General features: G+C 37.2%; 4 protein-coding genes across 4 annotated transcripts; 2 read left to right on the top strand and 2 right to left on the bottom strand.

Moving 5' to 3' along the window:
• Positions 1-1,187: 1,187 nt before the first annotated feature.
• On the bottom strand, positions 1,188-1,739 carry LOC115926032 (the record flags this gene model as incomplete). Its single annotated transcript, XM_030990300.1, has 1 exon — positions 1,188-1,739. A coding segment is annotated over one exon (507 nt), but the record flags the coding sequence as incomplete, so codon positions are not given.
• A 5,046-nt stretch (positions 1,740-6,785) lies between these two features.
• LOC764291 (EF-hand calcium-binding domain-containing protein 6) lies at positions 6,786-30,951 on the top strand. The gene is made up of 22 exons (XM_001200546.4): positions 6,786-7,094; positions 7,547-7,977; positions 9,250-9,344; positions 11,718-11,890; positions 12,783-12,849; positions 13,559-13,725; positions 14,208-14,345; positions 16,277-16,418; positions 17,432-17,575; positions 18,435-18,583; positions 19,219-19,332; positions 20,021-20,131; positions 20,873-21,049; positions 22,364-22,595; positions 23,116-23,240; positions 24,239-24,372; positions 25,079-25,212; positions 26,036-26,122; positions 26,529-26,614; positions 27,186-27,282; positions 28,030-28,095; positions 28,748-30,951. The coding sequence occupies exons 2-22, from the start codon at positions 7,635-7,637 to the stop codon at positions 28,961-28,963; spliced, it is 2,997 nt and encodes a 998-aa protein (XP_001200546.3). The 5' UTR covers positions 6,786-7,094; positions 7,547-7,634; the 3' UTR covers positions 28,964-30,951.
• A 3,102-nt stretch (positions 30,952-34,053) lies between these two features.
• Positions 34,054-43,231, bottom strand: LOC100892396 (small nuclear ribonucleoprotein E-like). The gene is made up of 5 exons (XM_030990751.1): positions 43,060-43,231; positions 39,452-39,478; positions 38,980-39,042; positions 37,608-37,686; positions 34,054-34,699 (listed from the first exon to the last, which is right to left on the bottom strand). The coding sequence occupies exons 1-5, from the start codon at positions 43,105-43,107 to the stop codon at positions 34,617-34,619; spliced, it is 300 nt and encodes a 99-aa protein (XP_030846611.1). The 5' UTR covers positions 43,108-43,231; the 3' UTR covers positions 34,054-34,616.
• A 4,483-nt stretch (positions 43,232-47,714) lies between these two features.
• Positions 47,715-52,270, top strand: LOC115926028 (serine/threonine-protein phosphatase 6 regulatory ankyrin repeat subunit B-like). The gene is made up of 5 exons (XM_030990295.1): positions 47,715-48,087; positions 49,142-49,154; positions 49,439-49,649; positions 51,559-51,750; positions 52,109-52,270. Exons 1-5 carry the CDS (start codon positions 47,715-47,717, stop codon positions 52,268-52,270), a joined length of 951 nt encoding a protein of 316 aa, XP_030846155.1.
• Positions 52,271-72,089: the final 19,819 nt, after the last annotated feature.

The raw sequence follows: 72,089 nt of genomic DNA, 5'->3' as shown, positions 1-72,089 counted from the left end.
AATGCCGTTGGAATTTAACCTTTTCATTTTTTTGGCCTGCAAATGGGACATACCTTTAAGGCCCAAGTATCAACATTTGGAAGGGTTAACCAACGGTTAAAAAATAGAAATGCACATTGTTTCTGTTAAATGAAGTAAATTTAAGGCCGGTCAATGGGCCTATACAGAATTGACTTTCGCCCCCCCCCCCCCCACCAGCCCCAATTCGCCCCTGTCTTATCCTATCTCATTGAACCCGACTCGGCTATATAGTCACAGCATTGCTGTCACCCCACCCCCCCCCCCCCTCCTCCTTCTCTACTCAAGGCAAATCTTGGTTAGTAATAAAAACACGAACACGCTTACTGATGATTTCTTGAGGTGTATTTTATTTAACGATTTACAATCACCTTGCCTTATTTTGCATTTTATATATGTATTTCAAATATTTTCACAATAAAGCAAAACAAAAGAAAATAAAAGGATAGCGTTTATTTCATTTTCATTGAAATCCCCCAAATAGTGATTTTACCACCAAAAAAAATGATGATACCTTACTATTTTATAAGCCAGACTAAGTATATTGTTTTTCCAAGTTGTTCTCTTTATAGAGTGTCATCACATGACGAGCTACGAATATTGAATAAAGAGCATAGAACAGCATAAGCTTAGGAACCCTGGGCTTATGGTGGGGGGGGGGGGGGGGGTAAATCCAAGAGCCCCCCCCAATAATTAGAAGAGAAAAGAAGATACCCCCTATATCGCGCCTCACTAAGGCCTACAACCGTGCCCCCCCCCCCCGCCCAATCCTTAAAATCTGCCTCAAGCCTATGTATAGGTTATTCTTGTAATGGTTCGCGGCTTTGCAACATTTTATTAAAACCCGCTTATAGACTGTATGCTGTAACTTAAGCCTACATCTTATTCCTATTTGGTTATTGGAGATAGTAAAGGGAATTCAAATATAGTTCCAAGTTCTACTTTTGCCGAAAAGAACAGTGTGCAAGCTCATATACTTTGTCCTATGAAAATCATCCACCTATATAGCGCTATACTCTAAGTATTATTTCTCTTCTAAACCTCATGATACAAACTATTCCCTGTTAAATTGATCAGAAAATTGAACTGGAAGAAAACATGGTAACATGACCACTAACAAACAAAATTGTAAGGCTTTTGTTATGTGGGGGGGGGGGGGAGAGGTTGTAAGGGACCATTTTGCCGAAATTGAGTGGTTGATTTAAATTTTTGATCTAGACGGGGTTTGCCGGTTGGGTGTTCACTACAGTCGGGACTACAGTTCCATCAGCGTGTTGGTAGTATACAGCTGTGCTCATCGCAACGGGGGTCGTCGTCAAGTTCCCGTCATCGCTGTGACAGCAACATCCCCGACAACATACCAGCCCTCTGCAACAATACACCGAGGCAACGATAGCGACGACGCTCTCGATGAAGAGAAGGGCAGCGCAGACGGAGTGGAGGATGACGGCTACGTCGAAAGAGTCCCAGTAGCAGAAGTAACTGAAGCAGACCAACTTGTAGGAGAACAAGCCGGCGACTAAACCCTCGTTGACTACGCCGATGAAACCGATGATGTTGGCGAAGATGGACATCACGAGATAGGCGATGATCAGGCAGGAGCGTCGGGATTGGGTCGTGATGCCGATGATTCCAGAGGGGATAACGAAGAGGATGGCGATCCCGATGGGTGATCCTTGGTTGGGATATCCCGTATGACCGTAAACGAAGGAAAGGACGTAATTGACGAAGGTGATGGTGAAGCCGAGGAGAAGCTGGACGATGCCGGTAGCACGACCTTAGTTGAAATGGAATCCAAATCGAGAACGTGACTGTAATAACCGATTAAACTTGCTGAGGGAAACAATATTTGTGGCTGGGATTGTCATGACGTTTAGAATGATTTAAACTATAGTTGCCAAGCGCTTATTACTTTTGTACGGTGTTGTTGTTGTTGTTTTCGGTGATTTTTTGTTGTTGTCTTCATTAGGAGGTGCCCCAATTCTACATTGTCCCAGTTAACCCTAACTCCCATCCCTAATATTTTTGACTGTGGTTTGCTAACGTTTCATAAATGAATTAAAGACAATTGAAAGCAAATCAGTACATGCTACGAATTGTACAAACAATCACGTATTATGTGTGGTCTTTAAAAGATTTTAAACAATTTTTAGAAAATCAGACAATCTCACCTGCTTTGATGTTATAATGTTCAGAATATCCACTACAACATCCCTGTTGCTGATGTGGTTGAGGTTGGACATATACATATTGCTGCGTTGCTTCTTGTGGTTGCCCATAATATGGTTTTGGTGGTATTTGTTGCGGTGGATATTGCTGCATTTCCATTTCTGGTTGATTTTTAGTTTTTACGTAGAAAGAAAAGAAGTAAAAATAAATATAAAGTTATTTGTTTCTAAAAACGTCCAGCTACCGGGTCAGCCTTTCAGTCGACATTCCTCTTTTTTTTTCCTTATCGTAGATTACTCCTTTCAATCTTACTATTTTTGTACGGAATTTTTTTGTTTGAAACTTTTTATAATCCAGCAACGTCAACTTGCAATTCAGTAACATGACGTCACAATGAATTCAGGGTCATCAAAGCGCATGCAAACTTTGGTGCGCAACACGTCACAATAGGCCAATCATGCGAAATGTCTGTCCCGATAGTGCACACCATATAACCATAGACGTAATAGAATGGATTATACAACACCTACGTGGATCCCTGTCATTTGAATGTTTTTCATTCGTTCAATAATGCGAATATTTTCATTCGTTGAAAGATTAACATTAATTCTATTCAACTCGGCTGACGCCTCGTTGAATAGAATGTTAATCTTTCAACTCATGAAAATATTCGACACCTACGTGGATCCCTGTCATTTGAATGTTTTTCATTCGTTCAATAATGCGAATATTTTCATTCGTTGAAAGATTAACATTAATTCTATTCAACTCGGCTGACGCCTCGTTGAATAGAATGTTAATCTTTCAACTCATGAAAATATTCGCACTATTGAACTCATAACCATTCATTATTTGTATACTATCGACGAAGCAGTTTCTTTGATCCTATGAGTTCCACCGGCAAGGTTTAAATTTCGCGCCGATGCAAAAACCCAGCGGTGGTCCCACCGCAACCCGACAGCTGGATGCGATCACTTGCGCAATCTTTCATAATCGCAACAGCAAGCTCGCGATTTGGGGTTGTTCGCTGCTCCTTCAAATCGTTGAGAACCTAGTGTTAAATAGTATGAGCGCTCTCCGCCATGCGGTCGTAGCGAACATGTTTTCGTCTTTGTGCCTGACGATATTATTGTTATTGTTTTCAGCGTTGTATTTATACTAACAATTATTATTTATTTCGATGTGTGTATTGTTCCATAATACATATTTTTCTCGTACTCATGAGTCATGTGTTGTTTATAAAGTAATTAGAAGGGCAGGATTATCATTAGATGACATAAATAAGGAAGAACTTTATGATTATGATGGGCAGTCCATAATTATATCGACATAGCAGACGACGGAAATGTTGAATATTTTGCAATGGTCAATTCCCAAATTTACGGACACAGATATTTTTCCTAATTCCTAGATTCTCAAAAAAAAACGTACACATAATTTATAGTAGGCCTACATCAAGATAAAATAAGATAAAATATGAGGGAAGAAAAAAAAAAGCAGTCACTCTCGGATTAACAAGTCCAAAATATAACTTGAAAAAAACATGCACCCGCCGATCTCTATCAATGGGACTACGTGTGCAATTTGGATTAGACAAAGGCACGGCAATTTAGTGGTCATGATGCGAAGAAGTCACGCATTACCACAGATTTTCTGAGCACTCACGAAAACAACCCCATTCTTCCAATGCCTATAAAAAAAACGCACGCAAACGCAACAAATAACGAATGATTGTATTCGACCAGCGAAGGATTTGTGATCACCACAACGTCGTTGGTTTCACAGAGAAATTAACGGAAACAGGAGAAAAAAACACTTTTTAAACTGTATTTTGTAAGCTCTTGTGGTAACTTTCCTTGCTGATATGATGAGTTTGCTACACACCAACACAAATTCGTAAAAAATCGAAGAAATCACCGATTTCAACGGCTTTTTTTACAGATTGGCGAGCATGAACAGGACGTAAACCTCATGTTTACATCCGGGGCATTATTGACGTAGTATTTAGCTGCGCATGGGCAGAAGGCTCTCCTGTCACGATTCATTCATGAAATGAGAAGCGTAAATCGTGGGAAGCATTGGTCAGTGCGAAGCGACTTGGCCGATAGAGGTCGGCAAAATCCCGGTGGATCTCATAGGACCAAAGGACCCTTATCGGAGCTTGTCAAAACATGCCCGCAGCGTTGCGGTCAGACTTAAAACATAGAAGAAAGTAAGACATAAGAACAGGTGGTAGCTATCATTACTTTTACTACTCTTGCCGTCAAAAGTCCATTTCTATTACGTCTATGATATAACCATCTAAATCACTTCAAAAAATTCATGAACAAAATTGTCTATGTAACGGAAGTTATCGACTTAAAATGCCCCCCCCCCAAAAAAAAGGATACCAAAATTGAGTCGATTTTATCTCTGTCTGGCCCATCTGTAGGGAAGGGGTTGCCAGAGGCATCAGGATTTGATACAGAAGGAAATTGAGAAACGACAATCAAGTTACAAACATTGCAAATTCGGTATTATTTTGCAACTTCACACACTTACATGTAATTGATGATGACAAACATATTTGCTGGTAGATAGCCTTTTAAAAATCTTTAAAAAAAATAAAACATTTGACGAAATATATGTAGATATATATTTATAAAGTTATGAATGTCACCCCCTCCAGCGACGCCCAGGTAAGCATAAATTATGTTCATCAACAACAACAACAACAAAATCATACCTGGCTATATAAGGCACCTTTTCCCGTTTTAATCTACTTTTCAAATCCACGTCTTAAATGTCTCGCGGTATTGACCTCTATTCTTATCTGCTGCGGATCGAGGGGTGAGACATAATGACTGCTCCATCCCTATTGCCAAACAACAAAAACAACAAAAACAACAACAACACAACAACCACAACACAACAACTACAATGATGGGAAAGGCCCAAAGCCAAGGGTTATAGGAAGTTCACATTTCTTTTTTCTTTTTTCTTTTTTTTTTCCTTCCAGGCAACAGTTCAGGACGTGCAGCGAAGGAAGCTTAATAATTCGTTCTCAGTTTATATCTTATGCTGTCTCCATTGTTTTGTATCTTTTAAATGCCGAATAAATAATTAATAACAGTATTAATGACAGGGGGCCTAATAATAATATTAATAATTGTAATGACAGCGATGGGGGGGGGGTCAGAAAATAACCGGGAATAGGAAATTTGAAATGGAAGAGGAATAGGAGAAAATAGAGCAAAAGAAAGAAAGTGAGAAAAAGGGAAATGAGGAGAAATTGGAAATGGAGAGGAAGAGCTAGAGAGTCACAAAGAGAGAGAGAGAGAGAGAGAGAGAGAGAGAGGAAGGGGGCAAGGACGGGAAGTAAAAGGAGAGGAAGGGAGAGAGGGGGAAATGGGTGAATAGATGTAGAGGAGAGAGAGAGAGAGAAAGAGAGAGAACCCTTCTATATCTATGCATGTTTGTTCTGTATCCAGCATATTTAATTTATTTTCGATAATGTACTGAACTATGCACATTATAATCTCTCAGGACCTGCTGTTGGGGGGGGGGGGTTAGTGAAGAATACAAATGAAAATTGTATCCAAGTAAAAGTATCAATGTGTTTCGCGACCACTGTCACTTTTTAAGGCCAATAGCATTGTATGGACAGAAAAGGAATACACAGGCACTTTGTTCGTTTGAACAATCTTTTTAAAGATTATAATTATAGAAGCGGTGTATACTTTGGTTCTCCATGGGATGGCGTTGTTCATTTTAATTGTTGAGCATACGGATGCTTTGGCCCGATTAAACAGGGTAGGAAAATGCACGCACTTTTTTAGTTTAGTTTAATTTTGGTTGATTTGTTTGTTTGTTCTTGTTTTTGATATCCCTGGGGATTTATCCCGGGTATTTATCCGGATTACAGTTTCTTCTGTTAAGCTTTTATCATTTAGGAGATGTCGTTCCCATTTATCCCCCCCCCCCCCTTCTTCAATTGAATCCATCACCTCTATGTATAGGATCTTGGTTTCGTATAGGCGAACGGGTCATACACATGCGACACATATAATATGCGGGTTAATATTAGTATGCCTTACGAACCAGGAATATTCCAACTCCCTGATGGAACCATCGCTGGCTGATAGGAAATTAATATTTTCAAACTAATGAAAGTTTTTGATAAATATACCAATTAGTAAAAGAAATGCGCTCTTGCCCCCTTTAGCGGTCGATATTTACGAAATGTCAAGGCGTGGCCATGAAAGTGTGTAGAAAATACCATTTACTCTTTACACACCTCTACCCCACCCCCTTGAACGACATTCACCTGTCGCTGTGTCTAAACATACACGTGCTTATATATACGTCTGGCGTTGCCACTTTGGTTACCAAGTGACAACAAGACTAGTTCATTTTAAAGTAGGGTAAACAATAAACTAATACGGAACTTTATGGCCTGTATCACCATAAGAGTATTGAAATTTTAAATTAAAGGAAATTTAGTGTAAAATTATAATTATTTTGATGTTAAATCTTAATATTATTGAGAATTTATTGAAGGGGTTTTGTAAATTAGATATATTTCTATACTTGATTTCCCTTCAAGGAATGGAAGAGTCCACGCTTCTTCGCGATTTTCTTTGTGGAGGAGGCCGAGCCGCTAAGCTTCGTTTATTGAACGTGCAAGCCCTATGTAAGCGGATTTATGTGTTTTACAGTAAATATTTACCACAGCGGTGAGATATATCGTTAACTTCCAATTATACACACCTCTTATCGTAGATATTTTGTAATGAACGTGGAAGACAAGAATATTTGACAAATAAGGGATAGATCGGGAGATATCGTCAAATAAGAAGGCAAAGGAGAGTATAATTTTAGCGTGATTAGATGTAAAATGTGGTTTTTGTGATACGAATACCTCGGCGCGTCGCGTTTCCGTTTTACACCCTGCCCTAGGCTTTTCTCCAATAAAATTTTACAAACCGACTGGTATTCGGAGTCTAGTCGTCCACATCTTGCCTCGGCGCTCTGCACACCACCAGAACTCTGAAAACGTCACGTAGCGCTAGCTAACTCTCTATATTAGTTGATCTTCCTAGTCGTATCATTAATTTTTATCCATTAATACGCAATACTCTAAGAGCGTGAGGATGCGTGATCAGCTCGCAAAATTTAGCCCAGCGATAACAAAACAATAATATATCGGGAAAACCGTCTTGAACAAGAAGACCCTCGCATCCCCAATTGAAATTGTACATAAGCTTTGGCTTCGCTATTCTTGACGTCGATATAAACAAACTTAGACTTCGGATACAGCATGTTTCGTGTAATTTCTTGCCGAAAAGCCTAGGGCAGGGTGTAAAACGGAAACGCGCGATCGGGTGTGTGGAGCTGGAGCGAAGGAAGATCGCTTGCTTTGATTTGCAAATTTCACGGATATACTGAAGTAAATAAATATTGCAGAAATGGCGACAGGAATAGTGAGCAACCAACGGAATGCCTCTGGTTTCAAGAAACAAAATCTTCCGAACATCGAGCACCCCATGTCTCGACTTGGGGACCGAAAATCAATGAATGTTACTGGATCCAATCGTCCAGATTCCGTGATGAGTCCCCGACCCCGTCAGAACTCCAGCGGGAGAGAGGCGAGGACTCCGCCTCTAGCTCAGGCAGGTCGAGCTTCTGTAGTCGGTCTCCATGCGTGGGATGAGCCAGACCATAATCTACCTCCTTTGCAGAAGGATGGAGGGAAAGAAAATAAACGATCAAAGAAGCAAAAACATTCAAGAATGATGACATGGCCTCCAGGTAATGTTAATGGTAATACATTATTTAAAAAAAGACATTGCATGCTATGAAGTTAACCAACAAATTCTGAATTCCCTGAGTGATTTTTACATGAGGTGAAAGTTAACTTTCAAGCTTGGAATAGAATATAATAATGGCACGATGGCCACTCTAATTTGTTAAGATTGATATAATATGCCCATATTTTGTAAATAACAGTAGTATTTATGTGTAATTAATAATTATATAATTAGTGGGCTGCCCGCTAGATACAAGAGAAGAGATGAATGTTAAAGATTGATTTTAGAATAGAATAAAATGATGATATAAACAAATATATGAGCCCTAATTCACATACACCTAGGTTTGTCAACAAACCTCCTTTGTGAATTTGGCCCAATAATTTAACACTACCTTTGTGAAATTCATATATTTATAAATAATATGACACCGCACCATGAACATTTCATGAATATTCAGATCTCATATAATATACATTGTAGATATAGGCCTAATTGATATTATGATACATTTTGAAAACCATATGCTTCTAATAAAATCACTAACCCCATGTAATTCTAACTGCAATAAAAAGTAAGCATCACAAAATTAACCATATACAGGCAAGCGAAGGTCTACATGAAAGAAAAACAGATATGGCCTTAAAGCCCTTCTGGCTTTTAAAGGTAAAGACCAGTATTGGCAACGCCCCAATTTCAAAAAATGAAATGGAAGCTCTCATTACCAATCATGTGAAAGAATATGTTTTGACTAATACATGATGATAAAAAATTTGCCGGGAAACCGCCTACTAATTCATATATTTGGTAAATTTATTTCTCTCATGGTCTGGTGAGAGAGATAGGGTAGTCCCATATACATCTTTCTGTGTATAGTGCTTGTAACTTTACGAAGAATGGGCCAAATTCCTTATCATTTTGATGGTTCCAGAACCTTGCAGATGCTAGATGCTAGATGATCAACCTTTTCTGATCGATTCCACAACGTTTCTTTCACAATGCAATCGCATGACCATTACTGGTCTTTACCTTTAATAGTAGAGAGAGAGAGAGAGAGAGAGAGAGAGAGAGAGAGAGAGAGATAGAGAAAAAAAAGTATGAGGCATTATCATACAAACGTTATATAAGCGTGAACAATTTTACTTATTGAACCGAACATTTGTGGTTAATTTTCTTCTTTTTTTCCAGTAATAATCATCATCAAGAAAATCAGAAATGTAATTATTAAAAAGGTTGGAATATCAAGTAGTTTTGTTTTGTTTTGTTTCTTTAGCACATGAGCAGGGGCCGGGAGAAAGACGAGCTAAGTCAGCCAAGGTACCGAGCAGTGCTGAATTTCTCACAAAATACTCAAGAAATCCGGATGAGGTTGGTACCCAAAGAACGCCAGAGGGAGAGAGGGGGGGGGGGGGGGGGCAGGGGGAGGGGAACAGTTAAATATATTGCTGCATACATGCTTGACCCCCAAAAAGTGAGAAAATTGAGGTGGGAGATGCATTTCATTTGGGTGTCAAGTAGACTTACAACAAGGAAATGTTTAGTATATTAACACGGATTTAGGTTACCAGTACCCTTTTTTTTCCATCCTTAGTCTGGACTTTGTGCAGTATAGACCTTGTTATCTGTAGGGGTAAATGTTTTGAGAAAAATGAATTGCAAAAAAAAAAGTTTGAATAGGTAGTGATTTTGAACAATAGTTTTTGTTTTCCTAGAGGGGTCACATTCACAGATGTATACAGTAATATATTCTGACGACTGTCGGGGTTAGTTAAGTTACAACATCTGCTTTAGAGGGCAGTGCAGCAGTTTGTCTCATAAAACTGTCATACATGTAAGTCTGAGATCATTGATATGATCCCATGTGTTCATTTTTTATAACATGCGCATTAGTGGGGTGTCACTGAACCGGCCTTTAATATGCACAGCAGTTTCATTTGACTCTTCCCAAGAGCTTTGCAAAAGTTGATGTTCAATTTTTATAAATTGCACTTTGCTCGACCGGGACACTTGAAAATTGTCATTAATTGCTAATGGCTTGATATTACAAGCAGGGATAAATATTAGTTAATTACAGCCAAGTGCTGGAAAACTGCTTGAACGCAAAACATTATATTTGTAGTGGGCTTACTCGATGGAAACTTGTATATTTGATACTACTGCTAAACATGCATGAGTGAGGTCAAAATTGGAGCAACAATTCGTCCTTGTTTTCACGAAGTGACGGTAGTGAGGAAAATCGTAACGCAAAGTGAATGCAATTTTTTTTCACTACCGTCACTTCGTGAAAACAGCGACGAATTATCTCCCAGAAAATATCATGATTAGGTACTTTTCGATTTGCACGTCGACATAGTGGACTGCTACATGTGACGTCCTTTTAAGGCACTAGCAATGCCTTAAAAGGATGTCACACGTAGCAGTCCACTATGTTGATGTGCAAATCAAAAAGTTCCTATTGTCTGCTGAGTGAATGTAATTACATTATGCCCTTGAACAAGAAGGGACCATACAAGGCTACAGTATTGCAATAAAACCATGATAGAAAATCAATAAATGAATTAAAATTCCACATAAATGCAAGAAGTGATATAAAATTGTATGAATTTGCAAGATGTGACAATACAATCCATTTTACGTTTTATGTAAATCTACTGCAAGATATGAAGCAAATTAGATAGATTTTGTCTTACAATTTTGAAAGTGCTAAACAAGACATTAATTTAATCAACAAAGTGTTGCAAAACTTGCAATAAACAAAGAGAAAAGAAAAAAAGCGTCTCTGCTACAGTTGTAGACAAGTGGCCAACAAAATCAAATGCCATTTTATTCTTGAGTATATGCCACCCACTGGACCTTAAGGGGAATTGTCAAGGAGAGACAAAAATCAATAAATGCCAAACAATTAATTGGGTCGTGCTATGCTATTCATATGACAGAACGGTCAATAAAAGCTTTCTTCCCACTTTGAAAAGGGTGGTCATCAAATGCTTTGTGAGCCTTCTGTGCTCTCTGAACGAGGATGAATGGTATTTACACCGGTTACAATATGAGCAGCAGTGAGGACAATTCAGAAGAGGGGCATGCAAATACCCTTTGGCAACATTGCTATGGGAATGCTCACAATGTTTTTCATATTTACAATTGTCCAGTCCTCTAAAGTTTATGGCAACATTTCATTTAAATGTTATCATAATGTGAAAGACGATGTCATTTGAGACATATTTCTGCAAGAATTTTAAAAATAAATGTTTTTGAAAACGTAATGTATCCAATACTTTTTTAAGATGGGCCCAATACAAATTAAAAACAATTGTAAAACTGGAGATTGGACATGTATCTGTATCATGTGTACACAATGTAGCAATGAGAAGTAAAATTCACAAACTTTTTAGAATTTTTTTAGAAAGAAGTTGTTAAAAGCTTTAAACAACAGTTAATGTTAGAAAGAAAGTACATAGCATTTGTTTCATGGACATGGGCATGTTGAAAGTAAATATCTTGCTTTATGAATACCGGTACACCTACAGTTTTAGTGACATTACCAATTCAGCCTATCTGAAGTTCCCATATGTATAGTGACTACAATTCTAAAAATCATAACTTTCTTATTTTTGTCAGATTTATTTCTAACCTTCACAGCCTGCTTCGCTGATCTTTCTGCTTTCTTTTAGAGTTGTTTGTTATTAAGGTTGGATTTCCCTTTAATGATGCAATATCGCTCTTTGATTTCATTTTTCACAGCTGATTCAGGTTCTACGGGTCAAACTTGTCTCAGGTTTCCATGGCCTTCGTCAGATGTTCAAAGGTCATGACCCTCAGGGCAAAGGTCGCGTGTCAAAGAGTGCAATGGGTCAGATTCTCTACCCTCTTATTGGTTACATCACTCATGAAGATGTAGCAAGGCTTTTGCACAGGTAAGACTGATTGAATGACTAAATATGGCAGCCATAAGCTGAATGATATCCAGTTTCCAATAAAATATGATTCTTGGTGCATAGTAAGGCCTAAAATAAAAATTTGTTGTATTGCCCTTTGGGTGCAAAAACATGGGTCGGTCGGTCAGAAAAGTTTGTTTTTTTTAAACTTTTTTTTTGTTGCCCTCTTTGGGCTGATATTTTTCAGTTTTTTAAATCTTTTTTTTCCTTTTTTTTCTGCCCTCTTTGGCTGATATTTCTCAGTTTGTAATGCTTTAATACATGTGTTTCAGCGTCATCATTCCATTCATATCTTTTTCACCTAATAATCCATGGATTGCAATGTTGTTTTGATTGAGATGTTTACGCTAGTAGGATTTTGAAACTAGGGCAGAAGATGAGTGAGAATTTGGGAATGATTTGATTTTATGCATTTATATCCCATTTATTCCAACAAACAAAATACATATTTTTTTATTCATTAATAATAAACGAATCTAAAAAAACGGTTTTAAATGCCGACCGTAGATTTTCAGATTTTTGGGTCGGTCGCAAAGGGAAATACAACAAGTTTTTATTTTAGGCCTAATGTTGGAATAATTTTTACATATCAAGATTACCTGCAGTTGAAAGACCGTACAACATCAAGGCTTTTCAGTGAAATCTTGAGAATGTGCTTGTACATGTATAATTGCATCTATGTTATATACAGTTTCTAAAACATAACTTCTTTTTAAGTTATGGGTTGTGGTTAATTTGAATGTATATTTGATATGATGTTTCTGCAACAATATGAGTGTTAATATACCGTGCTCTGCAAGATACATTTCCCCCTTTCTGATGGCTTTAATTGCTCAACAGTTATATAATCAATACTTCTTTTCTTGTACAGACTTGGGCTGGAGAGAGATGACACTCTTACATTTGATGATTTTATTGCATGCTTTAGAGATACAGAGGTAAGTTCATTTTTCTTTTTTTTTTATATTAACTTGAATTAAAGAATACTGAAGATTCTTTTTGTGCATGTAATATGAGATACAGTTTTGGGCAGGACATACCGTTACACACAGTCACACACACGTAAACATCATGTCCTAACAGTCTAATACAGTTTCAACTGAATTCTCTATTTGATTTTGTCTTGTTGAGCCAGAAGGGTATTAACTCTGTGAGTACAGTGTATATGGGTTAACGTCCTTCTGGCTCCAAGCAAACAGACAGATTACAAGAGTGTATACAATGTATGAACATGTATAGTTTGGAAGATAACAAATTTCTTTTCAAAGAATACACACTGTAACTCCCATGGTGTATTCACAGTTCCTTGTTCTTGTACTCTCTCTCTCAGCTTAGAGTCAGAAGGGAATAAGTCTATGTCATTTCACAAAGTTGATAATAATAATATTCTCACTCTTATATAGCGTTTAATAAATCAATCATGTCTCTTAAGTACTTTACATAAATATCATTACCCTGGTCTTTGGATTCTGGCTTGCCCGCACACATTGTATGCACATTCTTCACTTCCTAGGGAGCATTCTAGCCAGGTGACATTTTACAGATGCTCACAATGCTGAGCAAACTACCTGGGTGGAGAGTGGCAAATGTAGATGTATTGCATCCATGTAGCATTAACAAAACTTCTGCAATTGTGTTTGATATCAGGTTGTTCAGCGGGAGTGGTTGAGTCCCGTTGCAAAAAAGAGGGTGGCGGCCGAGAGGCGTAAGTTACACCCGGAGGAACACCTCAGAGATAAAGACCGGGCTCTTCCTCATCAGAAATGTACCGCAGTATACGGCAATGCATTGCTGAAAGAGAAATGCAAGCACAGGTAATAATGAAATGGCTTTAAAGATAGACGTGGGCTGCATTATCTCCAAGTCCCATGAGGTACATGTATTACTCTGATATCATGTCAGGTAATGACAGGTCAATCACATTTTCGTCTAATAGTCTTTACAACTTGTATTCCTTTTGTTCTTGAAAAGAGTGGCAGTAAAGCTTATAATGCTCTGCATGAAGTCTGATGCACTAAACATATCATATTTGTTGTTTTAAACCGTATTGAAGTATCAGCCTCATGGGCTCTCTATGTATTCAATATTATTTGTCATTGACATTTCCTTAGAACTCTTAAGCTATTTACATATTTTGCATCTTGAAATTACTATTAGTTCTTGAAAGTACTGTGGCCAAAATGTAATGCATTTTTACCACATCTTGATATCTTTAAATGTACATTCTATATTTATGCTTTGTAAATGAAGTTGTGTGTATGAATCCTTACTTTTGTATTCTCTTTTATTTCTCCAGTGATTTTGACATTAGGAAGTACCTTGCACCATCCTGCTTTGAACCAGGAGGAACAGTTCTTGGTCTTCAGCTCCAAGAATGTTTGGCTCTCTTAGGAGGGCATCTTGATGATGAGGAGATGACAAAATTATGGTCTAGGTTCGTTCTTTTATTCGTTTATTCATTTCATTTTCATAAAAAACACAGCAAATGCAAATAAACATACAAGTATATATACATACAAAGAATGTTCAGTTTATACAATAACTTCAAATGAAATAGGAGCACAAAGGAAAACCCATGGTGGCCTTGTTTAAAAAAGTTCCCCTGAATATTATAATTTATATTAATGAGTATATATTAGTTAAAGATATCACAAAATACAGCGATAAACACAATATAAAGACAAAAAACTACAAAAACATGTATGAAATAATTAAAAATTGGAGGGGTCAAAAAGGTATGGAAGGTAAATTCAATGGTAATCAGAATATAAGGTCAGTTTCTGACTTGATTTAAAGCGGGACTGCACTACTTAGATAGATATTCTTTTTGACATTACACTCTACTCTGTGTCATGCAACCCTCATGTGGTTTGTCATGGTATTCAGTTGCTGTCATTTTAACTCCAAATCTTCTTTGCCATCACCTTTTTAAGTCAGTAATGCATTATAAAGGTACTATGTCCCATTTGCAGACCCCAAAAATGGAAAAGTTAATTTCCAACTGCATTTGAAAGATAATACTAATTTAGAACTTCCCTAAAAAAGGTGGGGCTTGAAAATGTCTTCAAGTGGGAAAATAACGACTATTAGTGTCAAATCTACTTTAGGGCTATAGAGCCCAAAAGTAATAGTCTTGATTTTCAGACAATTGTACCGAATGGTCATACGTTTAATGCTGCGCAAAGATTCAATCAGTTTAATCTTGGTCATCACAAGAAGTGGGTTATTGATGTAGACAAATGCTCATGTACCCTTTACAACTCTTTTCATGTTTGTTATTACCAAAGAAGAAAAAAAGCCAGTCAGTCACTCAATAGTGTCTGACAGTGAAGTCTAGCAAGTAAATGGGTTTCCTTGCATAATTTGAATATGAGGACACTGCTAACGTTAACATTTTTCACAGATAGGACATACATGACATATTCATAATTCCTGCAAAGTTCTACAGAATTTGAGGTTGGCTGCAAAAGGGACATAGTACCTTTAAAGCCTATCTGCACTAGTTTGGCCAGGAGGGATTAGACCTCCCTGTGTGGTCACTGGCAGGTGGTTATCTCATCAAATCAGCTCTCTGTTTATTAACATAAGGAAAAGCGGACCATGGGGGAATCAACACGTACCTCTAGACATTGTTGGCTGTATAGCTAGAGGGCGCAAGTAGCTACAAGTAGTGCAGTCCCGCTTTAAATTTAAATGGACAGCTATAACTTTTGTTGGACAGATTGTCTCTCCTTAATTTGTTCAGTGCTGTCGGTTGCAAACCCTGAATGTGTTAATGTACTGGTGGCAGCGGTGGGCTATGAACCCACGCTATCGGGAAAAGACTAGTTAATTACTTTACCCCTTCTCAACCATCACATTATAGTTTTATATGTGAACTTTTAACTGAATATGCTTAGTCTTCAATTAACGAAATGGGCATGAAATACATTTCTTTCTGATAAACCTCACCATGGAAGTAACTGTCGTTTCTTGGGGATAATATAGACCTTCTAAAACATATCAGTAGATTTCTTGTCAATAATGATCCCTTTTTGCATTTCATTTTCAGAGGGTCTTCTCTCCCATTTCATTTCTAATATGTTTTTATGTTCCATGAATATTGTAGTTCCCAACTGAGATATTTTAAAGATATATTATAATAATGTGATTGTAATATGTACAGCGCCACGAGCGTCGGAGCCTGGCGGATACCGGCGGTACATAAATATCCATATCATTATTATTATATATATTTTTTTTAAACTATTTTGCTTAATTTTTTTTAGAGGGGGGGGGGGGGGGGGGGGCTTTATTTTCATTCACTTTATCATTCGTTTAAATAATACCAATTATACTAATTTGGATATTGTCTCTTTTTCTTAGGTATGACATTGAGAATACAGGAGCCTTAGATAGTGCATGGTTCTTCATACAACTTGGATTAGATGGCAATGGTCGCTATAACCCACGAGCTAGAACAGCGCCTCCATCTAGACGGCAGAAGTACTCTCAGTTGCCTTCAACAGTGAGTTTTATTTGTAAAAATGCTTCCCAGCTTAATCCATACTGACAAAGTAAAGAACAATATACAGTCAAACCTGTCTATAGCGGCCGCCCAAGGAAAACACAAAAAGTGGTCTTTGTAGACAGGTTCCTTTAGTACATGTTACAATAAACCATTTCAAGGGAAACAAAAAATGTGGTCTTTGTAAGCAGGTGGTCACTAAAGCAGGTTTGACTGAATTTGATTGGATTACAAGTCATTTGATTGCATTTTGTCAGTAATCGCACCTCTGAATATCAAACTAGTCCACAATATGTGACAGTATGTGGTTTTAAGAAAAGCTATGTCCAGTTTGGGGATTGTGTTTGATCTAACTTTTTATATATAATGTCCCACATAATTTAAGTTTAAAATAGTTTCTTCAGTGTTCTGTCAATAATCTTAAAAGGAGATGGTCATCAGTTTCAATGTGCAATAGGTCATAATTTGCTGACACCAGACTTAGTGGATATACCATTAAAGACACTCAGTAGTTAGCTCTCCAATAAGAGGTGCTGTCAATCACCATAATTAGAACCTTACGTAACGTTGTTTTCCACCCATTCCCCCACATGGTAAAGTCATTATCTCACTTTTCCTTCACCCGGAGATCTCCGAGAGACGAGGGGGTATTTCTCGATTTGCCTACGGGTTGGCTGTGTGCAGACCTAATATCTGTACACACGTTAATGATTTTTATCCACCAAGTCTGGTGTCAGCGAATTATGGCCTTCTGCACATGGAAACTGATGAGTGACTCCCCTTCAATGGGTGTACAAGTCTCGCACACAGCAAACCATATGGGTCAATTGATGGAAATGCAGAGCATTGCATAAGGCCTGCTGGTCGTAAAACTGAAGGCTAATCCTGGTGATTGACAACACCTGTTATTGGATAAACACCCGAATGGTGTCAAATTTCCCATGCGAGCCCACTACTATGCGTCTTTAAACCTCATACTTACATCAACTTTTTGTTCTTTTTTTCCTTTGCAGCCAAGGATCCAAGAGGAAGAAGAGTTGGACTTTCCTGAATCTCCAAGGATCCCAACACCGCCCTCTAATGGCAGACAATCGAACAGTCGAATGGGTCCTGCAAGAGCACTGTCAGCTGATGTCGTCAGTTTCATCATAAGAAAAGTAGGTCTAATTTGTATTTTCGATTCCAGCAGTGATTTTGTCTTTGGTTTTTAAATGTCAGTAGTAACATATAGTAACATGGACCACTACATCAGGATTCTCCCTACTCTTATAGGAATTGCGAAGTGTGTTCTTATCGTGCAAAGGTAGTGATTCTCCCCTACACGAGGACTCCATTTAAAGTTTTGTCTAAGGAACTGAGTGTTTTCCACTGTAATGTACCCTGCATTTAGAAATGGAAGGGGCACGTTAGTCATTAGCAGACAATGCAGGCTTCAGTCATCTGCCTTGGTTTCAGACCCACCATCTTTGGTTCGACCAGCAGACACTTCACGGTGAGACAACTTGCCTTTTCGGACACGCTCTTTTATGAGCCGATCATACAGCACACCTGTCAATGTATTGTAGATTGAAGAAAAAAATCATCATATATGTATCTTCATTAAAGGGATCTGGTAACTTTGTCTCAGATTTTGAAACAAAATCCTGGATTTAGTTCTACTGCAATGATAATTGAAAACCTTTAGGTCAGTCAGGAACCCATGGCTTTCACAAGCCGATCGCCTGTCTGATTATCAAGATATTTATGATTGGAAATCGAAACCAAATTTTGCGTTTGCCAAACGGTTCTCATAACACTACACTCTATTGGGGAAAACGAGTATGGTAAAACCGGTCACTCAAAGATTTTTTACTTTTTTGAGGCACTTCTTGATCATTTTGAAGCGCAATTTTTTTAGGGCTTCAATATTACACCATATCACAGACACTGGTAGCACGTAGGGCCATGCATCTCAGATTTAACATTGTTAAACGATGCCTTTAATAAAATTCTTTCTTTTCTTTTTCTTTTTTTCAGCTGGAGCAACCTTTCAACAACTTAATGGCTTCATTCCAGATGGCAGATAACACAGGGAATGGTCTCCTTGGTATAGAACAGTTCAAGAAGGTTCTTTGTGACTATGGGATTAAGATGCAGTATGTGGATGCAGAGATGATGATGGAAAGGTACAATACATTCTAGATTTCATTGATGTATTTTAGTAGTGGTAGTAGTGGTGGTGGTGGTGGTGGTGGTGGTGGCGATGGTGGTGACGGTGGTGGTGGTGGTTGTGATGGTGGTGGTGGTGGTGGTGGTGGTGGTGGTGGTGGTGGTGGTGATAGTGATAGTGATAGTGATAGTAGTAGTAGTAGTAGTAGTAGTAGTAGTAGTAGTAGTAGTAGTAGTAGTAGTAGCAGTAGCAGTAGCAAGCACAGGTAGCAGTGGTAGCAGCAGCAGTAGTATCATCAGCAACAGAGATGGATGATAGATGTACGTGCAGCAGTAGTCATTTGTGAGAGCAGATTTATAGCATAAACTAAATAATGAAATGAAGATACTTCTATCAATTCCAAGCAGTCATGAAGTTACTAATTACTCAAACTTTTAACCTTTGAATGCGAGGTTCACTTTCAGGGGGTAGAAACAAATACAAAGTGCCTGAAATGAATTGTACAAGCATTGATGTAAAGCACGTGTTGACAAAAGAAATGCCTTATGCTTTAATCACTGTTTCAGTATATACCTGTTCAGGCTGTTTGCAATAAATACCCAATAAATATGTATTCGTGATGATTGCAATAATTTCTTATTTTATCTGTAGATGTGGATTGAGGAGAAAAGATGGTCGAGTGATGTACAGGGACTTTCTTCTGAAGTATATGATGAGATCAGCTAATGGTATTGCTCATAGGATTATCATGGACTCTAGTCACAAGTGAGTATACATTATTAAAAGAAGAACTTGAGATAGAAAACTTTCTCAGATCACGATGAGTAAAGAACAAGAGGCATTTGCAGAGTGAACCCCCTCTCAGCTATTGGTAATCACACAATGATGATGAATGCAAATCAAACAAGAATTTCATTTTCAGTCTCTTTATTTCTCCTTTGAAATCAGTAATTGTGTATCACTTTTTCAATCTAGATGCGTTGTTAGGTGGTTTAAAACTTGACTTGGGAACCCCAGTAATGCTTTTTGACAGCATCTGCCATTCTTTATCCATGTTTAGTACATTGTAAGTGGCTTCCTGGTAAGAATATTCCTTGAAATGCACTGTATAATTATTAATATTGTTGGTGTAATTTCGAAAGATTTTTAAAAAAGCGATCATAAAATGGATCTTTGGTAGTAATGTAATGTAACAGTCAAACCTGCTTTAGTGACCACCTGTATAGAAAGACCACCTGTCCACAAAGATCACATTTTTTGTTTTCATTGAATATGACTTCTTATTGAAACATGTACATGTACTTAAGGAACCTGTACATAAAGACCACCTGTCTATAAAGACCACTTTTCTTGTCTCCTTTGGGGAGTCTTTATAGACAGGTTCCGCTGTATATTAATTATACAAGACATACCTATTTAGTAAATGTTATTCTTGCCATTATTTAAATTCCAGGTTCAATACTCGACTGAACACCCCTCAGGGTTATCTGTGTGTGGATGAAGCAGAGGCCAAGCTGGTAGAACTCATCCATAAAGACTTCCTCAGTCTGCTAGGAATGTTCAAGTAAGTATCCGTCCCTCGGATAGGATGTTAAATGGAGGCCCCATGTAGTGGAGAGTCACCACCTTTGCACGTTAAGAACGCACTGCACTATTTGTATAGGGGGAAACCCTGGTGTATTGGTCCACCTGCACACCCCAGTATAGTACAACAATACTCTGTTAGATGGAAGAAAAAGTACTTATCAATCGTTCTTTCATTCCTTATTCAGCTGATCGAATCTCATTGAATGTTTAACCCTTCCTGTGGATTTTGCTCCAGATTCAATTCTACTTTTATTGTTCACTTTAATTTTGGGCCTGATTATTTTGCCCAAATCTGAAACAGGCACTTAAATTTAAATTATTATTATTGAGAATATAGAGCACTATTTCCATGAATGATATGATATGTAAACTTAGGGAATCAAGGGATGTTATATCAGTGGCATATCAGGGACGTAATAATAATAATAGTACTACTCAGTTCTTTTATTAGAAAATCCACTTAGAAGTACGTCTTTATGCCTTTGCTATGATAATGGTAAAGATGTTATTATTTTATGTGACTGCAAATAAAGAAAGTACAAGCTATCATTTGACTTAAGACTAATGTCAATTTTTGAGGGACTTCATAGTTTAAGAAGATTTTTTTATCAATGGGCAATAGCCCATCAACTTAGATTTACTTATTTTTTACCTCGGACCTCTCCATTATGTTTACAACTGACGCATCACATCACACATTTTGTTCTTGCTTTTTTAGATCCCTTGATGTTTACAATCTAGGACTTCTCACCCAGCGAGATTTCAAAGACACCGTAGAGAAGGTGTTCAACATTCGCATGAGCAAAGACCAGTTCAATGAGATCCTCTATGAGTACGGCCAGGAAGACGGACTGGTTCAGTACTCACAATTCCTGACTGTCTTCAACAGGAGGAGGTATGTAAAAAAAATCGTCACCATGCAGGGCCCTGTTTCATAAAACTTGATATCAATAACAAGTTACAAGCTACTGTTAAAAGCTACTGAAATCAAGGCATCTGATTGGAGCAAATTTGTCATAGAAATTTAGCATTTGTTATAGATAACAAGTTTTATGAAACAGGCCTCGATCAGATACTAAATCACTTGTTCACACAACTCAAATTTCTTTTGAAAAAGGAATTATCAACTTCAGTGTGCGGGTAAGCCTGAATCCGATGACCGGGGTAATAATATATCTGTAAAGCGCTTAGGCACATCGTTGGATCGGTTTATTGAGCGCTATATAAAAAAACAGATTATTATTATTATTATTAATAAGCCATTCAGGGCATGAACAGATAATGTTGATTTGTGAAGAATTATTTTGAAATCCACCAATACAGATCCCAGCCTATTAGTGGATACATGTTCATGAAAGTTATGTAATATTTAGTTAAATATGCACAAACAGTACATTCATTGGTATACAGGGGGAAATTGTCGGTTCAGAGCCAGAAGTGCATTACCCCTGTATCAAAGGATACAAGTTCATGCCCTACTGGCTCCAAACAGACAAAACATTCTTTACAAGAGGGGTAACAAAGCCATTTGTGGAGCATAAATCAATGCACTTCAGGAGTATTATCATGGACAGAGAGGAATATATTTGTGTTCAAATTATCAGGGGATATTTAGGGGTGATTGTGTAATTCTGTATAATGCTATGAATTGTTGTTATAGAGCCAGAAGGCTCATAAAATTGTATGCAGAGTTTACACCCTTCTGGATCCAAAGAGACAATGCATGTACGTAAGAGCATGCTTATCTCTAGCGATGCACAATGAAAAGGTCGCACAATGAAAGACCATCAAGTCTGATTTTTTTTTTTTTTTTTTTTGTTGTATTTTTGTCACTTGATGTATGTATTCCATTTTATTTTATAATGTACATTATTCTGTGTTTGCATATTTTTTTAATGAAATGTGGAAGTTATAAATTAAATTAAATTAAACACATATTGGTGGCAGCAGTGGGATGTGAACCCATGATAAAAATGAGTGATCTATTGTTACTTAAAGCTTATCTGTACTAGTTTATAGGAGGGATGAGACCACACAGCGTGGTCACTGACAGGTGGCTATCTCATCAACTCAGCTCTCAATTAACATAAGAAAAAGAGGATCATGGGGGACCAATGGTCACCGATTAGGCATTGTTTTCTATATAGAGGGAGCGTGTAGCTACAAGTAGGACAGTGTGGCTTTAAATGTTTCCTTTATTCTTTCCCAGGTTTATACCATTTCAAACCCAGCCCAAAGTCCAGAACAATCAGCACGAGACCAGTCCACCCGACATCTATAGGGTCCAGGAATCACCCGATGGAGAGGACCAGGAGGACGAGATGGGGGCGTGGCTTGCTCAATCAGCAGCCAATCAGGAGGAAGCTATGGAGACATCCAGGCCTGTGATTGGTGGAGGGAAAACTAAGAAAATGGAGGGCAGATATAAACCTGTGTCTGAGGTAAATATCAGTTTTAAATACACCATTAAATTGTATTACTCCTATTGATATTTTTTAGCCTTAGCCTTATTCATAGTTTGACACTTAGTAATTGCACAACTTCAAAGTCAGCTGATAAATGAGATCCCATCACATGTCTTGTAAGCATTGCAAAATTATCGCAGATGAATATCATCACAATCAATTAGCATTTCATTTGAATACCATTTGAGTTTGTAATATGAATCTTCATGTTTGAAGAGGGATATTCCCCTCACAACCTGTAAGCTTGCCAATCTGAAAAATTCTTTTTCTCTGTTACATTCCTGGGCATTTTGTACATTTGAGTTTTATTTTAGATATTATTGAAATGTTTGTTTATGACAATGCTACCCATTACAAGATGTAAAATAAAAAAGGAACTGTAATTTATTATGTAATGTGAAAAGCCATGCCATTAAATTTTTACGATATCCTTCAGTATTTGTTTTTTTGTTGCAAGATGAAGAATAAAATATATTTGTAATCAATTGTGCTACAGATAGCAGCAGAGGTGGAGATCCAGCTGAAGAAGAAAGGGTACACGGTTCAAGACTCTTACAACAGACTTGATCCCAAGTACACCGGTCGACTGTCAAAGACACAATTTTATAAATGGCTTTCAGAGTAAGTCAAGAATGTACCGCAACTAGGCCTTTATAAAATGATGTTGTATTGCCCTTTGAGACCGACCCCCAAATCTTGTAAATCTACGGTCTGCTTTTCAAAAAAGTTTTTATTTTTTTACCGATTTTTAGTGAAAAAAATATGAAAGCATTTCAAAACTGAGAAATATCAGCCCAAAGAGGGAGAAAGAAAAGTTAAGAAAAAATGTTTTGGCACCTTAAGGGCAATACAACGTCTTTTTTTTAGGCCTTATAGATCAATCATATTTTATCATCATGGCCACTGCTAAAACTGCTAAAACTAGTTTCTAAAACAAACTTCACAGACTTGTAGGATGATTTTCACATTGAACTTTTGTTTCTGAGTAATGACGTAGTAGTAATAATGTATAATTTGTGGAGGTGCTCTGGTCTAATGGATACAACACCGCACTGTGGATCACATGGTTAGTGGTTCGAGTCTCCCCTCAGCACTAATGTCCTTTGGCAAGACATTAATCCGTTTGCCACACTCCACCCAAGTTAGGTCAATGGGTACCTGGCAGGAAGAAATTTCTTCACATACTTGAGCGCCACAATGGCAGCAATGCTAAAGCCAGGGTACTAATTGTGGAGCGCTAAGAGTGCCAAGTCAGACAGAAATGAGCATTATACAAGAACGCACTATTATCATTTATTATCATTATTACTACACATATAAACTAATGAGTAATAATGTATTTGTTTCTGTAAATATTACAAACATCAATACATTCAGATCATATTAGGCCTACACAGTAAAATATCATAAAATTGTTTTTCATCACGCTAGTGGAAAATAGACAATCAAAGTAAAAATTTGTATAACAGGTATGGCTCAGGATGTCTCATGCAAGACCTAACAGATAAACATACGCTTATACCGATATCATACATACGGTAAAAACAGAGAGATAGTTTTGAGTAGCTCATCAATGTTCTCCCAATAACACGATCCATTTGATTTTGTTCTCTATACAGTATGGGAATAGCTCTTCACCCTTCTGAGCTCCAGGAGCTATGGAAAGCCATGGATATCGCTCGGGATGGACTCGTCCATTATGCTGAGCTGTTTGATTTCTTCCTGCATAGAACAAAGAGACAACCAATTGCAGGTAACTTTTTTATCTTCTATATTTACACCCCAAAAATGCAGTATGTGGTGGTATTTCATAGTGCTATTTTTGAGAGATTTGATGACATGTATTTGTGCATTCACAAAGTGAGGCTTTCGGTCACATTACAACTGTTATAATCTTCTGACTATGAGTATTGCCTATATCAGAAGATCGATTTGTTGAATATGTGCTTACTTTAACAAATTAACTGCCATGGGGTGAAATATAATATATGATAATTTAATAACGTTGACTTACATGTACCAATATGGGTTATCTTCCTCTCTTTACTATAGTTTCCTTCAATAATATAATAAAAAGTATTGTCAAGATACAATTGTAACCATCCCACTGATTACCAGTTCTTAGCTATGCATATCCACTGTATTAACTGTGAGTCTTGGTGCTGTCTGCATCATAGAGACCATGCAATATTCTTTATTATAAATTTTTGATTAATGAAGTGATTGGTCAACATAGCATCATGTGACCAAACATAAAATTGCTATGATGTTTCCAATAAGAAAGATGTGCTACACTGTGACGCCATCCATGATACAGTGCACTATACCACTATACCCCTTGGCGCTCCGCCTGCCCTGGCGCGCCTTGGGGTAATATCAGGATGTAACGTCCCCGAGAGCCGGTAGAGAAACAGCGATGCCTCTCATAGCAGTCAATATCTCTTCACTATCTCCCTCAGATAAGGAAGCATCTCTAAGAAGAGCTAAGGCCGGTAACCAACCTCCTCCAGTCAGGAATAGCTCTGAGATGAAGGAGATGATGGAACTCTACAAGATACCGGTCTCAACAGTGGTAGAGAAAATCAGACCAGATGTAAGTGGAAATTTAAAAAAAATTAATTAAAAAAAATAATTAATTAAAAAAGAAAAAGTATTTATTGAAACAACTCTCATACATAATAATAATAATAATAATACAAAATAATAATAATAACATTTTGGTATAGACATAGAATATAAAATAAGATATAGTTTAATATAGTTAATAGTAATAAATTATTGCTAAATTCTATAAGTATTGCATCATATGAAAGGATGTATGGATGATGTAGAAGTGTTGTGGTCGAGTGGATACGTCACTGTACTGGGTATCACAAGGTCTGCGGTTCAAGTCCATTTATTTTTTATGTACCGAAAATTTTCAAAGAATTCTTGCCTTATCCTTTTCCAACTGCGGCACTAATGTCCTTTGGCAAGACATTAGTCTACATTTGCCACTCTCAACCCAGGTGATTCAAAAGGGTACCTGGCAGGAATTTATTCAGTGAAATGCTAGGACGAAATGACGGCAGCCATGCTAAAGCTGTGGTGATAATTGTTGAGCGCCGGGATTTGTCAAGTCAGACAGACATGAGCGCTATACAAGAACCCACTATTATTATTATTAATAATGTTTGTATTATAGGCTTTACATACTGCTAACATGGTCTTATGAAACAATTCGGCCCTACCACGATTGGGATTATATTCCTGTAGTAGCAAGAAGAAGAGGATTAAATAAATGGAAAAGACATTGATGGGTGGGGGAGGGAAGAGAATTCAAATAACACTATTAGGAAAAGAAGAATTGACCATACTTTGTCATGAAAGAGCGTGAATTGATGGTTGAGCTTTTTCTATGAATTTTTTTTAACCAGGTTGTCAGTAACTGGAATGGTCTAAAGGAAAGACTGAAATCACTGGATCCACAGGGCTATGCCACAATCTCCACTCCAGATTTTCAGGTAACAGAGAAATGTTCATCTACATGTATCACATGGAGATGATAAAGGCATTAGTTATTGAATAGCTGAATTCTATAATGTTTTGACAAATAAAAACAAATTGCATATGAAGCACAGACAAAAGGGGTTAGTTGCCTGAGGGGGGGGGGGGTAATGGAGGGATGCCTATAGTTTTGCAGGGATACCACTGTATCATTATTAGTATTACCATCACAATAGGGATGAATGGATGAGAAAGGAAAAGAAAGAAAGAGGAAGGAAAAGAAGAGGAAATAAATAGTAGTAACAGTTGATACCTTTAAATTTCTGTCAGTACTTTTACCATTATTTCCTGCACTCATTTTCTAATGTTTAATCAGAAAAACTATTGAACACTGTTTTTTTTCTTTTCAAATTTGATTTGCAGAGACTGGCACAAAGGTTTCAGTTCCGGTTAACACCCAGAGAGCTTGAGAGATTAACTATGAGTTTTGATCATCACCAAACTGGAAAGTAAGCATTCATTATGAGATATGACAGTCCTTTCCTCTGGTTACATTTAGTTGAATTATTAATTCATGTTGATCTAAACATTTCTGAAGCATTAAATTTGAGATTTGCCAAATTTCAGCATCGTGAATCGAGATTCATTAATTTTACAGTTTGAAACTTTCATGTTTGCATGTGTTGCCATGTTTTTGTGGTTTTATAGTAAACTATGTTAATATATCAGAAAAGCATATTATGAAGTTCTAAGTTGAATAACTTAAAAGAGCAGCATGTCTTTCTTGCTGTTTATGTCCTATCTGCATGCAAAAATAACGAACATGTCAGTTTTAGACACTTTCCTTAATTGTTTTTAACTTGACTACAGTAATATATTTGTATTATTTATTGTTTTCTTGGTTATTTCCTATTTGTAAACATACATTCTGAAAGTTTTCATGAATTTATTATTTATCTTTCATTTCAGCTTCAATTACATAGACTTTTTGAGTCTTTTTACTATTTTCTTGGTTATTTCCTATTCGTAAACATACATTTTCTGGATGTTTTCATGAATTTCTTTATCTTTCCATTTCAGTTTCCATTACATAGACTTTCTGCGTCTGTTTTCTGAGAGCAAGAAGCCAGCACAGCATGGGGGACAGGCATACCATAGAAACTTCCATAAGATAACAGTAAGTTCATCTAGTTGTGTATTTGGTTCTAGGACACCTACCCCTTGGACATCCACCCTCCGGATAACCACCCCCAGTCAACTAACCCCTAGGACAACTACCCCGGGACAACTACCCCCTAGGACGACTACCCCCTACGACAACTACCATCCGGACAACTATCATCCGGACAACTACCCCCGGACGACTACCCCCTAGGACGACTACCCCCTACGACAACTACCCCCAGACAACTAACCCCTACGACAACCATCCTCTAGGATACCTGGGCAAAGGCATGGGGAAATCAAGTTTTGGGGGATAAAAAGGGAAATTAATGGGATTAAACTATGTAAAGCAATTGATAAATAGTGAGGACATGACGCGACATAGTGATAACCAAATTGGCAATTTGTGTAGTGATTTCTATTGGTTCATAGTTTTACATACTTTTTCAAAAATTCCTAACTTTTGTATTAGTTATCTGATTTTGCTCAAATTTTGTTTGATTGGTTTGTCTGATTTTTCTGCTTCTATTGAAAGTAAGTTATTTTTGGAGTGGACTTGTACTTAAACATAATGAGTACAATCATATGTCACTGAAAACATTCTGACAGGTCTGTAAAAGAGAATATGTTATCTGTGGAATTCCTTCTTCATAAATGAAATAAAACATTTATTTGAATTTGCTCAGAAAGGTTTCTTTCCAGTATCTCTTTAAATCACGTTTCCTAATAATTAATCTCCTCTGTCCCACCTCTTTTTCAGCACCAGACATCGAAGGGTCCAGAAGAAGTGACAGTGACAGAGACATTTGATAAGATTGGCAGAAAGGTAATAGAAATAATCAATAATTTTGTTTAATTGTGCAGTAACCTTGAAAGATTGATGACAATAATTATGGCTTTCAAATGTTCTTATTCTCCTCTTGTAAGTATAAAAAGGTAAATTTGAAAGTGAGAAAATACCCTTACAATTTTTTAATAATAATAATAATAATAATAGCTCGTTCTTATATAGTGCTTTTCAGGATAGTCCTCATTGTTCTTGTACTTTCATTAAAGTCGCATTTTGAGAGAGCAAATGCGACTGTACATAATTTGTTTTTTAAATGTTAAGCGTAATGGAAATGGGATTCTGCATGCATTGTAGTTTATTTGGTAAAGTAATATATTAACTTTGAAATGTCGCAACGCATATGTTGTTCCATTAGTCAATAGAGACAGGCATGTACAAACTTTAATGATATTGAACAAATATATAAAGCATTGGTCTACGTGACTACTTCATAAAAATTAACGTACAAGTTGCTAAAGTTAATGATATTTATTTAATAGGAGAGTTTTGAGAGCCTCTTAAAAATATTATCTAATTAACGAGACATTGTAAGTTTGTAAATTCATCCCGTATAAAAGCATGATTACACAAAATACTTATGTAGCATACATGACTAAATTGTCTGTCTTGTCTTCTTAAATGCTTCTAGATCCTTGGTGATTGGCGTAGCATACGACGTGCTTTCAAGAAAGCCGACCTCAACGGGGACGGTCACCTGAGCATACCGGAGTTCAGACGTATCCTTGCCAACATGAAGGTCAACATCGCAGAGGAAGACTTCTACCACATCGTCAGTGAGGTGGATGAAAACATGGATGGGAATATATCGTACGAAGAGTTTCTTGCGCAGCTTATGCCGAGATGAAACTGCCTTTATATAATGTAGGAACTGATCAAAGAGTGAGAGGTAACAGTGCTTCCTTGTTTAAAGCATGTCTGCACTAGTTTGACCAGGAGGGATACGTCCCTGCGTGGTCACTGACAGGTGGTTATCTCATCAAATCAGCTCTCAATTAACATAAGAAAAAGGGATTATGGGGGACCAACAGGTACCTCTTAGGCGTTGTGTGCCTATATAGAGGGCGCAAGTAGTGCAGACAGGCTTTAAAGCAGAATGCCTGATTTTGAGGAATATCCCGAGGTTAGCGCATATAAAATAAATTTGTTTAAATACATGTTTTTGTAAGACAGTACGGTAATTGGTCATGAATGAGTAAGATTTTAAGAATATCTGTAATCAATTTCATAAATTGCTACCTTTCATTTTTAGCGAGAGATATCTTGAGTGTCATAACAAACCTACATTATGAGGGTTTATTGTTGATTATGTCGGAGGAAGGTAATCCTGGTAGCTGTCAGAATCATGTGTAAAAATCAGAAGATACTGAGTGACAATCAAATAGCTTCATTTTCATCATGAGTATATTTTCTTTGAAAGAGAGAGAGTTTGGGCTTTGTTTTGGTGAATGGATATACCCAATGTTGATGTATTTATTTGTATGGGATTTGTGAACTTAATATAGTAAGCCAATTTCATGTAAATTCAAAAGCAGCTTATTTTTATACTACAGATTTTTTATTCTTGTGAGGCGATGTTTTTTTTTAGTATGGTAAAGTATTTTAGTCGTCTTAGCCTAAATCTGTCACATGTAATATGCTGGGTTTTTTTCTTCAAAGGAACACCTCTTGGTAATCAGTAAGTGTCCATTTGCTATCAGGGTTTTAGCAAGCCTGATTAAGGTATACACCAGAAATAGGCTACCAGTAGCTATCTACTGAATTAGGACAAGACCAGTTTCGATTGGGCAGATGTGTTCCTATGTAAACAAGATTGTTAAAATATGCACCATATGTTTTCAAGGCCAAAAATTGTAAGGAAGAAATGAAAGCTTTACGAAATGAGAATCATGCATGCTGCAAATTCATTCTTTTTAAATTTTTATATGATAAATACAGATTTTTGTTATTAATTGTTGTTATAGATATATATTAATGACTGGCAAAGTGGTTAATGTCACAATGAGAAAGAGAGAGAAAGAGAACTGGAATATAATATTTATAAATCGAAAGAGAAATAGTGGGACTTTAAATCGTATATTAAAAGATAAGAATGGGTTAGGAGGAATGATTTACACTACGTTCAAGTGTCTCACTTTGTTACAGATAGTATGATCAAACAACTATGTATTTTTACTTCGAGATCAGTCTCATCAAATATCATAATATTATATAATTATTTATTGTACAGTTGTATATTAAATATAATGAATTGATCGTCCATTCTTATGAATTTCATACAGTTATTTAATTAAATTTTTAATTTTATTTGTACAAAATTAACAAATAATGGTAGGGAGTCCTTTCTATTCAAGATAATTCACATCTTTATAAAAGAATACATGTGTATATTCCATGATATATCTGATAATTGACTATTCTGAAATAGCCTGGCTGAAGAACAAATTGTGATCAAAAAATTATAATTTATCATAATTTATGTAATTGTCAAGAGCATGAGAGAGAGAGCAACATAGTTTCACCATTTCGTGGGGAAATACTATCATTGGAATATATTCCTTCAGTAATATATTTAATGTATATTACTGCAAAGTGATGTAAATGAAAAACTTCACCAAAAATTGTATTGTTTTTGTAGGATATTTTTTTAGCCTTTGTACACAGAGAATTGTATTTGTATATATGTTGCCGTTTTGTGGTGAGGTCTTAGATTATACTGATTTCATTTTTGTCCATGAAACTATATATATATATATAAAAGTACTTATCATCTCATTTGTATATATTTCATATGGTAAGTAAATATTAAAAGTCCATATTTCCATGAATCACTATACAGTTTGTTTCAAATTATTTGCTTTTTGTAGAAATGTGTCCTCAATGTAGTTAACCCTAAAAGTAAATTAAGTTATAATAATAATAATACTCCGTTTTTATGTAACACTAATTACAATCACTAAGCGCTTTCAAACTTGGAGATTATTACCCCGGCTTTAGCTGTGCTGCCATTGCGGCGCTCTAGCATTTCAAAGAATTAATTCCTACCAGGTACCCGTTTACATCACCTGGGTTGGGTGTGGCAAATGTAGATCAATGTCTTGCCAAAGGACATAAGTGCCGCAGTGGGTCTTGAACCGCGGACCTTATGATCGACAGTCTGATGATTTAACCACTTGACCATGGCATGATTTCTCCATAGTATTTTTCCACATGTATCATGTAAATACACTTTCCAGTAACAAATGTATAATTTGGTCAATATTTAACAATCGGTGGATATATAATGATCTTCATCACAATTAATATTTGAAATAGATCGAAGGAGGCTGGCATTAAACTCTCAGTGGGTATTACCATGAAGAAGAAAAAACAAAAACTTTTCTGGGTTTTACATACTCCATATTTCTTTGGGGTATGGGGTGAGAAGTTTGGGGAAGTAGAAAGAGAAATTGTAAGAATGGAAGTGGTGACGATGTGTGCAAGCCTGGGGTGTGTGATGGGTGAAAGAAAGGTGGATGGAAGATGATTGATGGACACTGCGCTAAAACGTGCTAAAAATTTACAAAAGAGGACCAGCCTCGAGTCTCTAAAACTATTTTTAAGGCCGATACTGTTTGTGTTGCTCTGAGGAAGAAGGAGGAGAAAGAGGAGAAAGTTTAGGAGAAGAAGAAGGAGATGAAGACAAAGGAGAAGTAGGAGGTGAAGGAGAAAAAGAAAGAAGTAGGAGAAGAAGAAGAGTAAGAAGGAGGACACCTTCGCTCCTCGTCCTGGTGCTCAACGTGTGCAAAAAAGTAACTTTTTCAAATCAGATCTTCTTTGCTCTCATTCCATTTTTTCTGACCTGTCCTCTGCTTTAGAATTTCTCTTCATCACCCCCCCCCCCCCTCTATTTTTCTCCTTACTTTTTGTTACACTTTTCGGCTGTATACACATTCCCCTCATGAATGTTATCTCTGATTATTGGATAGATTATCCTTTCTTTTTGCTCCTTCAGTTTCATTAAATTCCATATCTGTACTACTTCCGTCCAAAGCTTCAACATTCTTTTCACCACTCGTGATATTCATCTCCCTGTCAGTAAATTCAATTGATCCTTGTTTCTCTCAAGATCTACTCTCAATCCACATCTCCAATACAACTTTCTCAAAAAAAAACATTAACATAAAAATTGTGTATAATCAGCAAAGCCTCAACATTAATGCTGTTCTTCCCAGGGCCCAACAATTGCTACTACCCCAGCATTTACCAGGAACCCATTTACACCTGGATTGAGAGAGGCAAGTCTTTATTAATGTCTTGCCAAAGGATGTTAGCGTAGGCTGGGATTCGAACATTACACTTGGATCGCGAGTCAAGGGAATAATGTACTATACACCATAACACATCCTATTAAAATAATTTAAGCATAGATAAACCTAATACTGAATATCTCCCATTAATTAAAGTTGCATTAATTAAGAATGTCTTTTACTGAACACAAAAGGATACATCTTTCTTTGTGTACAAAATTCAAAAAATTGTTTTATTGTGTACAACAGAAAATTGTCATAAATTTTCACACTGAATAAGATGGCGTCATGTCAAGTGTACAGCGTTCAATTGGGAAATGAAATGTTTCAAAAGAATATTACTCAATATATCTTTCATACCTTGTTTTTGTATCAGAGGGATAAAAACAAACAATGGGTAAATAGAATTTTTTTTCACTCTCATTTTCAGAAAAATTGATTTGATAATGATTGAGCTTTACCACAACATACTCCTACAAAGTCTATAAACCTATCCAAATAATGGTTCAGGCCGTACAGAATACAAATATTAACTAACATCTGAGAAATGTTATAGTAGTTATCTGCTTACATGTACGTGTGATAATCATAAGGAATGCTTACAACAAAGAAAATGCTAAAAATAAACCAATTAAAAAGAAAACAAGATCAACGTTTACACCAACATTAAATATTTACAGAATACAAACATGATCTTTCAATTTTAACATGATGAGTGACTTATCTTTGTTGTGTTGTAGGAAAGCTGTATAATATTGAAAAGTTGATTACTTTTTAATATTGAAAATACATATTGGGACATGTTTTGTACTACAAAACACCCCCTCGCTTTGATATGAAATAGATGTACAAATTAAAGACGAAACGCTGTTTGGTCTACACCCAGCCCATCCTATCCACATGGTCTAATAATCACTTGGTCTACTTGTTATTTGGTCTAATGACCAGTTAGGCTAATAGTCATTTAGTCTATTCCCCAATGAGTCTACAACCCATTTGGTCTATTGTTCATTTAGTCCCAGATTGTCTAATGCCCATTTCATCTACCATCCATAAGGTCTAATAATCATTTGATGAAGATTGTCATTATTTATGATTAAATGGTTATTAGATGTGCATAAGTATACTGGATGGGTGTAGACCATATGGGAATAGACCAATTAGGTAGTAGACGACCTGGTTGTAGACCAAACGGCAATATACCAAAATGATTATTAAACCATGTGGATAGTAGACATGCAGGGTGAAGACCATATGGGAATAGACCAATTGGGTAGTAGACGACCTGGTTGTAGACCAAACGGCAATATACCAAAATGATTATTAAACCATGTGGATAGTAGACATGCAGGGTGAAGACCATATGGGAATAGACCAATTGGGTAGTAGACGAACTGGTTGTAGACCAAACGGCAATATACCAAAATGATTATTAAACCATGTGGATAGTAGACATGCAGGGTGAAGACCATATGGGAATAGACCAATTGGGTAGTAGACGAACTGGTTGTAGACCAAACGGCAATAAACCCACATTACAAGGTAAATTCTGAACCAAAAAGGGCTGTTGCATCAGGTCTAGCTCTTTCCAGTTGAAGCATCAAGTGAATAAAAAGACTGTACAGTACATATTAAATGAAACAGGTAGGTGCCGTCTATGTTGACAATTTTAATTTGAATACCCTGAGCAGCAGGAAAATATCTGGCTCCTCCAAAAAGGAAGGATTCCTGATTAACTACCTCTTCTAAAAGATTATTTGCGGTTCGCGGAAAAGGAAATATCGAGTCATACGATTCTCTGGGGAAAAGAAAATTCAAGCGTCAATATTTCTACCAGTTTCACGATTACGTGCACATTAGCTGACAATTTGAACCTGATGCACATGTAAATACAATTTGCTATTGTTTTGTCATTTTATAGAATGAATCTAAGGACTCTTCCCATTATTTGTGATAACAAGAGATTGATAATCTCAAGCTCGAAATCGAGTTAATCTCTAAATGAATGATTCCCCCTCCCCAAAAAAGATTCATGATTACAATAAAACATTACCAGTAAAAGGAATCTGACTTATCACTTCAAGCTCATAAAAACAAGCAAACAATATGACAGACGAGGAAACAAAACAGATGCAATGTTATCCTACGATGTATGATGTACAGGTATTATATACAAGGTGAAACGATACAAAGCCGAGCCCGAGGACAGTGCTAATGAGCCGGCTCTGCGGCCCCCGCGGCTTCTTGGACGTTCTGAATCAGTGTTATGTTATCTCCTTTCAGCAATATCCGTCCTGCAAGAAGAAAAAAAAAATGGGGGATTATTTAAAGCCCATCTGTACAAGTTTAGCCAGGGGAGGATTAGACCTCCCTGCAATGTCACTGACAGGTGGTTATCTCATCAAATCATCTCTCAATTAACATAAGAAAAAGAGGATCATGGGGGACCGACAGGCACTGATTAGGCATTGTTTGCTTTATAGAGGGCGCAAGTAGCTATAAGTAGTGCAGTGGGGCTTTAAAACGCCATTACACCATAAAGAACAATTGAAACTTAAACAAATCCATTCATTTCATCACAAGGTGTGTTGACCATTACAAGTAATCTTGCATACACTGTAGCAACTGAAATCTGCTTGATGCCCTACAATTAATATACTGTAGGGCTCCACACCAACAATTTTTTGTTTTGTTTTTTGTTTTGTTTGGGGGGGTCCAGACTTAAAGGGCACCTGTTGGTGTTGAGCTCTGCTTACCGGTACGTACTTGTACATGTACCTTCAAGACTTAGACCGACTACAGGGCAAGCAAAAATTTACATTGACCTGATGGCCAAATATCTGTTGGTTTTTAGAGTTGGTTTGGCAGTGTGACTGAGGGGTCATTCCATATCAAATCACCCGAAAAATCTGAAAATCTTAACCCGACCATTTTTGATTTTGATGAAACTTAGTATACTTGTTGAGTGTGATCTCACAGCACCAAATCCAAAATTTTAGGTCAATCGGGTGAGGGGTTTGGGAGATACGGCCCACCAAATTTTGAGATTTTTTCAAAAATGGGGGTGGCGGGCCTACCTTTGAACCCTTGTATCTCGGGACCTAATGGGTCAATCTTCACAAAATTTGTATTGTTTTAAAGGGTATTCAATAAGGATTCCAAATCTGCCGCCATTTTGAAGATTCGTACATGTTGGGGTACTTTGACCTCTTGACCTCAGATTTGACCTTGAAATTGACCTTGTGGATCACGTAACTTTGACAACATTTTTCATGAAATGTAATCTCTGACATGTTCACTAAAACATATTAAAGTTTCAGAGATATAATATTTTTTGTTTTGGAGTAATAAGGATTGAAAGTATCCATGCTCACAGATATTCACAATAAACCCTATTGTATACTGTATACAATACATGCAATATGCACAGTACAACATACATCTTCCACATGTTTTTTTGTTTTAGTCACATCCATCCTAAATGTCAGCAGTACTTGAATAGAAATAAAATGACAAGTTCATATAGGCCTAAAGGGTTAACAGGATGTATGGCTTTAGACCTCTGAGTCGGTTCTAGGATAATTACCCCCTGGAAAATTCACCCCCGGAAAACTACCCTCTAAGGACAATTACCCCAGAGGTCAATTACCCCCCCCCCCCCTATTCGTTAAAGTGGAAGTCCAATCTGATAATAAGGTGGTTTTAATCAAAGCAGATTTATTTTTTGGGGTATATTATTCTTGAGGGGTAATTTTCCCGGGGGGGGGGGGGGGGGGGGTAATTGTCCTAGGGGAAATTGTCCGGGTGTTGATTGTCCTCGGGGGGGGGGGGGGGGGGGGGGACAGATTGTCCTAGGAGGTAATTTTCTGGGGGGTAATAATCCTCTGGATGTGATAGTCCTTGGGGGGTAATTGTCCTCAGGGGGGGGGGGGGGATTTCCTGAGGGTTAATTTTCCAGGGGGGTAATTATCCTAGAACCGACTCAGAGGCCTAAAGCCATACATCCTGTTAACCCTTTAGGCCTATATGAACTTGTCATTTATTTCTATTCAAGTACTACTGACATTTAGGATGGATATGCCTAAAACAAAAAAGCATGTAGAAGATGTATGTTGTACTGTGCATATTGCATGTATTGTATACATTATAATAGGGTTTATTGTGAATATCTGTGAGCATGAATACTTTCAATCCTTATTGCTCCTAAACAAAAAATATTATATCTCTGAAACTTTTACATGTTTTAGTGAACATGTCAGAGATTACATTTCATGAAAAATGTTGTCAAAGTTACGTGATCCACAAGGTCAATTTCAAGGTCAAATCTGAGGTCAAGAGGTCAAAGTACCCCAACATGTACGAATCTTCAAAATGGCGGCAGAATTGGAATCCTTATTGAATACCCTTTCCAACAATACAAATTTTGTGAAGATTGACCCATTAGGTCCCGAGATACACGGGTTCAAAGGTAGGCCCGCCACCCCCATTTTTGAAAAAATCTCAAAATTTGGTGGGCCATATCTCCCAAACCCCTCACCCGATTGACCTAAAATTTTGGATTTGGTGCTGTGAGATCACACTCAACAAGTATACTAAGTTTCATCAAAATCAAAAATGGTCGGGTTAAAACCATTGGGTGATTTGACATGGAATGACCCTGAGGTATCATTCAACACAAAAAGTACATTCAAATGCCAAAATATGGAGCCAAGTTGCATGCATGGTTCTGGGATTTATGCATACGTACATCATTGACTGTTGCATATTTTTGCAGTGCGATTTTCTATGATTTCATCCAGTGAAAAGGGATAGTGGTTAATGCACAATTTCCCCCAAACATACAGTTTTGTAGTATTCAAATTGCAGCACATTTGTGAAAGACTTCACAAAATTCACAAATTATGAAAGTAGTAAGAGACAACAGGCAGTGTACTTGCGATTTCCAATGACATGTACATTGTAGCTCAAAGATATTACAGGTATGAATTTATAAAATAATATTAATTTTCAAAATACAAACAATTCATGGAATAGCTTTACAGCCAATCAAAATTACTCTGAGATATCAGATATAAATCGATCAAACCTCCGGAACTGGTCAAATATAAGCAATAAAAGACATTTTCTATTATCCAAAAAATTCCTTTTTTTAGTATTTTTGAGAGAACCACAAACAAAAACCACATTAAGATGTAGACTCACCTAATGGTTTTCTCGTCTTATTTTTCTTGTGGTACTCCTCAGCATCATCTAGTACTACATTCATGTACTCGTCAAATCCCTAAGGGAAAAAAAGATTCAGAATAAGAATAGCTCAGTCACATTTATAATGCGCCTAATACTTTGTTTCTAGGCGCAATACATATTATTACCCGTCATCGGATTCAGGCTCACCAGCACACAATGTATGCACATTCTCCACTCCCTGGGGAGCATTCTGGCCATTCGCCATTTTACAAGGGCCACTTGCTCATCCAACCACATTAACTTTCGCATCCTATTGGGTACCCTTCAGGGGTGATAGTGAGCACTACAAAAAAAATAGATTTTTTTTCTTCCCCTCGACAACGCCCCCCTTGAGTAAAAAAAAAAAGGTCATTGTGCATGAAATATTTGTAAATTTCAGGAGTGGTTCAGATTTACAAAAGTTTTATGCTAAAAAATAATCACACCTGTCTCTGTTGTCAAAGAATTTTGTCAACATTTTTGGCAGCCAATCTTGGACAGTCTCCCATTACAGAGGCGGTTCACACCGGCAGAGATAGCGCGCGCTAGTGTGGGAGGTACAACGTCGTTTTGGTCCACTCAACAGCGAGCCACAGCGAGCCAAAACGGCGTGCCACTGGAGCACCTCTTGGGGGTGGTCCACGAGAGAGAGCACGGTCCAGCGCGCGCTAGAAAAAAGGGGGTGCTACGATAGACCGCGCTATCTCATTGCGGTGTGAACAGCCTCTAGGATACCACATTTCTTGGGTTTGCATTTGAGACAAGGGGATTAAAAATCACAATTGTCACAACACTTTTGTGATTCATGCAAAGATTCTTGAGGTGTAAAAATGGCTGTCCTTAAAGATTTGCAAAAGTTTCTGGAGAACAGAGATTACTTGGCCATTCAAGAACCCTAAAATGCAAATTTATGCAATGCATTATCTTGGAAATATGCATGTATTTCCAATGGATCATTAACCCTTTTTTTGAATCCTCCATCTTCTTTTTCTTTTCCTTCAGGCTTCAACTACTCCACCTTGTCAATTCTCTCTCTTTGTTCTTCTGCCATCTTCTTTCTTCCTATTTTTCGAGTGATCCGTCTTTTCTCCTATTCCCCCCCCCCCCTCCCTTCTTCTTTTTTCACATCTTCCTCGTTCTCCTCACCCCAATAAACTTTGTACATTACAGCTTCAATACACAATCAAACCTGTCTACAGCGACCGCCCAAGGGAAACACAAAAAAATGGTCTCTGTAGACAGGTTCCTTTAGTACATGTTTCAATGAGAAACCATTTTCAAGGGAAACAATAAATGTGCTTGTTGTAGACAGGTGGTCACTCACTAAAGCATGTTTGACTGTACTTACAATGATATGTCCTTCAATCCTGAGATTTGATTGGTCGTACAGCCAGATCTGAACTCTTGACCTCTGGAAAAGGAAGAAAAAAAAAGAAAGGAAAGATGAATACAAAACCTCTGGTATTAAAAATGGTACAAGTAGAGTAAGATGATGATAATAATAATAATTAAAGGCACTGTTAAAATCTAAAGGACAGTTCAGGCATTTAAAAAAGAAAATATAATTCATATTCAAAGCTGTTGAACAGGCTTTACATGCTATTTTGAAATATGTAAACAGATTACAGATAATCTACTGATATATTACATTCCACAAAAAGTAAAACAAAAATGATTTAACAAATTTTTCAACAAAAAAAGAAAAATTAAAAGATTAGATTAACCATGACATTGACAATTTGGTGACAAGCAGGGAGGCAGTAAGAATGGATTATTTCTTTAAAATATCTTAGGACTTCAAAGTCTTCAAGTATACTTACATTCTGAAGATATCTGAAAATCAAGTTCTGTCAGGATAAACAAATTTGAGAAGAATAGTCCGTCAAGGAAATTAATCGACTGGGAACAAAAATAAGTCACCAAATGAGCAAAGCTGTATAACTATAGATATAAGGTGAATGAATGGTAACATGTCTAAATCATGTACTAATACTATGTACCATATGATATGTGCGTGCAACATGACTTCATTGGCTATTGCCATTTTGCAATTTATGGATTGCAAACCTTAGTGTTACTAACAAGAGACATTCTCAGGGGCAATTGTCAGAGAATGAGGATCGTCCGCATAAACAAGGATATCCTCGTACACGCGGACAAATTGCATCCTAAAAAATAAGGATCGTCCACAAAAAAATGCTAACGATCCTTCTTCTTCTTTTTTGCGCTCTGTGGGTGTAGGGTTCCCGATACGCGCGCTAGCAATGCGAAAAACAGATTCGTTTATGCAGACTATCCTTATTCTCAGCCAGCGCGGCAGCGCCCCTTGCGGAAGCACAATATTTTAAGTCAATAAACTGTTGATGAGCAATTGCGCACACGAATAGTCAATACACACACAACACACAAATGCATGCAATGAACACGATGTGGCTGATCGGCAAGTTTGACAGTAGTCACTTGAGTCAGTAGACTCACGATTTGAATTTTTAAATTAGAGTAAAGGAGCCGGTAATCGGCCAGCTCCCGTTTTCGGCCGATTGGTTGGATGCAAGGTAAAATCACTCTAAAATACATCGCATAATAGCATAACACATATCCCACACATACCATATCATGCCAGTGTCACTGAAGAACCACATTTGCAATGAAAAATATATCCTAAAATATCACATTTTAGCGATGTAATCGGCGGTCCCGCTACCCAAATCTGAAAAATCGAGTTTCTTACGCGAGTATGTAAGAAATATGGGTACCATAAAATCAGCTTTATTTCAAGTATTTTTCAGATTTAGAGCCCGATTTTGTGTTAGTCGCAAGCTCAAAAGTATCTCATCGCATGTATTAAATCAATGCAGCCGGACCCTGCCACGCACACACGATATGTCTGTCTAATTCAGATTCCAACTTCCGATTACCGCTGTGCCTGTCTTCGGCCAGGCGAGCACCAGGGAGCTCCGGCGTGGGATACCTGCTCCGCCCGCTTGTGCTGTACATCAGCGCGGAAACGCACGGCGCGCGCGAGGGCTTCCTATTGACTTTGTACATGCGGCCGTAAACTGAAACGCTCGGCCGATAACTGGCTCCAAAACAGTGAAAATTGAAATGAATATTGTCATGGCAATTCGTGATTTTTTTCTGGGATTCTTTTTTTGTTTAAATAATAATAATATTTGCTTCATGATTTGAACAAAAAATGATAATAAATAGGAAGTAAAGGGTCCTAAAAAAAGGATTTTGTCTTAAGTGGCCGAAAACGGGCTCCTTTACTAGGCAAATTCATGCAAAAAAATATATTCAAAAAATTGACTTGAAAACACATCAGATAATTAGTCTGAACCAAGTCAGGAGCAGATTTGAAGAAATTATATTTTTAAATGTTGTAAAACCAAAGATATAAGAAGAAAACTGACCAAGTATCTGTACTAAAAATCGTACATGTAAAATTGGTCGTACACATTCGACAGCTCTAAATGACGCGCACGGTTGCGTTACGTGCGTTCTCGAATCCAAAATCATACCTCACACACACACTCTCACCATACCGCGAATGGTCCGTCGTGGGGAGCTAGCCGGCTGAGAGTTTGCAGCGATACCAACGCAGCTTCGGAGCTCCGCAGCGCCCCATTATAGCTAGACTCGGAAAGGTTCGCGGTGGGAAGGCAGCGGCCTAGCTTTTTGCCCAAACAACGCTAGATCGGCTGCTGGCAAAATGAAAATAACTACGATCGAGAACATCGTCGGTTTCTTAACTTTTCAGTGAGATAATTCTGAATTCTAATTGAGACTATATAATAAATTAAATCGACAAAGAAACCTCGGTAGAACTCTTATAACTATACAAAAGCTTGTTTATTTCTTCATTTGACATTTTGTTTTTGACCATTTTTTCGTGCGCGAGTCAATGCAAACTATGTATTGCCAAACTTTCAACACGCAAGAAACGGGGAACACTCGCGGACCTCGTATCAAATTCGTTGCAAAAAAAAAAATCAAGGGTGATTTTGAAGCAGTGTAGAATATTGGCGCTGCAATGCGCAGAAATATACTTGAAAGAAACTTAAAAAATCATACCTGAATTTTCAGAAAATCGTATTTGTATTAGTGTACCTAGATGTGAATTGTTTATAAATCAGATTTTATGAAGATTTCTCGGGAAAAAATGTCAATTTTTTCTGTTTGGTGGTCATTTCTAGGCTAATATTTTAAAAGTTACTTCAGTAACGGTCCCGATGTTTCTCTTATCATACTCGCATGTTATTCCTACATAGATTAAACATAGGATGGTTAAGGGTAAGACCGGATAACATTATAAAAAAGATATATCCTTCCAACCTCCCATATCCAAGTTTTGGGCTGATTATTGCCGACCCACCGCAGCAAGGCCATTCAAAATCCTATTTTTAGGACTCTTTACTTCCTATTTATTATCATTTCTTGTTCAAATCATGAAGCAAATATTATTATTATTTAAACAAAAAAAGAATCCCAGAAAAAAATCACGAATTGCCATGACAATATTCATTTCAATTTTCACTGTTTTGGAGCCGGTTATCGGCCGAGCGTTTCAGTTTACGGCCGCATGTACAAAGTCAATAGGAAGCGCTCGCGCGCGCCGTGCGCTTCCGCGCTGATGTACAGCACAAGCGGGCGGAGCAGGTATCCCACGCCGGAGCTCCCTGGTGCTCGCCTGGCCGAAGACAGGCACAGCGGTGATCGGAAGTTGGAATCTGAATTAGACAGAGATATCGTGTGTGCGTCGCGGTGTGCGGCTGCATTGATTTAATACATGCGATGAGATACTTTTGAGCTTGCGACTAGCACAAAATCGGGCTCTAAATCTGAAAAATACTTGAAATATAGCTCATTTTATGGTACCCATATTTCTTACAGACACGCGTAAGATACTCGATTTTTCAGATTTGGGTAGCGGGACCGGCGATTACATCGCTAAAATGTGATAGATCTATTTTAGGATATATTTTCCATTGCAAATGTGGTTCTTCAGTGACACTGGCATGGTATGGTATGTGTGGGATATGTGTTATGCTATTATGCGATGTATTTTAGAGTGATTTTACCTTGCATCCAACCAATCGGCCGAAAACTGGAGCTGGCCGATTACCGGCTCCTTTACTCTATTCTTTCAACATCAGTAAGTCATTAAGTGGTCAAAATTGTATTTTACTGCTATTTAGGTGTCATCAATTGTCACTAAGTACTGATTGTGAGTGGAATCAGTTGAGTTTTGTACAGTGGTGTTTGAAATGTTGAGAATCAATAGCACAGCTTTTATTTTTAATACACAGCCAGGATAGTAATGCAGGTATGTGTGCATACAAAGGCCATAGTCCCACACATTGAACAAAAATCGAAAATTTACACAGAAACGTCTCAGAAATAAAAGTCATTATTATGAAAAGGATACGATTGGTTGAACCATCACTTTCTGCACCTTCTGCCCTTTATACGCCATGTTCACAATATGGTGTTGACAGCTTCAATATGAAGGTTTGGTTAATAATTTGGAGAATAAACAAAGCAAAATCGTTCCCGCTTCGTTTATTAGCCGATGGCGTCCCGGTCAATTTTCCACATGTTACCAATCGCATGGAGTAAACTTGCCATTAGAGGGCGACATTTCACAGCTTTTTCGAGTAGCGCTTTCACCGAAATAGACATGGACAAACTTGAGGGCTCCACTTATATTTTTCGTGGTCCATATTTTCGCCCCACCTCAAAATTTGTGAGCTAAGGGAGTTCCATTCCAACTTTCAAATTGGGATGGTGGGGGTGGGGAACTCATTCTTGAACCCATCCAGGATGTGCTCTTTTTTTATTTCTTGCAAAAAATTATGATGAAGGAGGGCATGCAACTGCTCATACCCAAATTTCCTGACTCGGAAAAATCACAAAGTATATTAGAAATACTTATCAATTGCACCATAGACCTACCACACGCTCCTTATCCTTTGGACTGTCTGCATTTCTTAATGTCCAATCACTATCGTCCAGTTAATATACCGAGAAAAAGCACATTTTAGGCTCATAATTTAGATTTTACACAAAACATATCTGATATCTCAATGAAATTGATATCAACTTGAAGGTGCTTTTATTATTAGCCATCATTTGAAACCAAGTATACTTATATTCAGGCACCTGGCTACTCAAATAATACACGAGGATATTTATACATCTCGCTGCCGGAATATGAGATGTATAATGGTTGCCCAAATAGCCAAACTATAACAAATCTCGAACTTTAATTTATAATAGTTTATTCATTCAAAAAAATCATATTGTAAGCTATGAAGGCTGAATGGTACGATTTTTTAAACAATAATTCTTTGACATAAAAAAAAAGAGAATATAATGAACATTGTAAAAAGCATTACACAAAATAATAACTGCATACAAAATAAGTAACATATTATATTCAACAAATATTCATTTATATTTTGAACCGAAATAGCTCGAATCATCAGATGGTATAAAGGCACAGTAATAGATGATCAGATTGAGAGAGAGAGAGAGAGAGAGAGAGAGAGAGAGAATCAAGAAGGGAGAGAGAAAAAGGTGGGAGTCAGAGAGGGAGAACTAGTGTTGGAAGAAAAAATACCATAAGGGAAAAACTGAGAATGAGTGACAAAAACCAGAAATAAGGCTTTAGGTATGTGTGTTTTGAATGCTTCATCGTCAGACGAGAAAGCAAACCAGGTACGATTACATGATATATATTGATATGGGAAAATTGTAAAATAAAATACAATTCATCATTTAAAATTTTATATGCTTAAAGGTATTCCAGTATTGGAAACGCCCCAATTTCAAAAAATGAAATGGAAGCTCTCATTACCAATCATGTGAAAGAATATGTTTTGACTAATACATGATGATAACAAATTTGCCGGGAAACCGCCTACTAATTCATATATTTTTGTAAATTTGTTTCTCTCATGGACTGTGAGAGATATAGGGTAGTCCCATATACATCTTTCTGTGTATATAGTGCTTGTAACTTTACGAAGAATGGGCCAAATTTCTTATCATTTTGATGATTCCAGAACCTTGCAGATGCTAGATGCTAGATTATCAACCTTTTCTGATCGATTCCACAACGTTTCTTTCACAATGCAATCGCATGACCATACTTTTAAAATACTACTTAAAAGGTGAAATTAGATAAATTATACACAAAACCGATTCCACAAAAAAAATAAAAATACTATAGGATATTATTTACATTTAAAACAACATGTAAAACGTTGAATGCGAGGAAGTAGGCAATAAAAAGGCTAAGGCAGATGCAGGCGCGTACGCAGGATTTTTTCAAGGAGGGGGGGGGGGGGTTAACATTTTTAAATCGGGCCGAAAATTTCGCAACGACTCAGCCAGCCGCTGATTAAGCGGGGGGGGGGGGGGGAAGAGGACACTTTTTTTCTTTTTTTTGGTCTCGAAATTTGAAAATTTGACATTTTGCTCCGTTGGGGGGGGGGGGGTTTCCTCCAAAATACACACATAAAAAATACCAAAGGGGGGGTTAACCCAACCCCCCCCCCCCTCCCCCCCGCGTACGCGCCTGGGCAGATGTATATATCAAAATATGTTGATGAAGTGAGAGAGAGAGAGAGAGAGGGAGGGAGGAATAAGATAGAAAAGTAGTATGTGAGAGAAGGAATAACAGAAGGAGGTGATAAATTATGTTATCTTGCAAAACTGGAAATGTTATACTTCATTATACTTGTATCATACCAGGGTTTTGTTTCATATAAAACTTATAATCAATAACAAGCTACTGAAATTGTGGTATATGATTGGCTGAGAGCAGATTCATCATAGAAATTAAGCATCGATTATTAATAACAAGTTTTATGAAACAGGGTTTGGAATTAAACTCTTGGACTTTGGAGGGGAAACCATCGGCTGTGCCCCACTTATGAAACCCAGTGACTGCATAACGTTAGTGCACAACCACAAAGTAAATCCGCCATAAAAAAATCGATCCGAAAGCAAGCTGAAAATGAAATAACTTTTCTTTTGCTTATCAGAGATTTTTTTAAAGAAATTTGGTAAGAAATCAGTCCCGGATATTTTGGTCTCGGTGTTAAAGGTAAATAACGGTTCTGGTCATGCGATTGCATTGTGAAAGAAACGGTGTGGAATCGATCAGAAAAGGTTGATCATCTGGCATATAAGTATTGGTGTGTACTGCAAGGTTCTGGAATCATCAAAATGAATTTTAAAAATGGCCCAGTCTTGGTAAAGTTACAAGCACTGTACACACAAAGATGTATGGGACTACACGATATCTTTCCAGTCCGGATAAATATGATAATGTACCAAATATATTGATTAGTAGGCGGTTTCCCGGCAAAATTTGTATCATCATATATTTAGTCAAAACATTTTTTTCACATGATTGGTAATAAGAGCTTTCATTTCATATTTGAGAGGGAGGCGTTTCCGAAACTGGTTTATACCTTTAAAGAGAAACTTCTATATTTCTACCTTCCAACGCACCATGTACATGTATATGACAGTGCTCCCGCTTTATAAACCCTATATTTAGGGATATTGACGAAAGTGCAATGACCACAATGCAAATATGCTTTCGGATACGACACAAATCTCGACAAAAGCAGCAGCGGTTCCTTAAATCCCCCTACAATAATATTTTGAGAGTGCATAAATGCATAAACTACCGAACCCCTGAACAGGCGCGTACGCAGGATTTTTTTTCGAGGGGGGGGGTGGGGGGGGGGGGGGGAGGTTAAAATTACAAAATCACGCCGAAAATTTCGTAACGACTCAGCCAGCCGCTTACAACTGACCAAAATATATATCCATTCCTTCTTGACTTTTATATACTTTGGGATATATATTAGGTCAGGAGGAAGGGAGGGAGAGGGTGGGGTGATGAGGACAGGGGTCGTCATTCATGGAGAACTAGGCATAACGAAGGATAATATTTTTTATGTGTGGACTGTGTGAAAAAGCATATAAAGGGGAAATTATTAAAACACGCAAAAAAGGCCATCGGTTTAAAGGGATCCGGTAACTTTGTCTCAGATTCTGAAGAAAAAAAATCATGGATTTAGCTCATGCTATAATGATAATCATAAACCTTTAGGTCAGTCAGGAACCCCATGACTTTTACAAGCCGATCGCCTGTCTGATTATCAAGATATTAATGATTGGAAATAGAAATGTTTAAAACCGTTTGCCAAACGGTTTTCATAACACTACAGTCTATTGGGGAAAACATGTATGGTAAATCTGGTCACTCAAAGATGTTTAATTTGTTGAGGCACTTCTTGATCATTTTGAAGCGCAATTTTGTTAGGGCTTCAATATTACACTATATCACAGACACTGATAACACGTAGGGCCGTGCATCTCAGATTTAACATTGTTAAACGATGCCTTTGTATACATTTCATCCTTTAGAACACAACGTAGCTTCAATTTTATTTGCTGCTGAAATAAGGAATAGATAACAAAAACAATACAAATAATGTATTATCAAATTAGGACTAAAGCGATCAGCGATATGAAACAAAATTAATTTGATAGTGCACGTATTATATATAGGTTCCCGGGTTCAAAAAAAAACAAAACTTTAATGCATACGTGTTTTGGTTAATATTGATATTTGCAAAGAGTTACGATTCTAAAGTTCAATTCCTTTATCGCTTTATCACCAGGCTTTATGATGAACTTTTTATTTGCTTAGTCGTGTGCAGTTTTGATCTACATTCCGCTTTCCTGTGCACAGTTCACACAGATCGAGCTTCGAAGACAAATTAAAGGAATCTAATGTTACTCTAAGCATTCTCCGGATACACAGCGATGTCAGGTGATGGCAGTTTAACAGATGAAGGAATATAGGTCATAATTCTCTGGCATCAGAGAACTTACTGATCCAGTGATGCCGCGAGACAGCAACAAAGTATATGGATGATGTGAATCAAGAGATCAATGATGCAGTAATGCGGGGTAATCTCGAAGCCGTCGAAAGTTTGTTAAAATTTCTTTCAAACAAAAATCAAACAAACCAAAATGAAAAACCTACCCTCACACATGGCGGTCCAATATGGCCAGGAGAGTGTCAAGCATCTCAAATACCATGGAGCTAATGTGGAGAGTCCATATGGACAAACACCATTACATCTTGCTGCTTCACTCGGACATCTTAAAGCAACGATAATACTCAGCCATGGAGCTAATATGGACAAAGAAGACAAGGATGGCTACTCTGCATTATACAGTTCTGCTCAGATTCTGAATATTCATCTTGATATCGCCAAATACCTTTCCAGCCCAGGAGCTGAGGTGAATAAAGGATATAAGGACGGTTGGACAGCATTACACGGCTCTGCTTTCAATGGTGATCTTGATGTCTTGAAATACCTCATCAATCAAGGGGCTGAGGTGGATATGGGAGATAATAAAGGTAGGACTGCATTACACGTTGCTGTTTGGAAGGGTCATCGTGATGGCACAAAATATCTCATCAGCCAAGGAGCTGATGTGAATAGGGGAGATAATGACGGTTGGACAGCTTTAAACCTTGCTGCTCAGGAGGGTCATCTTGATGTCACCAAATACCTCATCAGTCAAGGAGCTAATGTGAATGAGAGAGGGAATAAAGGTAAGACTGCATTACACGTTGCTGTTTGGAATGGTCATCTTGATGTCACCAAATACCTCATCAGCCAAGGAGCTGATGTGAATTGGGAAGATAATAACAGTTCGACTGTATTAAACCTTGCTGCTAGAAAGGGTCATCCTGATGTCATCAAATACCTCATCAGTCAAGGAGGTGGGGTAAATAAGGGAGATAATGACGGTAGGACTGCATTACACTTTGCTGTTTGGAAGGCTCATCTTGATGTCACCAAATACCTGGTCAGTCAAGGAGCTGAGGTGAATGAGGGAGACAATGACGGTTGGACTGCATTACATTTTGCTGTTTGGAAGGGTCATCTTGATGTCACCAAATACCTGGTTAGTCAAGGAGCTGAGGTGAATGAGAGAGATAATGACGGTCGGACTGCATTAAACCGTGCTGTTCAGGTGGGTCATCTTGATGTCACCAAATATCTCATAAGCCAAGGAGCTGAGGTGAATAGGAAAGATAATTTTAGTAGGACTGCATTGCGCGATGCTGCTTTCAATGGTCACCTTAATGTCATCAAATATCTCATCAGCCAAGGAGCTGAGTTGAATAGGGGAGATAATGTGGATAGGGCTGTATTTATGAATGCTGCCTTCAATGGTCATCTTGATGTCACCAAATATCTCATCAGTCAAGGAGTTGAGGTGAATAGGGGAGATAATGGCGGATTGACTGCCTTGCATGCTGCTGCTTATGAGGGTCATTTTGATGTCACCAAATATCTCATCAGTCAAGGAGCTGAGGTGAATCAGGAAGATAATGACGGTAGGACTGCATTACACCATGCTGCTTTCAATGGTAATCTTGATGTCACCAAATTTCTCATCAGCCAAGGAGCTGAGGTAAATAAGGAAGATCATAACGATAGGACTGCATTTCACAATGCTGCTTTCAATGGTCATCTTGATGTCACCAAATATCTCATCAGCCAAGGAGCTGAGGTGAATAGGAGAGATAATGACGGTTGGACTGCATTTCACAGTGCTGCTTTCAATGGTGAACTTAATGTCACGAAATATCTCATCAGTCAAGGAGCTGAGGTGAATGAGGGAGATAATGACGGTAGAACTGCATTACGCGTTGCTGCAATTATGGGTCATCTTGATGTCGCCAAATATCTCATCAGCAAAGGAGCTGAGGTGAATGAGGAAAATAACGACGGTAGGACAGCGTTTCAGCTTGCTGCCGGGAACGGTCATCTTAATGTCACGAAATATCTCATCTGTGAAGGAGCTGAGGTGAATAGGGGAGATCATAACGGTGGGACTGCGTTTCACAGTGCTGCTTTCAATGGTCATCTTGATGTCTTGAAATACCTCATCAGTCAAGGAGCTGAGGTGAATACAAGAGATAATGACGGTTGGACTGCATTAAACCTTGCTGGTCAGGAGGGTCATCTTGATGTCACCAAATATCTCATCAGTCAAGGAGCTGAGGTGAATAAGGGAAATAATGTTGGTAGGACTGCAATTCACAGTGCTGCTGCCAATTGTCATCTTGATGTCTTGGAATACCTCATCAGTCAAGGAGCTGAGGTGAATACAAGAGATAATGACGGGTGGACTGCATTACGCGATGCTGCTTTCACAGGTCATTTTAATGTCAACAAATATCTCATTACCCAAGGAGCTGAAATGAATAAGGGAAATAATGTGGGCAGGACTGTATTGCACGTTGCTGCAGGTATGGGTTGTATTGATGTCACCAAATACCTCATCAGTCGAGGAGCTGAGGTAAATAAGGGAGATATTAACGATATGACTGCATTTCACAGTGCTGCTTTCAATGGTCATCTTGATGTCACCAAATATCTCATTAGCCAAGGAGCTGAGGTGAATAGGAGAGATGACGACGGTTGGACTGCATTACACCTTGCTGGTTATGAGGGTCATCTTGATGTCTTCAAATATCTCATCAGTCAAGGAGCTGAGGTGAATAAGGGAAATATTCGAGGTAGGACTGCATTTCACAGTGCTGCTTTCCATGATCGTCTTGATGTCACCAAATATCTCATCAGTCAAGGAGTTGAGGTGAATAGGGGAGATAATGAAGGTTGGACTGCATTAAACCTTGCTGCTTTCAAAGGTCATCCTGATGTCACAAAATATCTCATCAGTCAAGGAGCTGAGGTGAATAAGAGAGATAATTACGGTGGAACTGCATTTCACAGAGCTGCTTTTAATGGTCATCTTGATGTCACCAAATATCTCATCAGCCAAGGAGCTGAGGTAAATAGGGGAGATAATGACGGTTGGACTGCATTTCACAGTGCTGCTCTTAACGGTCATCTTGATGTCACCAAATATCTCATCAGCAAAGGAGCTGAGGTGAATAAGGAGAATAACGACGGTAGGGCAGCGTTTCAGCTTGCTGCCGGGAATGGTCATCTTAATGTCACGAAATATCTCATCAGTCGAGGAGCTGAGGTGAATAGGGGAGATCATTACGGTGGGACTGCATTTCACAGTGCTGCTTTCAATGGTCATCTTGATGTCACCAAATATCTCATCAGCCAAGGAGCTGAGGTAAATAGGGGAGATAATGACGGTTGGACTGCAATTCACAGTTCTGCTCTAAACGGTAATCTTGACGTCACCAAATATCTCATCAACCAAGGAGCTGATGTGAATAAGGAGAATAACGACGGTAGGACAGCGTTTCAGCTTGCTGCCGGGAACGGTCATCTTAATGTCACGAAATATCTCATCTACCAAGGAGCTGAGGTGAATGAGGGAGATAATGATGGTAGGACTGCATTGCACCATGCTGTTCAGTGAGGTTACCTTGATGTTGCTAAAGTCCTTATGGCAGAAGGAGCACATTTTCACGGCCAGACACCTCTAAATCTGTCCTTAGTCCTCGGGTACCAAAGCATTGCTGATCTATTCATGGACCGCTCCAATGCTAAGGTAAACATTTAAAAAGAAAACTTTACGTCAAAGTCATCTACCTTGATGTTTTTTAATAACAAGTACTGAAATTCAATTTAGAGCATATGAGGCATTGCTACCTATCATTATTTGTTATAACTTGACCAGCTCGAGGCTGACTTACTACCTTTGTATCAACAATAATAATCATACGTAATTATAACTCCAGTTAGACCTCACTACTGTTTTATAGACTTCATAGACAAGTTACAATTTATTTAATCATTGGATTTACTTGATCACCTGTCAAATTCTAAATAATTGATATTTCTTTTTGATTCTCAAGTTTTCATGCTGCGTATTTTCTTATGTCTAGCTCGACCAGAATAATTTAACGGATATCCATCTTGCCATCCAACACGGTCACATCTCAACCGTTGAGAAGTTAGTTTCCGAGGGAGCTGATCTCAATATCCAGTCACCTGACGGACAGACGTGTCTCCATAAAGCCATTAAACTCTGCAATAGCAGCGAGAACATCGTTCAAGAAAGTGAAACACTAAGAAAGGTGAGTCATACCCCAGAAACGCAAACAAGACCGACACAAGACCGACGAGAGTCTGAACAACAAGTTTAATTACGACAAAACAATGGTCAGTTTTGGAGTCTACATGGAGTCGTTACGGCAGTGTGACTGACATATACCGCTCCTATAGGTCATTAGTGAATCCTAGAATCTCAAACCCGTGGTTGGTCCAAGAAAATTGTGTACGTTGGTGTGTGTTTGTGTGTATGGGGAAGTTTACAACATAAATCGGTATTTCCACTACTGTGAATCCAGGAGGCAGCGTAATCAACACTGAATATTGATGGACGATAATGTACTAAGAAAAACAAATATATATATATATTTTGTTTTGTTTTAGATCTCCGAAGAGCATTACGGGGGCGAACTATCTCCTGAGAAGGCCTTGGTGTTTTATCTCCTAGAGAATGGAGCTAAGCTAGATGTGAAGGATGAGAGAGGCAACCTACCAATCCAATATGCCAAAGACGAAGTGGTCAAACAGATGATTTTGTCGAGGTGATAGTTTCATATCATAAGGAATATCAATTTCCCGACAATTTTCAGGCATAAGATTGATGAAAGATCTTAATTTTTTGCGATTTGGTAAAGGAATAACTTTTTTCTGACTTGTTTTCAAGTACAGATCGATCAATCGATCTTTATTTACTGGGTGTAAGCCACACAGATGTTTAAACAATTGAAATTTCTTCCAGGAAGCATTACGGCATTCCTCCTTCTTTTATGAAAAGCTGGGATTGCTACTGGAGCTGGAATCACTTAGTGACATGTACATGTACCAAGAAGAAATATTAAAGAAATTGGTGTAGAAATGACAGATCAATAGACCCAATCACATCATAATCGTCATCATCATCATTATTATTATTATTATTATAATTATTATTTCTATTTATTATTATTATTTAATCAATAAAGTAGCAGCTACGTGTTAGCAACAATTGAATTGAATTGAATTTGGTTCATGATAATATATTCATCTGGGACGGAGTCATGGGTTTCTTCTAATGGAAAGATAATTCGCTACACGTCAATGGGTACATGACTTTTAACGTAATTTAATGTACAGTTAACAACTAATACATACCTTTGCCAAGTTTTGACATCATTGAAGTATGTTAAAAATCGATTTATGTTTCTTGAGAATATGAAATATTAAAGGTTACATCTAAAAGAATTCAACAAACGCCCTAATTCAACCAGTCCACCTTTCATTCAATTGAGCTACGAAAAATCCACCAAATTCATTAAATTTACTAGGGATATGAACAACCTGGTGGTTATCTGTATTTCATTTCATTTTCATTTTTATTTTTTCATTTCCAACAAAATACGATATATAATAACGAATACAATGTGAAATGTATACAAAATATAGTAACATTTGTAATAAACTAATCTCAATAGTAATTTATACATTTGAGGATGCAAAAATTATTGTTAGATCTAACTGCATTTAAATTTTGAGGAAATGAAGAGGTCCACTGAAAAGTAGAGTTTGTAAATTATGGACCCCTCAGATAATAAAGAGTGTGAAAAGAGTATGGAATAATATTATTATTATAATGTTTGTTTATTTGTATTTCTTTCAACAGAGGAACTACGGTGGCCGAGAAGAACGATTTTGACAATCTTCCGGCAAAGGCGCAAAGTGACGGAACAGACAGTGTAGAGCCAATAGACCACACCTTAGGTGAGATACGTTTTATGCATCTGAGGCAGGAGAATATCTTTATGCCAGAACACATAGGTATATTCACCTCCAAAGTAAGAATTTGTTGATCTGAGGTCACAGGCAGATGACTGTAAACCAAGTATGAAAACCTACCAAACTTTGTTCAAGTGTCCTTTATGAATAAACGTCCATGTAGATCATCGTATAGGTGAGTTTATGTTCTATGGTAGTATGATCAGAAGTGATAATTTGATCCAGATTATTAAAAAATAATAATACATATCTTGTAAATACTATGGAATTTTCTTTACTGTGTGGTTTGTGTCAAATAACTCGAGTCCTTAATATTATATTTTTTCCCTACTTCCTAAAAGCAGGTGGATTGACAGGACTAGATTTCCCTCGGAAAAAAGAAACAGCGCAAAGGCCCTCAGGAGGACAGACCATGACACAGGAGCCTACATCAACCATTGACCAACATCTTCTAGAAAACATGTCATCCAAGAACCAAGGTAATGTGGCGAGTGGAGGTAACAAAGTTTTTGGCTTATTCAAATATTATATGCGTTGCCATTCAATGAGACAGTTTTCGATATATATATATATATATATATATATATATTCGAGAACGTACGTACACATGGCACTGTTTCGTCAAAACACGTTGTGGTGGTGAGAGTATGATCGTTTTTTGAATTTGGTTGAAGATAAATTATGAAAACAGGACAAATAGACAAAATTTGATTTGTCACCTGGCAGATAATGTTCTGGTCCTTTACCTAATTAAGGTTATATATTATTTCGTCGTCAAGAAATGTCCCATTACCCTCGGTAAAGATTCAAGACAAAAGTTTCAGAATTACATTGTACGGAGAAGGAATTAACAACCGTTGTTAATTACTAAGTGGCTTTAGACCAAGAAATTACGCGTTCTCCCTCAAAACATTAGGTGACCTGCAAACAAGCATTTTTGCAAACATTCAACATCTGCCATGAGGTCTAAAAGTTTGTTTTGCCAGGTCCATAATTATATTATTTGTATTCCTTTATTGCAACAAAATAGTTGTATTCCAAATACAAATACAACCACGAACAAATACATAACACTGGTACAAAAAATGAACACATTCAAAACCGTACAGTATGATACATGAATTATATGAATAACAATGTAAACTCATGATACAATATTGCCAAATGATTGGGGCACACTTACGAACTCACCGCACCTTCATTTGTTTAGGTGTGCGCATATGGGTGTGCTTGGTCTGAGGATGAAGATTGTAGTAATGAGTAGGATAATAGTGACGATGATGACTATGATGGCAGTGATGCTGATACCTCAATCACACCAACGAGACCGATACCAGACCGATGACAAACCGAACAAACGATGACATTACACCCAATGGCTAAAAATAGGTCAGCTTGGAGTCGGTCTTTTGAAAGGTCTGCCGGTGTGACTGAGGTATGATGGTGGTAGTGGTGATGATGTTGACGGGTGTTGGTGGTGGTGGTGCTGGTGTTGGTTAATATGATGATAATGATGATGTGGCAATGATTGATGATGGTTATGATTTTTGTGATGAGGGTGATGGTGATAATCGTACACCTTTTGAGAAAATGTTGGTCAAGTAGATTATAAAATCTTTTACAGTTTAGAAAATTAACAAACTTTGTACATCCTACCAACAATTGCTTTTCAGTTGGCAAGAAAGTCCACTGGGATTTTTTGACAGACAGTCCTCAAGAACTTAGCATTCAAGACAATGAAGTAGTAATATCATGCGGCATCAGATTCTCGCCTTCTGGAGCCAAGCTCAGTGAAACTATCATGGTCACATTGGACCATAATGCACATTTCATTAATCCAAGACGTGCAGAGATCGTCTTCTACACTCGCAACAAAGGTATGTGGCATTTACCGCGGGTTCCCGACAAAAGCTCCGGCGACAACAATTGTTCCTTGCATAATTTCTTCAAAGTTATTGGCATATGGTTAGGGTAGCAATTGAGTTCCAGGTCAGGTCTAGGATTGGGGATATGGTTAGGGTTAGGTGTTGTGTTAATTCAATGGTTAAAGCTAAGGATTCGTGTATTGTAGGACATTGAAGCGGAGCAATTGTTGTAGGAGCAAGTATCGTATAAATTTTTACCGCAGCTCGAATGCCTTTTTTTAAAATCTAACAAGCAAACAAATTTGACATACAAATATAACACTGAATATAAATTATCTTTAAATTTCAAAATAGGCAAAATACATTAACCTTCAGTTTCCTTTCTCTTTTGATTTTTGTTTAATTCAGTAAACTTAGCGATAACTTAATTATGGACAAAAGATGATCCTATGGGAACATGGGGCATATGCCCCCCCCCCCAATCGCCCCTCTCCTCCTCCACCCCCCCCTCCCCCAAGAAAATAATAATAGGGGGAATAGGAAGAAGAAAAGTAATTGGCTGATGACCCTTGTTCAACTCCATAGTGAAAGTTGATGCATACTTATCTATATGCTGTCTCTCAAAAGTTTTTTGTATTATATATATATATATATATATATATATATATATAATGTAAGTAGATCCACCAATAATATAGCAATTGTCCAAAAAAAAAATCCATTGACGTAGAAACTTCTTGTAAACCGAATATTTATATTATAATTCTCGTTGTTATAGACTCAAAAACTTTTGTGAGAATTCCCGCATCCACCGACGAATGTCCACGTTGTGACGTCAGATCCAAGGACTTGGATCTCTATGTAGATCATTTCAGTGATTGGTGGATTGTGGCCTTAATCACTCGGTACTTCATTGGAAAGAGGGTCGAGTGCACGCCATATGTACGCCCACCTGTCACGAAAGGCTTCACGCACTTAGTGCTACTCTGCATATGTGACGACCTAATGGATGTTATTAAGGTGAGACATAGATAAGGGCGATGGGCCGTTGTAAATACTTTTGGATGTGGGGGGTGGGGGGGGGGGGGGGAGGTGTTAATGTGTGGTGTGTCGGAGGAAATATTTTAGTAAGTAAGTCAAACATTAACCTACATACCATTAAGAAACCTCAGATTTTCGCATTTCCGTCAGATTTTCTACAAGATTTTGTAAAAAAAAAAAAAAGCAATCAAATAAATGAATTAGAGAAGGAGAGGCCTGAAATAGTTGCTGTTGGGGGGGGGGGGGGGTAGGGACACATTTGCATTTTCAGTTACTTAAAGGCTCAGTCCGCTGCAAACATAATTTGCTTTTAATAGATTCAGAAAAACAAGAGAAACATAGCAAAACAAATTTGAGTAAAATCGGAGAACTAATAAGAAAGTTTTTTTTTTGTATAAAAAACTATGAAACTTAGAAAATCACTACACAAATTGCCAATTTGGTTATCAGTTTGTGATGTCATTGCCTCACTATCTATCAATTGCTTTATATATTTGTATTCGATTAATTTCCCTTTTCATCCCCCCACACTTGACTTCCCCATGCCTTTGCCTAGGTTACTGATTTGTATCATATTGCGTGCATGACATTTCACATAATCTTTTATGAACTGCGAAGAATTGATACTATTTTTGTATATATTGTATATTAATATTTATTGACTTTTATATAATTTCACAACATTCACATTTTTCATGATTCAACTGGAAAAAAATACTCTATATTAGTGCATCCACACACAAACATATCGCTATCAACATAACGTGGATGCTGTTGTGAGGAAATAAGATATTTAGGGGAAAAATTGGATATTTATATCATCAATATAAAGAAAAAACAATTAGTTGATAGTGAGGCAATGACGTCACAGACTCATGATTCAGCTGCCAATTTGTCTTGTGATTTTCAAAGTTTTCCATGTCATTAAAAATTCATAATCTTTCTCATTAGTTATCAGATTTTGCTCAAACTTTTTTTGATTGGTTTGTCTGATTTTTCTGCTTCTGTTGAAAGTAAGGTATTTTTGGAGTGGACTAGCCTTCTGATATGTATCCTAGAATTGTAAAAAGAAAAATATGTATTTCGTCGCCCGGCTGGCAGAAGGGCGTTAGCGCGCAAGCGACTCGAAAACTACTTTTCGAATTATTCGCATTTAAAGATTTGTTTTATATTCAAACTGCTTTCCGTCCCGAAAATTGGTTCAAAACTTAAAAGACTAATAGAAATGTTATAGTAGAACACGGACACAATTTTGTTTTCGGAAGTAATTCAGATTTAAAAAAGTTTGAGGCGATTTAATGCTAACGCCCCTTCTGCTGAGAGCTTCATTTTTTACCTATATTCGAGCTAACGCCCTTCTGCCACCCAATTTTGTGCAAAGCTATATATATATAGCTCTAGCTCTCTCTCTCTCTCTTTCTTTATTTATATGTGTATATATGAATATATAGCTTTCTCTCTTCCTTTATATATTTATAAATATATATATATATATTCATACAAAGAGGGGAGAGAGAGAGAGAGAGAGAGAGGGAGATCTTCTTTACCGTACGTTATGTTTCGCTTCAACAGAGAACTAACGAAAAAATGAAGGAGTACAGATCGCTCCATCCGCCCCAGCAAATGTTCGTAGAATGGAGGTGTGGCGATATCAACATCGAGTTGTTCGATTGCTCAAAGGAAAATGAAGAGAAGATTGGCCAAAAGGTATGTTCTGTATTTCAAAGCTACGGGTAGGCGGATGCAATTCGCATTCTGACTACTGAAATATAATCATTCGTGGATGAAATAATCTATAACGAGGCATTTAACAAATATTCGCGCGTCGAATTTAATAAATTACAAAAATGGTCCATTGTAAGGATTTTGGGGGATTTAGATACTACAAGAAATTACTATGCATTATATAACGACCGGTTTAATGCTTGCAGTACTTTGAACGCACATAAAAATGGTGTCCAAATGACCGCAATGAAAATGCCCCACCGAATGATACCAAACACGGTAAATGTTCACAGTAAATTTAAGTAAATTGCATTTGACATATGTCACAATACAACATCTGCTTGGTTTCCACCCGAATCATAACACGTATCGGCTTTGACGTCATTTTTTTCAGAACTCTTTTGTCCCCTTTCCAATCTTGTTTCTCCTTTAAATTTCGCGAACCTATACTGGATGGCCAAACAAAGGACATTTCGAAGCAGGATTTTGAAAAATATGTTAAAGGACCATTTTGGACGCCATTTGAAACCCTGCATGATTATGTTAGTATGGAGGCCAATTGGGCAATAGCCCGCGTCGTGGCCTTTCTCTTTTTTCACCTAAAAAAATCGGTTTGCACGCAGTATTTGCGATTCCAAATCTAGGTCCCTTTCTGGATCCCGATTTCGAACATCGTAGACATAATCTCCGGCATCTAATCAAGGTCACATGAACCTTCGTTCCTCGAAATCCCTCAAGCGTGACCGTCCAGGCGCCATTTTGTCTTTGGGGGCTGTTTTTGAGGCCTTTCTTTCGGTCTATATCTCCACCATCCGCGATACTATACAGACTTCTTACAAAGTGCTCTAGATAGTCCAAGAGATGCTCTTTCGTCTGTCACGTAGAATCCCGGGCGTCAATGCATGCATATAGTTCTAAAACGATTGGAGTTCTAGTTTAATTCAATGTCATCCCCATCTCACTCTCTGTATTATATACACAAGTTAATACATGCACACGCTCAGCAGCCAACCACACACGCACCCACTGTACAGTCCAATTACAGTTGTTCTTGGTCAAAACTCAATGCTCATATATTTTTGTAATGTTATTGTCAAATTTATTTGAAATATTTACTAACCCTTTCGCCTATTTTCATTCTTTTGATACGAACAACTTTTGAGTGAAATCTTATAATCTCTGATTTCGTTTTTTATTAAATAAAAAGCGTATGTTACTTATTTCCTACACCTAATTTAATTCAAAGAACAATGAAAATGCATTGCAACGAAAGTACGCACATTTTCCCTCTCTATCTCTTTCTCGCCTTCTTCTTTTCATTTCTGATATACCTAGACAAGATTATACGATTTATATAAACCATTTAAAAATATTCTTGTTACATTTAGACTGTGTGATGATGTTTTAACTTCAGGCTATGCTTTTCAAGTTGTTTTTTAATGAGAAAATGAACTTATATTTCCTTGAATTCCTTTTTCTTTTAAAATAGATACTAGGTAAAAGGGATATGAACCTCGTTGAAGTTAAACAATTTTCCTTCAAAGTGAAGCCACTCAAGTCAGAGGCAAGCCAAAGGTTTCTCGAATTCACCTTGGATCAATCAAAGTCTCCCTCTTACCCTACCCTGATTCAATTCGACTTGTCATATGATGGTACGTATGATGGAGGGACCACAAGCTACATTCTTTGATCTGAAAGTGTAAAAGTCTTCTAATTCCTTGATTTTAAAACAATGTCTTGTGGAGCTTGGTTGACTTCTGAGAAAAATTATGACTGACAAAATATAAATAAAGTACCCGTCTCAATTGAAGTAACTTTCGATCCCCGTTTTAAATTTGTTTAACCAAATTAAAGAGTTCATAAGCTACCCACATGTAATAACATGAATTAAATTTCACCTCGATTTCAAACTATTGAAGTTCAAAATGTTTAAGAAAGGAAATATATAATTTGACAGGATAATCTTTTAACGCTGTTTATGAGCTTATTTTAAATGGGGTCCTGTGAGTAATATATATGTATAAATGATAATTGTTTGGGGTCATATGATGAAGAAAAAAAGGGAGAAAATATTCATTTTTTTCAAATTATGATAACCAAACCATATTAGTTACAGACATTTTGTTTAAGCACAAATAATCTTTATAAGCATATAACGAGACAAATTTCGCATCAGCCTTCGCGTATTAAAAGCTCGTGATGAATGTCTGAATACCGACTATGATCAATAAGGCAAATACAGTATACAAAAGTATATATCAGTGAGGTACGAGTATTTCAAACATAATCATAAAATTATAAATTTATTTAAAGCTCAAGATGTACGTGTTGTGTGACACATTTCTACTTCTTCTACAGTTAATACTTTCCTATTTGATATCATTTCACAAGTGAGAAGTAATCTAAACATGAATGTTTCTTTAAAGGAGTATTGCCAGTTTAAAGGGAGTTTAGTTATTCACATATTTTTACAGTAGATCAGGCATTGGGAAGAGTGCAATGTCTCAATTTTTCAAATAATAGAAAGAAAAAAAAAATCTATAAAAGAGTAACAATTACAAATAGCCTTTTAAGTTATATGTAACAATTGCTTTAAGACCAGCCTAAAACATTTACCACAATGAACCTAACTTTTAATTAATTTACATATTGATATACATTTTTTAAAATGTTTAATATCACTGTTTGACAGCAACAACAATAACAAGAGCGCCAGCAATATCAACAGTGGGAACAATAGCAGCAGCAGGAGTAGCACCCCTTCCCGTGCATGCCAGTTCACAAGCTGCAGAGGTTTCAACGCAATCAGGGTATGTAACCGAGCTATTATATATTTGAAAAATTAGGCTGAGTTCTGGTGAAAATAAAAAGCACTTTAAAGGGATCTGGTAACTTTGTCTCAGATTCTGAGACAAAATTCTGGATTTAGCTCATGCTGCAATGATAATTATAAACCTTAAGGTCAGTCAGGAACCCCATGACTTTTACAAGCCGATCGCCTGTCTGATTATAAAGATATTTATGATCAAATTTTTGAATTTTGAAAACCGTTTGCCAAATGGTTTTCATAACACTACAGTCTAATATGGAAAACTAGTATGGTAAAACCGGTCACTCAAAGATTTTTACTTTTTGAGGCACTTCTTGATCATTTTGAAGCGCAATTTTTTTAGGGCTTCAATATTACACCATATCACAGACACTGATAACACATAGGGCCGTGTATCTCAGATTTAACATTTTTAAACGATCCCTTTAATCTGTGAAAGTCAGTTTGGATGAATTGTGTAGTAGAAATGTCGCCTGAAATGGATTGCTCTTCAAATGCCCTTTTATTTGAAATATTACTAGAAGAAACAGAAAGTTTTGGATCTGTTGTCTTGAGTGCATTATATATTCACCAAGAATTCGTCAATTTCGTTAGATTTGTATCATTCTTAAACCCCAAAGTATGCACCAATTGGTATATACTACATGATCAACCTTTCCCAATAATGTTTTACACACTTTCTTTCACATTGTAATATCACGACTCCATTTAAATGATACATGAAATGGGTTATGAACAAGGTCTTCTTTTAACTTTAACACTAAAAGAGATGTATTTATCTCGCTATATGGCGGAGTTGTTCAAGTTATCAACATTTCCAGAAGTGATCCCAAAGTTATATACTTCAAATCAGATACAGAAAAAGGTTAATTTCCAGGGAAATTTACGAACAAAAGAATATTAAATTTACCTTTATTTTCCAATAGCAAGTAAGTGCTAAAAAGGGTAACCTCTTCACGATTAAAATACAGAAGTGAATTCGTACGTACCCGCTTTTGTGAAAGCAGGATACCTTTTGTAGATGTGTACTTATGTGTATTTATTACGCAAGAAGGCATATTTTGTGGATACCATTCCTCAAAGTGTGCAAAGTCGGCGGTTATGGTCGCCTCTGCTAACAATCAGGAGGTTTTGTGGTACACTTATTCATTAACTTGCCTCTTAATCCAGGGATTGAGGGTTGGAATCCTACCCCGTCACAAAGATCCTTTGACGAGTCATTTATTCACATTTGACACTCTCCACCCAGGTGCAAATGGGTACCTGGCAATTGCTAGGTAATAATAAAAGCAGGGCCCACGAAGTGTTAATAGTATTGCAGCTGAGCAGACCCTAAGTGAACATTCTTTAACATTAATATTGTGATCATATTATTATCATTATTAATATCATGATCATCATCTTGCGACATATTTTTGACTATGAAGTTACACCACCGACTTGCAAAGATCGTATTAATCGTTTCATTCCTCAGGTTTGATCTCCAATCAGATGCAATATTAGACAGGCTGTCGAAACGCATGCCTGCTGAGAAATACACATCGCTATGCACACATCTTGGCATCGGATACTACGAAGCTGACAAGATCCTAGTTCGAGTTTCCAATGACTACCAGAGAGCTACTAGGTCTTGCTTGGCACAGTGGAAAACAAGGACTGGTGGTGATATGGCCCAACTGAAGACTATTCTTCAGGAGACAGATGTTGGAGATCTAGCAAAATATATTGAATAGTCGTAATAGCTCCAGCAACTCACTTGAAGTAGTGGAAGAAATTAAAACAGAGGCTTAGGTGTGATAATAATATATGTGCAATATGATATACTTACATGCCAACCTTCCACAGCGCAAAGTTAAGGACTCTCTGCATGTAAAAAAAAGAATCCATTATGCTTCTACACGGAATCTGTCAGAACAGATAGTGTGTCTAATAGTTTTGAGAGTTAATACGGTTTTTTTGATTTCTTGAATGGAATTTTTAGATGAAAGGTTTTTCACAAAACCTGTGGCTTCCACCACCTTTTTGTCTACGTTACACAATCCACGGATCGATGGTACTACGGAAATAAGTCAGAGTAAATTGTCTTGACACAGTAAACCGGTTAACTGACATATTCAAATTTATGGACGTTTCTTTCCTGGGGACCTAGATACGAGTTATTCTATTAACATGGTATAATGAACAGACTACAATACTTGGAATCCATGGTGCAAACAGGCCTGGGTGCATACATAACTTGGTGCTATGTTGGGCAAGTCACGGGCAAACTTTCGGGTTTTAACAACAACCTTTTTTATATAAAGAATGCAAAACATTTGAAATTAATTCAAATGGTTTTTTCTGTTAATAACTTTAGTCGTAAATTTCATGGAGTTGGATTCTTTAGACTTGCATACAATGGTAACACTATGGTTAGGTATACGTTTGCTTGACAAAACAAGATGTTCCATCATTGGCTACTTTGTGAATCGTTCACTGAAAGAGAGAGAGATAGACAGCAAAACTTGCTGTCTATCCCTCTCTCTCTCCCTCTGTCTTTATGTATCCGTCCCGTCATTCCCTCTCTGTCTCTCTATTTATTTTCTTCACCTCTCTGTGTACAATATTTTAATTTTGTTTCCCATACGGGCCTCACACTCTCTTTAATCTCCCTCTCTCTTCTTTTACTCTTTCTCTTTCTCTCTCTCTCCCTCTCCTGTTAATTCAACAAATTTCTCGATAATAGTTGTATTACTGACAAGTATGTCCAAAGCCGCAAACATGGTCATTACTAGAAATAACTAGAAATATCAGAAAGCAAACCCATGATTATGAGAGGGTTCAAACGATATCTACATATTATTAAAACGTTTCAACAGTGTATGTCTGCCATTCCCGTCTAAAAAAATTAATTGCCTTGATATAATACGGATAATAATAATACAAATAATAAATGAATACATAAAAGCGCCACAATGTTCACGCGCGTCTTTACGAAGCTCTGTGTTATAAGATACAGAAATTTGAAGCTTGTTAGACTTTACGTCATCATTGAAGGAAATAAAAGACGCCTTGGTTTACCCGCGTCATATCAGAAAAAGGAAGTCTTCTTCTCCTCGAGTCAGTACACAAGCCCGGTCCTGTGGAGGACGCAGGATTTAGTGGTATCATTCTGCATCCATATCACCACAAACCCATTTGATTTGCAAGAAAGACAATAAATTTTCCTAGGGAAAAAACAAAAACAGGTTTAACATTGGCCGTCTATTTCATCGGATGAATACTGAACTAATTTATCATTCACATAGGCTTAATTTAGACAGTAAAGCCTTTAACAATTTCAACTTTAATTTCTTATTGTAGAGGAAGAAGGATTTGGTAGAACATTGCGCATCAATTTCTAAAACCGCCAACTCTACAACTGTGACTGCTGTATTTCGGTAAAATTGTGGACAGCTTACGTAGAAGGGGGACATGTACGTTTGTTGGGTACATTTAAAGCCAATAGAATGTAAATCTTTCCAAAGAGAAAACGAATGTTCTATTTTTTAAACCAAAAAATGGATCTTTCCTACTTGTTTTAGGGAACATCATATGCAGTTTATTCCATTCTAGCAAATTGCAAATGAGAAAACAAATCATTCTGAAATTGGCATTCTTACATGGAACAAAAGGTTTAAAAGGACAAAATATATATGTACACAACATACCTTTTGAATGGTATTAATATCATATTTCTTGCATTACTGATCATAGACATAAGAATACACAAGCCATATACCAATGTATATGACATGAACTGAAGTCTGAGGACCTACAGTATATTCATGAAGTTGTAAAACACATTTCTTCTTCATTGCCATGCATGTTCTGAAACAAGATAACTGTGCTTCAAACGTTACGTTACTCATTGGTGTATATTAACATGCAATCGTACTTGGCGTAAAATATTGACAAATGTTACGCCGCAATGTAGAATAAAGCACAATGTCATTTTATTGAACGTGTTTCCACGTGTTTCCAATGAAAATATTCGAATATCTAAATATATGTATATCTTGAATGCATGCATGCATAGAAATGTACTATACTTTCTATATTTACCACTATGGCTGTTTTTCCATCTGTACAATATACATTATATACTGTATTGTTCCATACTTATTGTAAATCATGTTAAACGTTTTGTTCGTGTTTTCTTGTTAGATATGTTAATCCAACATTAAAATCGTTCTGTTATATAACGATAGATGTATACTGATTAGAAATATTGTAAATATTGCAAGAACATACGTCACCTTGGTGTGAGGGAGAAGACGTGGCCTCTCTATTTGTAGAATATTGCAACAAACTATTAACTTTAATTGAAATTATAAGCACTTGCGAAAGATGTGTCCAAACCGTATACATAAATAATTATGGGGAGCCTAGTGCCCTTTGGTTTTGTTTTTAAATCATGTACCTATTTTAAACTTGACATCGTCTCTGAACTTATCGACTTATGCTGGGAACATTTATTTGGACTCGATTAGATGAACAAATTAGATTAAGTTCAACTTCTTTCAGATTAAAAAGCTTTGTTGTAGTTATGTATTAAATAATTCATCGGATATAGTGGTACTTAGGACTGATATAATAGACTGTGTAAGAGACTGCACAATATTGTAGGTACATATATGTGCTTCTCTGTGTAATTTAGATTCTGATATTGATTGTATTTACTTGGTATTTGTTATTTTTTCTAGGGTTATTTTGGCAAGAAACTGTTTTTCTACTATTCCTTACCATATTCCATACAGTATTTTGTATGAATGTTTAGATGTTTTTTATGGTTATGGTCAAATGTAATATCTTGAATCTTGAATGACCGTCATCGAACATTCAGAAGCCACATATTCTATCTTCGTGTTTCTGAATTTGAATATCGCATTGATTATTAAAGTTCTTTTCTGGGTTCAATCCCTATTAGGTTCTGTAAATATAACTAGTACATTGTTCCAACCAAAACACTGGTAACGTGTTGTAATATTTTATTCGTGTATATATGTTTACTCTCTTATAGCGCATAGCGTGTATACTTGGAATGAATACGCTTGCAATGTTATCATGCCATTTTCTATTTGTCATATTTCGTTTCTCACTGACGATGCATCGATCAAAGAGATTGATGACTTTACAATTTTGTTTAAATTCATCAAGATGCATTGCAATATTCAGAAGGATATCCTGTATTGTATATACATTAAGATTATTCTTCCATTTGCACATAGTACAGGAAGCTGCAGTTTCAATGTGAAGTTGTGTTGTCATAAGGTAACATATTACAAAGACTAACATGGGTACATTTGTTGTTTTTCAAATCAAACCATCAAATTTTCTATATATTTCATGAAGATGTCTAAGCATTCCTTTATTATCTACGTTTTTTCCTTCTTTTTATATGACTGGCCTATATGTTTAGTAGCTTCTCTTCACGTGTCTCATTTTATAAGTGTTTTCTAGTGCTCTAGTAATTCTGCAGTCCGGTGATATGCAATGCTCCTTTTTGTCGAATGTTGCAAGAAAACAGTTCTTAAAACAATAAGGTTGTGAGAGATGAAATAACATGTATGCATGTTTCGAGATTCCTTGGATATATTATTTTATATCTTTACCGGCCTACTACGTATAGGGACTGCATGTAAAATGTTGCTTTCACCGTTTGAAGAACAAATGTGAAAGATAGGGTTATTCAGAGGTGCCTTTTAAGTCTTATTTTCATTCAGAGTAGCACAGAAAGAAAGAAAAACCTGAGATCTGCAGTTTTCAACAACCTAGTCGACACAGAGTCATTTGTTTGTAATTGTAGAGTAGAAACGTCATGTCCAGATAAATTGACAACAGAATCATAAATATTGGGCTATGATTATGTAATAGTTATGCTTTCTTCCGATATTACGTAGCACAGACTATCATATTAAACAAAATTGCGAAAACACCCAAACTTTCTCAATAGTCGAACCTCTATTTAGATAATTTAAAATATAACACGATATATAAAAAAAAAAAATCCTCTAGGTAAATATTGCTAAGTGACCTTTTACAATGATATTTATTATGCACATGTATGTGTGCGACTTGGTTTAAATATACTGATGTAAATGTAAATAAGTACGTAGCTGTGATTAGAATATTGAAAATGTGAAATGTCAGGTATAAAATGGCTAATTTCATGTTCGCGAAAAAATATAAGATTTTCTCCGTGACATTTGTTTCATTCACAAAAGGAACACTTTAGGAATAGTGACCGATTTATCAGAAGTAAAATATGTAAGACTATAGATAAAACACGTATATGTAAAGTGCCAAGTTATATGACACGATTAGATGTGTTGAGACAACAATCATATTCATGTATATTTTTAAAGCTATATTGTTAAGCATTTCAAAGAGTTAATTGTTTATAGAATGAAAGAATGTTCATGTATATGTTTATCATATTGAATGCAACTATGGAAATATATATCTAGTATCAGATCTGTGGTACATTAGTAGTGTATGGGCCGGTTGACAGAGAAACTATGAAATTAAGTAAATGTTGGAAACTATTGTCGTATATAATACATAATCCTCTAAATAAACGATCAGATATTGGTACGAGTATGTATGAAATGTGCTTTAGGTGCATGGATGTGTGCGCGTGACGGGGTGTGTGTGTGTGTGTGTTCTTTTTTGTTGGGGGGGGGGGGGGGGTAAAGCGAGGGTGACATTTTGTATTTCTTGTAAGAAGAAAACATAATGATACAAACAATTGTTGATGTTATATAGTGTGTGCGGAAGCTGCAATTTTCCACCAGCTCGTTTTATTTATTCAATAATTGTATTAACTTTTTAAACTTAAATTGTCATTGTTCGAAATTCACCCTGCCGTCAACACAATTTTGTATCAATGAGCGAATGTTGAGAATTAGTCAATCCGTCGGTCAATTGAATTCGGCATTGCAGCAGTCACTACCTCATCTCCTTGGCCAAGTGGTTAAGGCAATGGAGTTTTAAACTAAATACCCAGGTTCGATTCCATCAGAGACATTGGCCCGAATTCACAAAGGAGGTTTGTCGACAAACCGAGGTTTATGTACGTCATATGACGCGTTTTGACGCGTTTTTTTTTTACAAACCTGGTTTGTAAAAAACAAAAGGAGGTTTGTCGACAAACCTCCTTTGTGAATTCGGGCCATTATGTCAACCAGGCGCGTACACAGGATTTTTTCAAGGGGGGGGGGGGGGGGGGTTTTAACATTTATAAATCGGTCCGAAAATTTCGCAACGACTCAGCCAGCCGCATAATAAGCGGGGGGGGGGGGGGGGGGGGGGGGGGGGGGGGGGTAAGAGGACACTTTTTTTTTTTTTTTGGTCTCGAAATTTAGAAATTCGACATTTTGCTCAGTTGGGGGGGGGGGGGTAAGGTCACCTTTTTAGGTCGGCCGTAGGAATAATTTTTTTTTGTTTTTGTTTTTGTTTTTAATAAAAACAATTAAAAAAAAAAAAAAAAATCAAAAGGGGGGGGGGAGGTTTTTAAGTTTTTTTTAGGGGGGTTACATACATAAAATTACCAAATGGGGGGGGGGGTTAACCCCCCAACCCCCCCCCCCCCCCTGCGTACGCGCCTGATGTGAACCTATGAACACAAATCCGGAAAGGAAGCACAGCCATTGGGAATTTTCATTTAAGCGGGACTGCACTACTTGTAGCTACTTGCGCCCTCTATATATCAAATGTAGCTATATGTTAATTGAGAGCTGATTTGATGAGATAACCACCTGTCAGTGACCACGCAGGGAGGTCTAATCGCTACTGGCCAAAATAGTACAGCCCGGCTTAAGCTACGCAACCACTACTCTCTCATTTCCTTTGGCATTTCGACATGTAAATATATTATATATACATTATGTATACGCAGTATTTAATAGAAATAACCAACTATGTAAATCATCAAATTAACAAACTAGGGTTAGAAGTCTGGTAGGCTACTTATGAATGATTCTGCCCACGTCTAAATGGCGTGGCACCCACACGTACCCCTATCCCCCCCACCCCCCCCCCCCCCCCCCCCCCCCCTCTTCCGACATGACGTCTCGAAAGGTTGAGTTGAGTGTGTTCTGTGCAATTAAGGTATAGACCAGTTTTGGAAACACCCCCTCTCAACAAATGAAATGGAAGCTCTTATTACCAATCATGTGAAAGAATATGTTTTGGCTAATACATGATGATATAAATTTCGCCGGGAAACCGCCTACTAATTGGTATATTTGGTAAATTTTTATATCTATCAGGATTGGATAGATATCGCGTAGTCCCATATACATCTTTCTGTGTACAGTGATTGTTACTTTACCAAGGCAGGGCCAAATTTCTTATCATTTTGATGATTCCAGGACCTTGCAGTACACATCATGATTAAGACTTATATGGTATAGATGATCAACCTTTTCTGATTTATTCCACAACGTTTCTTTCACAATGCAATCACATGACCAGAACTGGTCTATACATTTAATGAAGAGGGGGATACCATCATAAAAAGAATTCACACGGGTATATATTTGCTTCTGAGTTGTCTCGGATGGGTGACACCACGGCTATCATAGGGACTTTTAGATTTGCGTGGACTGATACGTGTGACGTCCAGTCAAGGCAGTGCATTCAAAGGACGTCGATCGTAGCAATCCACGTTGTCATTCGGCAAATCTAAAAGTCCCTATTACCTTTTCGAGACAACCGAAGGCCGGGGGAGTGGTAGTGGTAGTGGTATCTGCCTTTTCTCGATTGTCTAAGTCAACGTGAAACCCCTTTGACGTAAGGAGTACATGTCTTCATCCAACGGTTGCCAGGTTCTCAAGGAAACACTGGCCCCATCTCAAAGAAAAAGGGCAATCAAAAATCACTGTAAAACTGTATTTAGCGGGTGTGCTACATTCAAAATCACAATGAAAATTCCCCCCCCACCCCCCCCCCCCCAAAACAAAAAACAAAACTCACACGTATTGGTAACCTTTCATCGTTGTTGAAAATTGATCGAGAACACAGACTTGTAATCTTATCACCTATGCCTTGGTCACTGTCAAACATTAGGGACTTTTAGATGTGTACGTCGACATAGTGGACTGCTACGTGTGACGTCCTTTTAAGGCACTGGCAGTGGTGACGTCATGGTGCCTTTAAAGGGTTACACACGTAGCAGTCCACTATAAAGTCGACGTGCAAATCTAGCAGTCCCTATTAATGTCACTTAATGATTGCACTGGCTCTACTCCGTTCAGTCTTTCAAATTTGAGGGACAGGAATATTATCTTTACCGTACCATTTAGCCCAGACATTGTAAAATGTCTTTTACCAAGTGTACCTTTTTATCTTTCAAACGTTCTTATATCTAATGGTATCTTTGCCTTTTGAGCATTGTTTCTTTGTTTGCTTTGTTTGTTTTTTATTTCCGAAATCCATTTATACATACAAGTTTTAAAAACATACATATAAAACACATTTCAAATGATAGGTAAGTAATTAAATGTGTACAGTATAGTCAAACGATTGGTTAGCCCATTTCAAGACCATTTTCAAAATTGTCCTGTTCTTCCTTTAGGTCCCAAAGCATAACATCATATTAAAGGGATTGGGTAACTTTGTCTCAGATTCTGAAACAAAATCCTGGATTTAGCTCATGCTGCAATGATAATTATAAACCTTTAGGTTAGTCAGGAACCCCATGACTTTTACAAGACGATCCCCTGTCTGATTATCAAGATATTTATGATTGGAAATCGAAATCAAATTTTGCGTTTTCCTAACGTCTTTTATCACACTACAGTCTATTGGGGAAAACGATTTTGAGGCACTTCATGATAATTTTTTTAGGGCTTCAATATAACACAATATCAAAGACACTGATAACACGTATGGCCATGCATCCCGGATTAAACATTGTTAAACGCTGCCTTTAATTCAAATACAATATCAATTTTCAAGCAAATTAATCTATCAATACACTACTCCCCGTATTGATAACACCTTATCTCACCACCCTCTCGATACCACCAACCCCTTCCACTACCCCCTACCAAGTCCTCCAGGGAATATTACAAAGAACAATAAACAGAATACAATATATCAGGTAAAACCATTTTCTTCTCGAAATGATAGAGTTCAATACTCTGTTTGGCTAGTTGTAAAGAGATAAGCCAGGAAGCCTCTTTTACTTCCTGAGTCCATATTTAAAGATAAACTTTAGTACTGGTAATGCGATTGCATTGTGAAAGAAAAGGTGTGGAAAGGATCAGAAACAGTTGATCATGTAGCATGTATACATGCTACATGATCAACTGTTTCTGACTCCACAACCTTATAAGGTTGTGGAGTCATCAAAATCACAATAAATTTGACCGAGTCTTGGTAAAGTAACAAACACTGTACATAGAAAGCTATATATGGGACAACACACATGGTGTCGGGGCTAGTACTACCTTGATTTCCTTGTCCTTCTATGCTCATTACTCAGCCAGTATACATTTTCTCCCAAAATTGTTTGGCACATGTCATTTATTTGTAATCTTGAACATTCAGTGTAAGTTTCGTTTGATTCTGTGAATATTAATTATTATTTTTACCAGAACTGGAGTTTATCTTTAACAAAGAAGTTATAATTCATGGAGTGTACACATACACAATGGTATCCACTTTAGAATTGATGCGGTGCCAAAAACAGGCGCCACATTATCAAAAGGGGGAATCCCCCCGAAAATTAACTCTAAGAATACCAGGCAAGATAATGTATAGGATTTACGTGCAGGGTCTGTATAGAAGAGCTTTAATGGCAAAGTGTGGGTTAACATTACGAAATTGTGCGTGAAATTACATCCACTCATGCGAAGATACTACAGTAGACTTGAAAGGTGTTTTGCACTATTTCCAAACAATGTACAAATCTGCTTTTCATGATGGAATCACAGATGCAACATACGTCATGTAACAAACGTCATGTAAGCGGGAAATAGTCAAGTTCACATTGCTTTTTGACTAAGATAAAAGGCGTGTGTAATTCTGACCAGTTCAAGAAGAAATAGCAAAAGTCCTTAGTTACCATAAAACTTAGCAGTGTCGAGCACAAAGCTTTCCCAAATTAATTTTGGTGACCGTTCTG

This window comes from Strongylocentrotus purpuratus, unplaced genomic scaffold (genome assembly GCF_000002235.5).
Source record: "Strongylocentrotus purpuratus isolate Spur 01 unplaced genomic scaffold, Spur_5.0 spur5_contig_844, whole genome shotgun sequence".
In the NCBI taxonomy this organism is placed as follows: domain Eukaryota; kingdom Metazoa; phylum Echinodermata; class Echinoidea; order Camarodonta; family Strongylocentrotidae; genus Strongylocentrotus; species Strongylocentrotus purpuratus.
This window is presented reverse-complemented; position numbering and strand designations above follow the sequence as displayed.

Coding starts and splice junctions, on each gene's coding strand:
- LOC764291 (XM_001200546.4), top strand. CDS start 7,635: ATGGCGACAGGAATAGTGAGCAACCAACGGAATGCCTCTGGTTTCAAG. Junction 7,978..9,249: donor AATGATGACATGGCCTCCAG/GTAATGTTAATG, acceptor TTGTTTCTTTAG/CACATGAGCAGGGGCCGGGA. Junction 22,596..23,115: donor GATATAAACCTGTGTCTGAG/GTAAATATCAGT, acceptor ATTGTGCTACAG/ATAGCAGCAGAGGTGGAGAT.
- LOC100892396 (XM_030990751.1), bottom strand. CDS start 43,107: ATGGCGTATAAAGGGCAGAAGGTGCAGAAAGTGATGGTTCAACCAATC. Junction 39,479..43,059: donor AAGTGATGGTTCAACCAATC/GTATCCTTTTCA, acceptor TTATCCTGACAG/AACTTGATTTTCAGATATCT. Junction 37,687..38,979: donor GGATTGAAGGACATATCATT/GTAAGTACAGTC, acceptor TTTTTCCCTTAG/GGATTTGACGAGTACATGAA.
- LOC115926028 (XM_030990295.1), top strand. CDS start 47,715: ATGGCGGTCCAATATGGCCAGGAGAGTGTCAAGCATCTCAAATACCAT. Junction 49,650..51,558: donor TCATCAGTCAAGGAGCTGAG/GTGAATACAAGA, acceptor TCTTATGTCTAG/CTCGACCAGAATAATTTAAC. Junction 51,751..52,108: donor AAAGTGAAACACTAAGAAAG/GTGAGTCATACC, acceptor GTTTTGTTTTAG/ATCTCCGAAGAGCATTACGG.